Raw genomic sequence first — 71,763 nt, forward strand, 5'->3', positions numbered from 1 at the left:
CTTGGACCAACTTTTATGTAATGGAATCCCTCTTGACACTATGCTAAACTCTGAAATGTTTTGAAAACCAAAGCCCTAATCCTGCAGTGAGCTTCACTGATTTATTTATTTAGCATTTGCGTATTCACGGAGTCAAGCAATAGCGTTCTTAGTGGCCAAATGGAGCGCTCGGAAACCATCACTGAATTTGGTTAGTGGGCATTCCTCAACAATGTGCAACATTTGATCTGCATCACAGCTACAGCATGGATTGTCTCAAAGACCCCAATGGTGTTGGTTGGCTGCACAAAATCCTTGCCCAGTTTGGAATCAGTTAAGAAGGACCCATTGACAATATGGCAGGTCGAAGCTGGAAGGTGAGCAGTAGGGTCTATGATGAGGAACTGATTGGTGGTTGGTGTTAAGCACCAGTCTTCCCGCCACAGGGACTCTGCTGTCACATCCTTTAATGGCAGCCTCAACCACCATGGTGTTGCAATGAAAGACGTGTAGCTGGTGGGTTAAAAAGGTCATTGAACATACATTTTCAGGCAGCTCGCAGTTGCAATCTCTCTCCTGATGTAAGGGGGAGCAATGTGCCTCAGAACTGGAAGTCATGGAAGATGAGTTGGTCGGAGAGTTGTGATAATGCACATTGTTGAGTTGAGCTGCACATCAACAAGCTTGGTGTGTCAACTGACCCCATACTGGTGCACAGTACTCTGCTACTAAATACCAGATAGCAAGGGCTGAGGTCCTTAGTGCTGGAGCACTCGCTCCCCATAAAGAAGCAGATAGTTTGCTGAGAAGGTTGTTGCGTGTCTTGACCTTTGCAGCTATCTTGCTCAGGTGGCTTCTGTATGACAGCATTCGGTTGAGGGTCATCGGTCGAGGGTAAGTGAGATCCACGCAGGCTCATGAGACCAGTCATATGGAGCTTACTGCTGGATTGGGACTCCAAGTTGAAGTAATTTTAAACACTGTCACAGCTAAATCAGTTTCAGATATGGTTTGGCAATTAACACAGGCAAAACCATGTAGAGTAATAATGACTATGCTAGATTTGATTTTTCCACCATGTCTGAGAACAGGTGTCAGAGAGTATTACCCCCACCCTCAACCACTGTTGAACCTGACTGAACCTCTCCATGCTCATGAAGCAAATGAGTTCAGCACCATGGCATATTGGCCACTTACTGTAGAACACAGTCTAAAATGCAGGAAATTGCAATTAATATCCCAAAATTTGCTAAGGGAGGATTCCTGGAACCCACCCGTATCCTTATATGCTTGCTATTCTATAATTCCTACTTTTTTCCCTCAGTAAGGGGCTCTCTGTGCTCCAACTTCTTTACAAATGTAACCTTTATTATCCCATACTAAAGATGGGCTAACTGATGCACAGAAAAGTTAAGTGACTTGCCCAAGTCCATAGAGTGGCAGAGTATAGAATAAAGCCCAAGTCTTTTGACTCCCAGCCTTATATCAGCCCACTAGCCTGACTAAACCATAGCTTCCTAACTGCTTTCTATTAACTCTCCTTCAGTCTTTGACATCTCTTCCATGTAACTGACATGTCTACATGCCCAACTGAATTTCAGTTATGTGATTATTACAACTGTTTGAAATTCCAGTCTAGGTGGGTCCTTAACCATGTTCTGTAATACCAGGTTATATAATCAGATTAAAATCCCATCTGCACTATAGATTGGAATAGTTATAGTCAGGTTCCCTGACTCAGAATTGTAGTGTACACAGGACCTGTCTCTTCAAATCACTCTCTGACCTCTTGATCCCCTCTACTTGTTTTGATTTGGTAACTATTAAATACTCTGTAATTAATACAACTGAATTAATGTTTCAATGACTAAACTCACACCTCTTTGACTATGGTCAATATAAATCCCCATTTAGTTGAGGGGAAAACTCATTACCATGGGCTATACAAGCACATGAAGAAAAACAGTAGGTCAAAGTCCAGTCCTTCACTCTATCCCTCAGCCAGAGAAAACTGAACCATTATATGCTTATATGTTAGTTAACCTTTTTTTACATACTTTTGTACAGTTTTGATATTAGATTTGTTTTGAACAAATGTTTTTACCCTTACTGCTCATTACCTCCATTTTAATTGTTCCTCCTTTTGAAGCCAGTCTTGAATTTGACCTCTCCATCATGGTTGACAATACACTTAGCAGAAAATTTTTATTTAATTGTAAGTTCTGGAAAGAGAAACTATGTACTGATAGAAAAAACTGTTACTGCAACAAAAATGTTCCTGCTAGCAGCAAGGGAGATCTAGGAAAATGACAGGCCAAGAAATGGACTACGTTTGTTGTTGTTAAAGTCTTCTTTAATTAAAGTCCCTTTTAATTATAAAAACTACATTGACCCTTATTCCTCATCTTAAATAGCGTTATCTAATTGCTCTCCAAAGTAACTAAAATTACATATAGTTTAAAGCTATCAGCAACAAAGAGCAAGGACCAGTAATTCTCTATCAACACAGGCAAAATCATAGGCTAAGCTTAGAGCTGTCAACTTGCTCTCATTTCAAGAAGTGGCACTGCAACTTCCTTAGTTCTACCGCCACCGCCCAAACCAGACATACTCCAGCCTTTATCCCCAGAGACCTCGGGGGGAGGGGGAATAAAGGAGAGAGGAAGACAGGTCGGAAAAAGGGTTTTGCAGAAAGAAGTTCTAAAACCCGTCCTGGCGCGACCCCTCCATGAGATCTGTGCGCGACGGCAGGACTAGATTAAAACGCGCTGAGAAATGGGAATCACGCTCTCGGGCTTGTGGTTGCTGAGTGCGCCGCTGGCCTGGCACGCGAGTGCTGTGTCGGTTGGGAGACAAAAGCGCTCCTGCCTCTTCCGGGGGTAACTACGCGCAGAGGCGCTGCAGCAAGGGCTGCCTCACTCGAGCGAGCCCCTTTCCACACGTTAGTGGAGCCGCGGAGCTAGTCACTGCGCACACAGCAGGCAGCTCTGCAGCCCGCTGCGGCGTCCGCGTGCAAACATGGCCGTGGCTGCCCAGGGAAGCGCCTTCGGCGCGGGGAGGTGAAGGGACGCCCCCGAAGGACAGAGCTGCCTGTTGCTTGATGGTACCAAGCGGCAGCCGCCACGGGGCGCCGGGGGTCATTTCCCCGCCTCACGCAAGGCCTCACTCCCCCCGGCAACAACCCACCGTGCACACAGCACCCCCGCCCGCCAGCGCACACCCCCGGGCGGAGATGGGGCCTGCCGGGCTGGGCCGAGCCGCCTTGGCAGCAGCGGCGCTCTCAGCCCGCGCCGCTGAGAACTGGCTTTACAGGAGGGGCGGGGGAGGCCGCGAACGGCTCCGCTTCAGCTTTTTCCACACAGACGTATTTCAAATCTTAACGGCTGCTGCTCGGCCAGTTATTGAATGAGGGAGCAGGGCCTAGCGCTGCGCCCCCTCCTGACAGGGCCCGAGGAGGAGACTCTTCCCTGTGCAGCGGAGGAGAACGCAGTTACTAATCTTGCCCCGCCCCCATCAGATCGGGAGCGGGGCAGCCTCATAAACGTCTACAGCGGCCCTTCCGGCCCACCGCAAGCCCTGCTCGCGCGGTGCATTTGGGGAGCTGTAGTTTTCCAGCCCTCCCCGCCCTTACCGACGCTGCAATGATAGAAACTACAGCTCCCATGAGCGCCCTGCGGCGGGAGCCCGCATGCGCATTGTGGAGCAGAGCCGCAGGCTGGGTGCTGCTGTTGTTACATAGGAAACAGCTGAAAAGTCCCCACATGACAGTGGGGGAAGGAGGAAGCGGGGTGACCCGGGGGATGGACGTGGCTTTTACAGAGTGAGGCGCTTGGCCGCCGCAGGGAGTCCCCCAGCAGCCTCGGGCCCCGATTCGAGTGGAGGGGGGCCGAGCGGGGATCTCGCTGTGCCCCTTGAAGGAGCCCTTGTTTGCCCTTGGGGGAGGGGTTGTGCCCCCTGTTGCGGGGGCTCTGTCTGCCGGGGGCCAGGGGGACGGAGGTGACCCTCAAGGGGAGGATCGTGCCCCCGCAGGAGACGCTGCCTCTCTCTGGGGCGGCTGCTGATGGGGCAGGTTTAAATCCCTCCCTTGCAGCCAAGCGCACAGACAGCGGGGAAGTTTGATTCAGTCCGGGCGGCAGGGACGGATCCTGCTCCTCTGCCGGACAAAGGGGCGGCGCAGGCGGGTGAGGAGCCCGGGCGGGTCGGTGGCTTCCTCTGCTGGGATCGGGACTCTGCTGGGGCAATGAACGGGTTCGCCCCCGAAGAGGTGACCCAGAGAGGGGGGGATGCTGTCGCCGCCACCGTCGTTGCTGCTGTTGTGGCCAATGCAGCTACCACCGTGGAGGTGCCGGCGCCGGGGTTAGGTCCCGGCGCTGCCGCAGGTGCCGCCGCCGCCGCCGGTTCCGCAGGGCCCCCCGGTGGTGCTGGCCCTGGGGCTGGGCAGCTGTGCTGCCTGCGAGAGGAAGGTGAGAGGTGCAGCCGAGCTGCCGGTAACGCCAGCTTCAGCAAGAGGATCCAGAAGAGCATCTCGCAGAAGAAGGTGAAGATCGAGCTGGACAAGAGCGTAAGTGACGGGAAACCCCCCCCCCAAGCCGCTGCGCGCCCCTGGGGCAGAGGGAGGGTGCCCGCGGGCGGGCGTGAGGGGCAGTCAGGGCCGGCCGGTGAGTGAGTCCCCTCTCCCTGCAGTGCGCTCATCGTGGCAGGCGGTCACCGGCCCCGAGCGCCCCCAAGGCAAGGAGATCCGCGGCTGATGGGAGCCCTCCCGGGTGGGGGTATCGGGGAAGCGCCTTGGGGTTTCTGTAGTCGCTATTGACGGGACAATGTGTCTGAGGCGCCGCGTTGCAGCTCTCCGCGCAGGGCGCAGTGCACCATCGCTCACCCCCTCCCCGGAGCCTTAGTCCGGCCTCAAGTGTCACCCCCACAAAGGCTTCAACTACTTCCCCCTTCCGCGCCGCAGCGAGTGTGAGACTTCTGCGTTAAACGGGGTTGGGCTTTGCCCTTGGTACGGTCGGCGGACGCTGGAAGAGTGAGTGAAGCCTAAACTGCTTCTGCTCAGTGTAATGGGGGAGAGAGACTCCTGCTCTTTCTTCCTCTTCCCTTCTTCTCCCTCCGGAAAAGTCAGGCTGGTATTCCAGAGGGAGGCTGCCCCCCTACTGCAGGAGAAGCTGGGGGCTGCACGTCCCCCACGCCGCCCTTCCAGAGCAGGGACTCTGCATGTTTGTGTGGCTGACTCTAGTGAGGGCAGCACACTTGGCCGCTCCGCCGCGTGTTGTAATGCTGCGCGTCTCTCTTTGCCACCGTGTCTTCCGCTTGGCAGCCATCAGGCTCTTCGCAGTGCTTCTCTGTATGTCCGAGAAATCGCCACAAGCTTGTGTCACTGTGCGCAGGCAGGTCGAGCCCCTGTCTCCCTTCCCCAGTCTGCTGAGACAGAAACACCCTTTGGTAGCAGATACATTTCTAAGATTCGGAGCAGTGTTAATCTGCAGAGCAAATGTCTGCCGGTTTCCTTCCCTAATGAATACTTGTTTCTTCAGAAGAGAAATGCACGAGTATTGGGAAAGGCGATTTATTTTTACTTGACACAGCAGAAGTGTTAGGGGATGCTGGCCCAAAGAGGGGCTTCTAATATACTTGTTACAGTTACCACCCTCAAGAGATTGTGTAAACTCATGAGAAAAATGGGTTTGGAAAAATGGTTGCTAATTTGTATTTGTGCTTCTGTTGGCGGTTGTGAGCTTTCTCTTTGAATCATGGTTTATGAGAGATCTCTTGTGAAGTAAACTTAAGCGAACTCTAAATGGGCAAAGAAAACTCTTTTGCATTAACAAAAGGAAAGCCTAGGACTCCGATGTTTGGGTTTATATGTGTAAAGGCCTCCAATTTGTTTTTATCATCCCAAATTTAACTTTCTAAGTGCTTGATTCCCACCCCCACCCTGTGCACCCACAGCTCCAGTTGAAGCCAGTGGGAGCTACTGGTGCACCGTAGCCCTATGTGTATGTATACATTTCCTCTATAAAAGAACTTCTTGCCAGATTTTTTCAGAAATTTCAAAAAATAGATGTATAAGTCCTTATTTACAATGACTTTTCATGGATGGTGGAAGTAAAACTAAGGAAAAGAGCTGTGAAGTGAGATCGGTGAAATCTTGCCTTTTTTCTTTTTTTTTTTTTGTCCATTTAACAGAACTGCAAAGTAATGTTCATACCCCATTCCCTGCATTCTGATGAGTAATGTAAGAGGGCTGTACTTGGCTCTCTCTACAGCCTGTTAATACCAATTTTGAATTGGCTCACTGCAGCAGTACAGTGATACAAGGAGTTTTCTAGGCAAAATGGGATGCAGTAAGTTATAGCATACCAAATTTTATCTTGTGAGTTCTGGTAGAAGCAGATTTCTTAAACTCATAGTTAATGTCACCAGAACCTCTTGCAGTAATTTACCATGAAGTATATCCATCAACGTGTTATTTGCATTATCATGTATTTCCTGGATGTTAGACTAGTGTGGAATTGTGTTTAAAACATGTGTTGCTACTTTTTTAGGCAAGACATCTTTATATTTGTGACTTCCACAAAAACTTAATTCAGAGTGTGCGAAACAGAAGAAAGAGAAAAGGCAGTGATGATGACGGTGACTCACCAGTGCAAGACATCGACACTCCAGAGGTAGCTGAATAGTTGTCCTGGCTATTGTCATGTAAAGCTTGTTTTTAATTGCTACCAAGTTTGTGTTAATGCAATTTTTTCCAATGTTAATTTGTTCAAGGGGTGGGAGAGAGCTCCTGTTTCACTCACTTCATTAATATTTATGTAATATTTTAATGTTTCTGTATCAGTTGTAATATAATTATATATCCTATGATATTGACATATATAATTTAATTGATAGATATGTTTTCATTTTGTTTTACACACAGTATTCTTCCCAGAAAGGAAAGTTGGAATTATATACCAATTTTAACTTTTGATAAAGATTTCTCCTTCATGACATTTTTTCCACAGATTCCCAGTGTAGGAGCCATGTGCTTAGCCATGCAGTAGCAGAACTATTTTTGAGTAGGAATTGGCAGTTAGAAGGCATACTTAATTCCTGTGATTCCTAACATTGCAGGAGATGGCAGATTAATATAGGAAAATGGAATTTAAAAGGCATTCATCTTGACTTGCTGTGTTCTTCATTTCATAGATTCTAAGGCTGGAAGGGACCTCGAGAGGTCATCGAGTCCAGTCCCCTGCCCTCATGGCAGGACCAAATACTGTCTAGACTATCCCTGATAGACATTTATCTAACCTACTCTTAAATATCTCCAGAGATAGAGATTCCACAACCTCCCTAGGCAGTTTATTCCAGTGTTTAACCACCCTGACAGTTAGGAATTTTTTCCTAATGTCCAACCTAAACCTCCGTTGCTGCAGTTTAAGCCCATTGCTTCTTGCTCTATCCTTAGAGGCTAAGATGAACACGTTTTCTCCCTCCTCCTTATGACACCCTTTTAGATACCTGAAAACTGCTATCATGTCCCCTCTCAGTCTTCTCTTTTCCAAACTAAACAAACCCAATTCTTTCAGCCTTCCTTCATAGGTCATGTTCTCTAGACCTTTAATCATTCTTGTTGCTCTTCTCTGGACCCTCTCCAATTTCTCCACATTTCTTGAAATGCGGTGCCCAGAACTGGACACAATACTCCAGTTGAGGCCTAACCAGCGCAGAGTAGAGCGGAAGAATGATTTCTCGTGTCTTGCTCACAACTCACCTGCTAATGCATCCCAGAATCATGTTTGCTTTTTTTTGCAACAGCATCACACTGTTGACTCATATTTAGCTTGTGGTCCAGTATAACCCCTAGATCCCTTTCTGCCATACTCCTTCCTAGACAGTCTCTTCCCGTTCTGTATGTGTGAAACTGATTGTTCCTTCCTAAGTGGAGCATTTTGCATTTGTCTTTATTAAGCTTCATCCTGTTTACCTCAGATCATTTCTCCAATTTGTTCAGATCATTTTGAATTATGACCCTATCCTCTAAAGCAGTTGCAATCCCTCCCAGTTTGGTATCATCTGCAAACTTAATAAGTGTACTTTCTATGCCAGTATCTAAGTCGTTGATGACGATATTGAACAGAGCCAGTCCCAAAACAGACCCCTGCGGAACCCCACTTGTTATACCTTTCCAGCAGGATTGGGAACCATTAATAACTACTCTCTGAGTGCAGTTATCCAGCCAGTTATGCACCCACCTTATAGTAGCCCCATCTGAGTTGTATTTGCCTAGTTTATTGATAAGAATATCATGTGAGACCGTATCAAATGCTTTACTAAAGTCTAGGTATACCCTTATCCACAAGACTCATTATCCTGTCAATCAGATTGGTTTGACATGATTTGTTCTTTACAAATCCATGCTGGCTATTCCCTATCACCTTACCACCTTCCAAGTGTTTGCAGATAATTTCCTTAATTACTTGCTCCATTATCTTCCCTGGCACAGAAGTTAAACTAACTGGTCTGTAGTTTCCTGGGTTGTTTTTATTTCCCTTTTTATAGATCGGCACTATATTTGCCCTTTTCCAGTCTTCTGGAATCTCTCCTGTCTCCCATGGTTTTCCAAAGATAATAGCTAGAGGCTCAGATACCTCCTCTATTAGCTCCTTGAGTATTCTAGGATGCATTTCATCAGGCCCTGGTGACTTGCAGGCATCTAACTTTTCTAAGTGATTCTTAACTTTGTTCTTTTTTTTTTAGTTTATTTTCCAAACCTACCCCCTTCCCATTAGCATTCACTTTAGGCATTCCTTGAGACTTCTCGGTGAAGACTGAAACAAAGAAGTCATTGAGCATCTCTGCCATTTCCAAGTTTCCTGTTACTGTTTCTCCCTCCTCACTGAGCAGTGGGCCTACCCTGTCCTTGATCTTCCTCTTGCTTCTAATGTATTGATAAAAAGTCTTCTTGTTTCCCTTTACTCCTGTAGCTAGTTTGAGCTCATTTTGTGCCTTTGCCTTTCTAATCTTGCCCCTGCATTCCTGTGTTGTTTGCTTATATTCATCCTTTGTAATTTGTCCTAGTTTCCATTTTTTATATGACTCCTTTTTATTTTTTAGATCATGCAAGATCTCGTGGTTAAGCCAAGCTGGTCTTTTGCCACATTTTCTATCTTTTCTACCCAGCGGAATAGCTTGCTTTTGGGCCCTTAATAGTGTCCCTTTGAAATACTGCCAACTCTCCTCAGTTGTTTTTCCTTGATTCCCATGGGACCTTCCTATCAGCTCTCTGAGCTTACCAAAATCCGCCTTCCTGAAATCCATTGTCTCTATTTTGCTGTACTCCCTTCTACCCTTCCTTAGAATTGTGAACTCTATGATTTCATGATCACTTTCACCCAGGCTGCCTTCCACTTTCAAATTCTCAATGAGTTCCTCCCTATTTGTTAAGATCAAATTTAGAACAGCTTCCCCCCTACTGAAATAAAAAGTTGTCTGCAATGCAGTCCAAGAACTCATTGGATAGTCTGTGCCCCTCTGTGTTATTTTCCCAAAATATATCTGGATAGTTGAAGTCCCCCATCACCACCAAATCTTGGTCTTTGGATTATTTTGTTAGTTGTTTAAAAAAAGCCTTATTCACTTCTTCCACCTGGTTAGGTGGCCTGTAGTAGACTCCTAGCGTGACATCACCCTTGTTTTTTACCCCTTTTAGCCTAACCCAGAGACTCTCAACACTTCCGTCTCCTATGTCCATCTCTACCTCAGTCCAAGTGTGTACATTATTAATATATAAGGCAACACCTCTTCCCTTTTTCTCCTGTCTATCCTTCAGATGGGCATTACCTGGGAAAGTGCACTCAGCTGGAGGCTGTGATGCCTGTGAGACTTTCTCCAAAAGGCCCCCAAAAGCACTTTTAAGACTCTGCTTCAGAACTTGCTCCTTCAAGTGTTGTTGGCAATCCATATGTCCTGAGGGGGTATGTCTACACTGCAATTAAACCCCTGTGGCTGGCCCTGACTTAAACAGGGCTGTTTAATTGCAGTGTAGACATTCGGGCTCAGGGGAGAGTCCCAGAGCCCAGGCTCCAGCCCGGGCCCCAACATCCATACTGGAGTTAAACAACCCCCATAGCCCGAGCCCTGCAAGCCCAAGTCAGCTGACATGGTTCAGCTGCAGGTGTTTAATAGCAGTGTAGACATACCCAAGGTGTCTTTAGGCATTAGTAGTATGGCAAAAATCTTAGACTGGAAGAGGGCAGCTCCCTTTTGAAGGCTCTGATGGAGGGGTTGTCCGAGGTCTCAGAATAGTCATTTTTGCTGAGTCCTGTTTCTCTTCCTTGTAAGATCCATTCATCGGTTAATAGAAAATGTTATCTAAAATTGCCTTTCCAGCCACACTCCTGCATCGCATAGATGACCCCACAGTGCTTATGGAACCATAAAATTGATATACTCAGAAACTGATTTATTTTTTTTCCTGTGGGGTCTGCAGTTCTTGATGCAACTGATCTTGTGCTATAGATTTCTCTGGATCATAAAAAGCAAGTCCCTTGCCAGACTGCTGGAGCTGCACTTCCAAAAGAAGCCTAGCTCAGGAAGAGCCTCAGTTGTCAACTCTTGATAACACCAGAGTTTCTTACCCAGGTTTTCCTCCATATGGTTATCATGCATCTTAGATGTGTGTGGCTGTATGTTCTTCCACTTGTTGCATCAGTGGCCTCTTGAATACGAGATCAAGGTCTCCTTCGAAGAAGAGGAAGGGTCCTCCAAGGATGCCTTGGCCTCCATCTGAGTTCTCAGGACCAGTATTTCTTTGAAGTGGCTTCTGCACATTCTCACTGATGGAAAAGGTATCCTTAGCACTGCAAGCTTCTGGAACCTTGTGGAAAGTTTAATCTGCCTTTCTACTCAGGTGGAGTAAAGGCTTCTCAAATCAAATACTGGTTTGGGGAATGGGATTCCCCGAGACAAATCAGATACAACTAAGGCCCTACCAAATTCATGATCCATTTTGGTTAGTTTCATGGTCATAGGATTTTAAAAATTGTAAATTTCATTATTTCATATATTTAAATCTGAAATTTCATGGTGTTGTAATTGTCCGGGAGCCCAGCTCTGAAGGCAGAGCCACCGCCAGTAGCAGTGCAGAAGTAAGGATAGCATGGTACAGTATTCCGCTACTGCCTGCAGAACTGGGCGTTTGGCCAAGTAAGGGTGGCAATACCGCGACACCCCCCCCCCAAAAATAACTTTGCAACCCTTCCGCAACTCCCTTTTGGGTCAGGACCCCCAACTTGAGAAACGCTGGTCTCACCTGTGAAATCTGTATAGTATAGGGTAAAAACACACAAAAGACCATATTTCATGGGCTGTGACATGTTTTTCATGGCCGTGAATTTGGTAGGGCCCTAGATATAACACATAGGCATCTGATTCTGGGAAGATGGGGCAAATGACACACCTCTTCACTATTTTTTGGTTATGGAGGAGCTGTGAGGTTTGGCACCATTCCAAGCTTGGCCAGGTTTCCAAGTGTGCAATAGCTTGCCTACTTTGCCTAAAAACTATCATTAAGGTTGCTTCATAGTATTAAGTTAATCACTTCACAATTCTCATGACATCAAGATGTTGGTTTTGGAAGGGCAGTCTTGCAATCACTGTTCACCTAGGTCTTCTCAGTCTAACCATCTTCTCAGGGAGGTCACTGCTACTTAATCTCTTACAGTGGGGCTGTGTGGTGATCGTCAGAAAAGAGGAAAAAGGGGTTTCTTAATAGTAATGTTTGTTCTCCAGGTGGTGCCCTCTAAATAGACCTTCTGGGAATAGAGAAACTGAGGGAGCATTGGGCTGAGGTGTGGGTATTTATATCCGTGGCCTATGAAATGTAGGACTTCAGGAGATGCTACCTCTTGATGGACAATAGTTCTGTGGGGCTCTGGCTATGCACATAACTCCTACATTGTGGCTGTGCAGAGGCAATATATTCACAGATCATGAGCAACTGTTCTCTTCTGCCACTCAAAACTCAAGAAACTTGTAGCATGCTAGGTTTCTTCAGTCTCCTATTGCACAGATGATATGGAATAGCTGTACTATTTCTTGTACATCCTCTCTGCAAAGTTTTGACTATTGAAATACTACTATAGGGCATCCTGTGAGCACAGTTCTTGACCTTGCATTAATGATTGACTAGTATTATACCTTTGCTTGGTCATATTAAAGTCAAACTATGAATGAAACTGAGCTGAGTCCACAAATTAGTGCCAAATATGACTCTCCCCACCTAAGAGGGAGAAAAGGTGTGGTGGACATTCAGCACAGAAATAAGCCTTAACTGTACTTTTAAGTATCTTTGGGGGAGAGGAGGGAAGATGAGTTCAAAACATTATTCTATGCTGAATGCCTACTAACGGCTGGCTGAGTCAGCAGGATGGTATTTAGCATATGCATATCCCTGAAGTGAAGAAACTAGGCGTCTGCCTTCAACTTAGTTTCCATACTTGTTTAGTACTTCACCTTTTAAATCGTAAGTATATTACGATTAATAACAAATTAATCCTCTCTTTAGCCCAGCTACCTTTAATGATATTCTTCTTCCTTTCTAGGTTGACTTATATCAGTTACAAGTAAACACACTTCGAAGATACAAAAGACACTTCAAGTTACAGACCAGACCAGGACTTAACAAAGCACAGCTTGTTGAAGTAGGTATGAATGTCTGTTCAGTAGCAAACAATGTAATTTACTATTACTTGTGGCTCTGGAAAATGTGATCCTTACCAACATATTAGCATAAGTAGCATATTCTTGTCTTTAGTCAATTATAAAAGTTATCTATAATTGCCATAGTTAATATACCACTGCATTATAATCAGATTGTATTCTGCGCCACAAACTCTTCTCCTTGTATAAAGGAAACATGTGGATTGGATTGGAAAATAAAATGAAGTTATTTATCTAGTTTACCTTCAATTATTTGGTCTTTCTGTCCCCAACTCCTGAGCCAGGAGCACTCAGTTAAGAAAGAAAATCAAAAATAAAAGCTCAGGTGAGAGGAAGGAAGTCAGGTTTAGAAGTATGTACTCGGAAAGAATCCTGAAGTAGTTTATAGAATTGCAACACTGCTATTCAGAAACATGTAGCTGAAGACAAACAATGGGCCTAAATCTACACTCAGTTACCTCACTGCAAAACTATAGGCTTTAATGACACTGCACCTTTGCAGCTAAAGGCAGAATTAAGTCTTTTATTTTTGCAGTAAAGTTCTAGTATAGTTTTAAAAGTCCTATTAATAGAAATATGGGCACAAGTAATAGTAACAATGTAAAATCTAGGCATCTGATTTCATGTCTCTTCTTGTAAGTGTGTAAACTTGAAAAACTAAGAGCCACAAAAATACAGAAATATCTGTAAGTACAGCAGAATGCTAGCATGTTTGCAAATTTTGGTCTTCTGAAAATATAATTTACTTGGTAAAAGATCAGTATTTTAGTCAAAACAAATCATTTACAATGTGGCACAGCTTTTACTTTTTAAAAAAAATGGACTCCATTTTGCATTGCAAACACACAGATTTGGTATGCTATCTGAATCTTCATTGTGTTGTCCAGTTTTATGAAATGTTATGGTGAATTGCATTTGTGTGTAGGCATTTGGTAGATCTCTTCACTAATCAGTGTGGATTAAAGCCAAAATTCTTAAATGTATGCAAGAGGCTGGTCTGTAAAAGAACAGTATGTTGCTAACATTTTTGCAACTGCAAGTATGAGTTTAAAATCAGCACTGTATTTTCTCTTTGTATGCGACTTCAGACAAAGTATGAGCACTTATTAAATTGGCAGAAATGTGACTTGAAATAACTGATTTAGTTGCATAGTATAAAATACTTTATACGGGAAGAATAAAACTATAGGCTACTATAAAACTCTAGCTAGTCTACAACCAACTTGTACTGTTCTGTATTGCCAGACTTCTGGGAAGAACAGTGCGGGCTAAAACTAGCTTTTGTTGCTTCTCCAGTGGCCATGAAGTGCCAGATTCAGTGTTTTAGAACCACCTTCTTCCAGAGGTGTCATCTGTGATTTCCCCATCTGATCACCATTTATAGCAAATTTGGTTCTTGGGAATGATGCCAGGAAATTCTGAGCATGTTCATTGAGTCCCCAGATGTCCTAATGCAGTATGGATGCTTTAGTCGGTCAGCTAGAATTGAACTTTAAAGGTACACTGGCACTTAAAAAACATCACCTCTCTAAATGGTTCATTTACTGTCTTCACAAGTAACTGTTAAGATTACTGTAACTAAAAGAGATTAGGGGGGATTTTTTTTGGTTTACTTTGTGCCTTTGACTAAACTGTATAGTCATTTCCTCCTCCTCCTCCCCAGCATGTGTAGGCATTTTTCACAGCAACAAGGGAGAGAGTGATATTACAAATCCACAATAACTGGCAGGGGGAATTGTTTCAGGTACTACCATTGCTCCCTACTTAGATACATCTTCTAACCAACAGTCTTAAATTCATAAGGGTAAAAAAAAATTTCAAAAGCAATTAAGTGAGGTAGGAGCCTTTTTGAAAAATTTGACCAGTTTAAATGGCCGTGACCAAAGCTGAACTTCACCCTTGCTGACTCCTCAGTTATTATGTCTTCCTCTTTATAATCAGGTTAAAAAACCCATGGACAAGCTCATTAACCCCTCCAAAAATGATCAAATGCAGGGCCCTTCCAATATAATAATGATCCGGGATTTCCCATTTCTACTATTATATTCTACACTCAAGCACTATACAAACTCCCCAGTACCTTTTGTGGACTCTTTCCTCTCTTCTGAAAGGTCAGCTTTGTGTAGCTGAGAAAGCCATGGATTTCACTGGATTGGGTCAATCTGCTGCAATTCATACTTTAGAGTATTGAAATGATTCAATGCCTAATCCTTCTGTGATCCAGACTGTTGGATGGAGGCAAATGTCTTCACCCCTGCTAGTATTGATGTGTTTGATCAAATCTTTAAAAAAGGAATAGATGTCAACTCAGTGTTAATTCTGAATTTTAGTTCCCTTATCTACAGAATGTGAACTTGTTGATTGTATATAACCAAATGGCTATTTAATTTCCTAAACTTTCTCTTTATAGATAATTGGTTGCCATTTCAGGACTATTCCAGTGAATGAAAAGGATACCTTAACATATTTCATCTACTCAGTGAAGAATGACAAGAACAAACCAGATCTAAAGATGGACAGTGGTGTTCACTAGGACGGAAAAAATGGGACTAATACTCAAGATGCAGATCTAAAGACTGTTTTTGACATGCAGAAGCTTTCTTTGTAACTTTTTTCAGAGAACTTGTCTCTGATTTTATTTTTCATGGTCTTGCTGACTCACCGAAAAACAACTTCCTCTCAAATGAGATTTCCTCAGCAAAAGTATTTTAAATAAATATTATTAATACTGTTGCTCAAGTGTTCGTGTGTTTGTTTGTAACCTTATTTAGTGAGTTATTTGTACCTAATAGTAGTTTGGGTTTTACCTACATATATTTAAAGTTATTAAAAATATTGTATTTTTTTCAATTATAAAAGTATGCTAAGGATTAGTGTGTGAAATGTGTTTTGAAATCATCACACTACAACATGGGTTCTATATAGTATAAAATTTTGCTGTGATAAATTCTAAACATAGTTGCTCCAAACTGAAGGGCCATAATAGAATTGCTCTTGGCTTCCTGAATAGCAATTACACTTGTAGTTGTTATAAGTCATAAGTATAAATGGCTGCACTTGTATTTTCTTTTAGAATTCTGGTATGCAAAGATCTTAATAGAGGTTTTTTTGAGATCTCTAGTTTCTTCACTTCTGGGATATGCACTGCTAATGCCTCAGGACCATCATGCTATTATATAAAAATGATGGCAGCTATTTAGTGCTTAAATATCCACATGAAGATGGAAAGACCATCACCATTTATAATGGAAAACTTCTGTTTCTTTGAACAATGATTCTCTATTGATATATATATGCTACTACCTAGAAATTGCATTGGAGAAAGGAAGGCTGCGGAACTCATGCTGTGTTTCAATATTATTTAATAAACATACTTTGTTTTGCTCTGGTCAGGTCTGCATTAACTTACGGCTGGAAAATGCATAAAGATCATTAATTTAAAGAATTGTTACCTTTACATATAGCACTTGCATCTAAATGTATATATTTTAGTAAAGTTTATAACATTTGAGTGACAGCTATGATACAACACAAAACCTGTATTTCCACTGAACCCTTACCAGAACAATGAAGTTCTGGATGACATTCAATTTTCTGCTTTGTCTTCTGAGCTGTGAGGAGAAACAAGTGAGATGGCATCTTAAAACTGAGAAGAATGCAGCATCTGTCTATGTTCACTGAGGCATGGTTGATATAAAACTCTGAACATTACTTTTTGATCAATGATGAGCTGCCTTCACTTTAAGAAAAATGTGTGAAAGTAATATTATCATTGTTTACCCTGTCCCACATGCTTCTAGATGTGGTGATTTAGCAGGTTCTCGCTGTCCTCAAAAACTTGCTTTTATTCCTATGTGGTTCTTTGTTTTTCCTTACCTGTAGCCCTTCATTGATGGAAATAATCCCCACGCTCAAACTGTCTGTTTTCCCAGTAATTAGCAGTGACGGAATTTCTTTTGCATTTGCAATGTCTCGTGTATTTTCACACTCGTGATCAAACTTCGGCCAGCACTGTACAACCAGACATAGCAATTTGCCTGAATTCAGTACTCATACTCATGGACCTTCTCTTCTAATGTGTGCATTCATTGTAATGTTTGTGAAGTGCTTTGAAAACTAAGTATTACCTTGAGTGATATCCTACTGATGGAAATAGAGTAAGTTAAATTCAGTAAGATAATAAGTAGGATGCCCAAAATGTGGATGTATTTAAGCTTCTATTGCATCTTAATCATATTACACATGACAGGGCTTGAAATATCCTCTTATACTTGACAGGGGTGAGTGGAAACTTTCCGTGGTGCAAGAGGGAGCCAAAAGCCTAAGTTTTGACAGAAACTAAACTTCCAGTCTTAAGCTTCTCCTCTTAAAAAACAAAACATTGTTTCTGGCTCTTAATATTGTGTCAATTATAACCTCCTGCATGAGAGAGGATGTGGTGCTGTCTTTTTGAATCTGCAGCTTGCAGAGCCTTCCCCAACCAGCAATAGAAGAAGGAAATTGGTGAATTTCACAGAACTGGTCAATTTTACTGCCACATTCAGAATGCTGTATGACAATGTGAAGGTGACAATTGTCAGTTTTGCTGCTACTGCTCTGGAAAGTTGTGAGCAGCAGAGGCAAGCATAGTGTAATTCAGGTAGAACCTGAAAGAGGAAGGAGAGAGCTTGTCTCTCCAGACCTTGCTGATAGATGGCAGGACAAGGCCTTCAAGCTTTCCATAAATCCCTAGATTCTTCGAGTGATTGCTCCTATGCATTCCAGTTAGGTGTGCGCGCCGCACGTGCCCGGCTCTTCGGAAGATTTTTACCCTAGCAACACTCGGTGGGTTGGCTGGGCGCCCCCTGGAGTGGCGCCGCTATGGCGCAGGATATATACCCCAGCCGACCCATCCGCCCCTCAGTTCCTTCTTTCCGCCCATGACGGCCGTTGGAACAGTGGAGCGCGTCTTAGCTGACCTCCACTTCCCTAGCTACTCGTAGTTTCTCTCGTTTAGTATATAGTTCAGATGTTTGTTTGTTTGTAGTATAGTATTTATTTTCAGGGGTTTGGGGTTTATCCCCTTCCCCTCACCTGGTGCTGGGTCCGATGCCCGGTCCACAGGGTTTTACACTGCTCGGCCGGCCACAATCTCTTAGTTGAGATTCTCCTAAGTGCCTCGAGGAATCTCAACTAACAGATAAGTAAGTGCCACATTTGTAAGGCCTTTAATCCGAGAACAAATTGGAGCGGGACTTTCGTCTCAAGCAGTTCCTGAGGGAGGAAGCTCTTGCTCCTCCGCTCTCGGTGCCGAGCGCTGGTTAGTCTTCAAGGAGCGCTCCCTCGGCACCGGATCGCTGTTACCGCCAAGGCCTCCCAGCACTGGCCCTTGCTGGCTCCGACGTCCACTCGGCGTGGTTCCCTCTCCTGGAGGATGAAGAGGCACAATATACTTGTTGCGTCCGAGCCGCCTGCTCCACAGCCGAGCGCTATGCTCAGTCGGAGCGCCCGGCACCGATGTCGGCCGCGGCACCGACAGTATCCACACTGTTAACTCTGGCTAGGCAAGAGCCGTCGAGTCCGGTGCTGGAAAGCTCCCCGGTACGAACCGTGGTCGAGCTCGCTTTTAAGCTGCGTCCGAGCCGCCTGCTCCGCAGCCCGAGCGCTCTACTACGTCGTACTGCCCGGCACCAGTACCTGCTGCAGCACCGACAGTATCAGCACCGTAGATTCCGGACACGCAAGAGCCGTCGGGTCCAGCACCTGAACGCTCCCCGGTGCGAGCTGTGGTCGAGCTCACTATTCCCTCCACGCTGGAAACATTTCCACAGCAAGGGAGTTGATGGCAAGGGCAGAGCCTGCGCTGCTTTAACCCCCGACACCGCCGGTGTGGGTTATATTGTCCAACGGCGAGCCTGTCTTGCTCACGCCACCCTGCGTCGGTACCGCAGAGCGGCACCATTCCCGATCGCGGTCCCGCAGACGTTCTCGGTCCCGTCACCGATTGAGGTCCCGACGCCGCTCGCAGTCTCGGCACCGTTCTCTATTTCGGTACCTTTAGTACTCGCGGCACCGGTCAGCGTCCCGTTCACTGGCCCGGTACACTCGGCACCGATCCCGCTCCCGGCACCGCCCCAGGCACCGAGACTCCCGTAGCCACTCCTGAACAACGAGCCTCGCGCTCTCGGTCGACCGCCCGGCACAGCTCCGGTGGCAGGTCCCGTTCTCAGTACCGGAATGTCTCCCGGTACCGATCCCCGGTGCCGCTTCGAGCGACGTCAGTTAGAGAAGGAGACTCTACCAAATGCTCTTCAGCTCCTTCAGGGCCATCCAGCCGCGCATCAGTGTTGCCACGTGCGGACACTTCATATGCGCAGTACTCTGTTTTCCAATGTGCCCTCCAGAGTCTTCCAGGAGACCTATCAGTGGTCCTTCTAGTCACCTTGGGCGTACTACCACGCCAGAGGCATACCGGTGCTCCCATCTCGCTCCGTTCCATCGGAGCTCTGGGCGCCAGAGGCGACAATTAGCCGTCCCCCTCCGACCGGTACGGAGCAAGCCCCGGTTCAGCCACCGGGCTCCCAGATCCCACCGGCTCAGGAGGTCGTCCAGGAGTGCGAGTCCACACAGGACCCGCTTGTCCCTGGCCTTTCTTCTGCCTCCTCCCCAGATGAGGTGGGGGCAGGAACATACTCCTCTGGCCCTCCTCTGATCGGAACGCAAGTACATGGTATCATCCAGGGGGTACGGGTACCTATAGGTACATCTACCCGCCCCTGCTCCCTTGTCGTCCAGTCCCTCAATGGGATGGAACGCCATGGCCAGCAGGCACCAGCCCCTAAAGCCAAAGAGGCTAGGCGAATGGTCTTACTGGGCCGTAAGATGTACTCGGCGGGGGCCCTGCCACTTTGTGTAGCAAACTAGCAAGCCCTGCTTAGCCGCTACTATGGGTGGCGGTGGGCAAATGTACAGAATCGGTTCTTCAGAACTCCTCTCAAGAGTTCGATGCCCTCCTGGAACGAAGGAAGAAGTTGGCTAGAGCTTCCCTCCAGGCCTCGTTGGATGCAGCTGACTCCGCTGCCACGACCCTGGCCTCGGGTGTTGCCACGAGGCGCATTTCATGGCTCCAGTTATTGAGGCTTCCCTCGCATCTGCTGTACGCTTTACAGGACTTGCCCTTCAATGGCAAAGGCCTGTTCTCTGGAAAAACGGGCCCTAGGCTGCAAAGCCTGAAGGGCAGCAGGGTCACTTTGCGCTCTCTCTCGGCATGCACACGCCGGTGCTTTAGCGCCGACCTTTCCCTCCCCAGCCTCACCGCTCTTACCCTGCGCCTAGACAAAGACAGGACTTTGCCAGCAGGCGTCACTTACGCAGTCGTAGGCGTCAATCAGGCCCCCAAAGGAGCCAAAATTAAGGTCCTTCTAACCACCAATGGGGCAAAAGCCTACCCATCCTCGTCCCTCTTAGGGACCCCTCTCACGAGCGATTCCTCTTGCAACAGGTGCGGATGCTCCTCTTCATCGGAGCTATACAGGAGGTGCCTAAGAATGAAACCTAATTCCCTTGGCGAAGGGAGGTCTCAGACCTATCCTAGACCTGTGGGACCTCAACAAGTTCACAATGCAGATAAGTTCCGCATGGTACCCATGGGGACCGTCATCCCATCCTTGGATCCCGGAGACTGTATGCCTCCCTCGATATGAAGGGCGCGTATTTTCATGTCGCCATTTCTCTTCCACACAGAAGGTTCCCCCGGTTGGGGGCCTACCGTCGTTTCCAGTATACGGCCCTCCCGGTTGGCCTCTATACAGCCCAAGTGTATTTAAAGTGCATGGCTGTAGTCGCCGCCTTTCTTCGCCACCGTTGGATACACTTTCTCCGTATCTAGACAATTGGCTCATTCGAGGGACCTCCGGGCCCAAGTTACCAGTCATGTGGGCATCGACACGGACCTGTTCCTGTGTCTAGGCCTGATGATCAATAGTAAAGTCCACTCTGGTTCCCACACAGGGAATAGAATTCATTGGGGCCATCCTGGACTCCAGTCTCACCAGAGCCTGCTTACCTCAGCCTCGGTTTCATGCGATGGTAACAATTGTACAAGGTCTACGGACCTTCCCGACAACTTTGGCTCGCACTTGCCTAGGTTTCCTGAGTCACATGACTGTCTACACGTTTGTTTCCAAACATGCCAGGCTTCGCCTCCGTCCACTTCAATCGTGGCTCACCTTGGTGTACCACCCGGGCAGAGATAGCATACTCCTGGTTGTCTCGTTCCCCCTGAGCATCCTAGGCTCCCTCGATCGGGAGTCAGCGCCCTCCCTGGTGTATCCAGGCAGGCTGTTCCATTAACCCCTCGGGGACCCTCATCACAGACACCCCATCTCTCGGCTGGGTGCTCACCTGGGTCAGTTTCGCACTCACGGCCTTCGGTCGGCTCCAGAGCTGGCCTTACACATCAATGTCCGAGAGCTGAGAGCAGTCTGCCTTGTATACCAGGCGTTTCAGCTGGCGGATCGCCTCAGCAGATCCTTCCTGTCTCACAAGTGGTCGTTTCCTCCGGACATTATCCATTCCGTTTTTCGGAAGTGGGTCTTTCCCCGCATAGCCCTCTTCACTCCCACGAGAGCGAAAAAGGAGAGAAGTTCTCCTCATTCCAAAGCCTCTCCCCGGGCTCAGTCTTAGAGGGGTTTTCTGATGCCGTGGATGAGCCATCGGCTGTACGATTTCCCACCGTTCCTGCTGGTTCACAGGGTCCTGCTAAAACTCCGCAGGGATGGAGCGCACCTGATCATGATCGCTCCAGCGTAACCCAGGCAGCACTGGTACACCAGGTTGCTACCCCTGTCGGTAGCCAACCCTATTTCCCTACCTCTTTGCCCAGACCCCATGACGCGGGATCACGGCAAGCTTCACCACCCAAACTTGTAATCCCTGCACCTCACAGCATGGCTGCTGCGTGGCTAAACCGATCCGAATTACATTGTTCTGCCTCGGTTCTACAGGATTCTCCTGGGTGGTAGGAAATCTTCCACTCGGTTAACGTATCTGGCAGAGTGGAAGCGTTTCTCCTACTGCTACGAAACGCACAATGTTTCTCCCGCCGAGGTCCCGATCCATTCCGTCTTGGACTACCTCTGGTCTCTCAAACAGGAGCACCTGGCGCGGCCCTCATTAAGGGCACTCTTGGCAGCCATCTCTCCCTTCCACCCAGCGGAGAGTGGCCGCACCGTATTCTTACACCTTGTGGTTTCTAGGTTCCTCAAGGGCTTGGAGCGTTATACCCCCCCCCAGTTGGCCCCCGCCAAAACCTGGGTCTTCGACCTGGTTCTAACCAGTTTTATGATTGCCCATTCGAGCCACTGACGACATGCTCGCTGACATACCTGTCCTGGAAGACAGTTTTTCCTTGTAGCCTTTCCATAGGCCAGACGAGTCTCAGAGCTTCAGGCGCTCACGATGGACCCACGGTATACTGTGTCTCTCAAGGACAAGGGCAGTTGTGACCACGTCTGGCCTTCCTCCCTAAAGGTGGTGTCAGCCTCTCATATCATCCAGGATATCTTCCTTCCGTCTTCTTTCTGAAGCCTCCCTTATAGCAAGGAGAGCAACAATTGCCCTCCCTAGACGTCCGTAGAGCATCCGCAATCTATATCGAGCGGACAAAGCCCTTTCGTAACGCCCCCAAATCTTCGTCGTGCTGGTGTGCCGGACGAGGGGCATGCCTGTTTCCTCCTAGAGGATTTCGTCTTCGATGACGTAGTGCATCTGGACCTCCTGTGTTTTGGCCCATGTTCCATAGAGCCACCTTACTTCACATTCCACCTCAGGCTTCTCTGCTGCCTTCCTGGCTCACGTACCCTTTCAGGGGATGTGTCGTGCAACTACCTGGCCCTCGGTCCACACCTTTGCCTCATTGGCCCAAGAGTCCAGAGATGATGCAGCCTTTGGCTCAGCAGTTTTGCATTCTGCAACATCTAATTCCGACCCCACCGCCTACGTAAGGCTTGGGAATCACCTAACTGGAATGCATAGGAGCAATCACTCGAAGAAGAAAAGACGGTTACTCACCGTTGTAACTGTTGTTCTTCGAGATGTGTTGCTCCTATCCATTCCAGACCCGCCCTCCTTCCCCGCTGTCGGAGTAGCCGGCAAGAAGGAAATGAGGGGCGGATGGGTCGGCAGGGGTATATATCCTGCGCGATAGCGGCGCCACTCCAGGGGGTGCCCAGCCGACCCACCGAGTGTTGCTAGGGTAAAAATCTTCCGAAGAGCCGTGCACGCGCGGCGCGCACACCTAACTGGAATGGATAGGAGCAACACATCTCGAAGAACAACAGTTACAACAGTGAGTAATCGTCTTTTTCAGCAGGTCTTATTTGCATCTGCAGAGATTACAGTTTGTTGTCTCTGGACTCTGCTCAGGGCTTCTTTTTTGCATAGTTTGATCAGGCTCTGGGAAAACCAGTGAATGAGGAACAGGTAAACTAAGACTTTCTAAAAAATTGCATCTGTCCTGCAGCTGGTCACTGTGAAACTATTTGGTGCAAGTCACTTAATATACATAATTGATTAATTGAATACACATTTATTATCATTTGCATATAGTCCAGCAGACACTCTGACCAACTAGGTACAAGATTACAATAATCCAACCATTATAGATGGCCAAGTTTCTGAACAAAGTTTGTATTTGATACAAAGTTGTCATGTAAGTGAAGTATGGTTGTCTATTAGGCAATAGTGATTTTTAATGCTATGTAATTTACATAAAATGATTACTGCAGAAAGTGTCATTGAAAAAGAATAGCACAAGATAGCTATATTAAAGTTTCATATTTTGCACTAGATATTTTCACACTTTTCCATCTGATTAACTTGGTAGCTCTAGGAATTACCATATGTTAATGAAAAGAAACATTTAATACTTATGGCATATAGCTTTCATTGGTGTACATGCTTAGACGGCTAGTCTCTGTGTCTAATTACATACCTGTCTTTTCCTAAAGGGCTATATTAAAGATAGGGAACTAGCATTTTAAGTTACTACTGAGTCGTGCTATAGTTCAAACGAGGCCTGAGTCAGGGCCCGTTGTCTTCCAAAGCTTTTGGATGAGGATCATCACCAGTAGCTGTTTTACTGAATATATACATTATAGCAGCTGTGTACTAAACACCAAAAGTGCAAAGAGGAGTTTAAATAAGGGCCCATTATGGATAACTATTTTGTGAATTTAGAGTTCAATTGTGTTTCCATGGAAGCTAGTGGGAGTCTTGCTATTGACTTCAGGGGATTAACAAACTTCTTAGACCAAGATTTTCAAAAATAGAAGTAAAAAGTTAGGGTCCTCAAACCTTATTTAGGCACCTAAATAAGTGACCTGATTTTCAAAAGTCCTGAATGCACAGCAGCTCCCACCGATTTCAATGTTACTTTTTGTTAAAGTAATGAAGACTTATTGATATGAAACTGCAGTACAGTGAACTGCTGCTAAGGGCTTAATGAGTGTAAAACAGTGTAGTGAGGTGCTATACTGCCTTATAGCAGCTGAGAATTTGACCCTAGATCTTTGAAAGGTGGAATGACAACAGCAGATTTTTTGAGACTGTCTGGGTTGCACAATGAATTAAGGAGGTTTTACTGCACCCTCCTTCTTAAATCCTTCTAATGAAAACTAATGTAGCTACCAAGTTAGAAAGGAGAGCTTTATCATTCAAGCTTCAAACCATGGTTCCTTCTATATACAGAAAGGGAAACATATACTACTTGGTACAGTAAGGCTCTGCACTCTAGTGCTGTAGAAAGGAATAGATTTTCTATGACAACATTGTTTATCTCCTGTTGTGAAGTCCTGTGTGTGTCTTCTCACTGGTACACGTGCTGCTCATAAGTGATTGTTGCAAGGGATCAGAAAAGAGATCTTTGGTCCAAAGAAAATATCTCTGAAAGAAATTATCAGGTATTTCAGTTGTAAGGTCATCATAAGTTATCAGAAACTCTAAAATGAAACCCATCTACAACTGCTTTGCTGTTCTTTTGTTTTGTTTTGTTTTTAAATACAAACCTGAAGTGCACAAGCTTCAGTGTCAGCAGAAACTAAACTTCTTACAGGTGGAAATCCTAGTTCCAATGAAGTCAATGGCAAAACTGCCAAGCACCACAGTGGGGCTAGAATGCATAATTTCAGTTTTATTGAGATAAATTCTAAAAAAGATGCATAGGAAATGTGCATATGCACAGTTAAGTGAGGCTTTTGTACTGAACTCCAAGGTGAGGGTCTTTTGTGGTATGCAAAGAGATCTTTTGCATTGTAGTCTAGTAAAAGCTTTCTTTAGCTAAGATTTAGAAGACTTATTGTGACTTAGCAAGCAAATATTGTGCCTTATCTAGGTACCTGCAGTGATTTTGGAGGGAATGGGAAATATGAAAAGTTGCTCTTATTTATTTATGAAAGTTGCTGTTAAACCATGCCCCCTAGTTTAAAAGGAAGTGGGTTGCTGGCAGAGTGACTTTGGAATTCATTCCCACATAGCCTGATTTATTAACCCTTCAGACATGCTGACAAGCTCCTCTTTAGGATATTTCAGGAGAGGGTGAGTTCAGTAATACAGGTGATCAGTGCAGGGATCATCCAGGTTACTGTGGCATAGTAAGGACAGGCTAATATGATTTCATTCTTTGTAGGTTTTAGTTATCTTAGAGCACCTGGAGCAAAGGGTATGGTCTTTAACGTTGAATGAAATAAATATTTGTTAGGAAGTGCTCTTACAAAGCAATGAAATTGGGTATGGGTAGTATAGGGGAAAATATGCCATTATAAACCTAATGAATAGAGCTGAGTGGAGGATGGAAATTCTGTGTAATAAAGGACTTTGAAATTTGGCTTCATTCAAAATTGGGGGGGGGGCAGTCTGAAAACTGTGACAGTCTCCCAAAAGAAAATTCAGGGGGGAAATTGTTTCCATTTTGGCTTTTTAAATTTTTATTATATAGTATACAAAATAAAGATTTTGAAACACAGTAATTTCAAAACAAACAAACAAAAATAAAATATTTCATTCCAAAAATGGTGAAGCAGCATGTTTGGAAATTGTCAGAATTTTTCCCTGAAATGAAGTTTTGGGGAAATGGACATGATTTCACAAATCATTTAGATTTTGACTGAATTGTTGCACTAAAGTTTTTCCAACAAGCTCTGCTAATGAACATTGAGAGTATTTGTCACTATCCTTCACTGTTAATGTACAACACTGTCTATGACACTACAAATAGAGGGGGGGGGAATGTTGGGTTTTTTAGGTGAATTCTGAATCCTTTTCAATTCAGCTTTTTTCCCCATTCACTTTTCTGCAGACTTTTTATTGTAAATGTCTCTCTTGCAGTAGTTCAACTTATTTAGATGAGTATCAGAGGGGTAGCCGTGTTAGTCTGGATCTGTAAAAGCAACAAAGAATCCTGTGGCACCTTATAGACTAACAGACGGTCTGCAGCATGAGCTTTCGTGGGTGAATACCCACTTCTTCAGATGCAAGACTTGCATCTTGCATCTGAAGAAGTGGGTATTCACCCACGAAAGCTCATGCTGCAGACCGTCTGTTAGTCTATAAGGTGCCACAGGATTCTTTGTTGCTTTTATTTAGATGAAATATCTGCACCCACTAATATAGAGAGGCAATGACATATTTTGCCATGCAGCAAGAACCTTAGGTCTTTCTCATCTCTTTTGAAAAACTGGTTTTCACTAGTGGGTTCTGAAATTATTGGCTGAAAAATCAAGGGATTAGTTCAAAGAGCCCAATTTTTATATGTCCTGGGTCAATTAAGTAAAGAACAAGGGACAAAATTCAGCCTACTATAAACTCACTGAAGTAAATAATGTTACATCAGGTCTGTAGTGAGATGTGTGATTTAATACTTTAAGCAAATACAATGTCAATCTTCCCCTTTACTTTAAAAAAGCAAATGAAATGATAAGAAAAATGGCCAAGTCTTGGTCTAACTTCTAAGCTTGATAAAATGTTTCATTTCTTTGAAAGGAAAGCTGGTCCCTTAAGTAGTAGTCCATACTACAGTGAAATGTAATGAGCACTTGTTAAATCCATATAAACATGTAAAATTCTATGTAACAGAAAGTTGCCTTACTTTGGGCAGCAGAGTAATTCGCTAAAATTGCAGTAACAGATCATCTCACAGCTTTGCCCTTCCCAGAAGTGGTCTTGAAGATTTCCATCAATGCGTCGAAGACTGGCCACACCTTCTGGGATGCTGTGACAGTTGTGATCTTTTAGCACTTTCTTGTAACAAGAAAGCCGACTGAAAGGCATCATGTTAGTACCAAGCAGCATGCTCAGCAAAACAAGAGCTGATAGGATCTTCATTTTCATCATTCCAAAACTTGCTTTTGCCAGGAGTGCTAATGAGAAAAGAGGCACATTAGACATGTATAGATGCTGAATAGATCAGTTTTTGTGCAGGTTGCTTAATTCATTTCTCTAGCTTCCATCCAATTTATTCTGAGGATTTTTGGGAGTTGGACCACTGTGCTGGAGAGGATTATTTCCCAGGAGATAGAAGGTATTGCTACTTCACTGTTGCAGAGTTAACTTTCACTGCCCTTTCTGCACCCTATTCTTATTTCTCATTAATAGAGCCTTTTATTGATGGCAGTTTTGATGTTTCTTTAGCTTTTCTCCTCTCAAAGCAATTTCCTGAAGAATTTGACCAGCTCACTGGTATGAATGTATACTTTCATGTAGTTGTATATGTTTGGAGCATAATAACATTTAACAAAGCAGTGTGGAAATGTTCAGATACATTTCCCCAGTTTCTTGATGCTTTTTGGCTCTTTTAAATCATTACAAGATTATGATGACTCTACTGAAGTCGTTTCATCCTATTTCTCCCAAATTTGGTAGAAATTACATGCTAGCATGACCTACTAATGTATTATAATCATAGAATCATAGAAAATTAATATTGGAAGAGACCTCAGGAGGTCATCTAGTCCAATCCCCTGCTCAAAGCAGACCAACCCCAACCCCAACTAAATCATCCCAGCCAGGGCTTTGTCAAGCTGGCCCTTAAAAACCTCTAAGGATGGAGATTCCACCACCTCCCTAGGTAACCCATCCCAGTGCTTCACCACCCTCCTAGTGAAATAGTTTTTCCTAATATCCAACCTAGACCTCTCCCACTGAAACTTGAGACCATTGCCAGGGCCAATCAGAGAGGGGAGGGGGCAGGAGGGCCATTTGGCCTTGGCCTCAAGCTCAAAGAGGGCCTCAAATGTAGACCCTTGTTAATTTTTTGGCATATGATAACACATCCCTATTGGACCAAAATGTGACTCTCTCAGCTTAGAGCTGCAAATTTAAGCAAATAAGAGATGTGATTTGGTAAAAGACAATTTTTTTTGTTAACTGATATAGCTTTTGTCATATTAAAGAGTTAAAAATGTTCATAAATACTAATAAAAATATATTGGTTCTGATGGCACAAGATTAGACTGTGATGAACGTGTCCTCTCAGATCAGCTGATTATATAAACAAACCACTATTAGTGGCTGGTGCTGGATCAAGTGCATGTTGAAATGTAGATAATTGTTACATTTAGTGGCTTTATAGTTTGTCTAGTTGACTAAGGAATTATTTATGTATGAGAATTCCTCATTATCATCTTCATAGGGTAGCTAAAAGAGGTGACTGGCTGGTTGGTTGAGCCCTAGCTTGGCCATCATCATAGGCTTTCATAGTCTATAGGCACAGATTCAAGGTGAAAATTTGAGAGGACAGTCTTGTACAGTGAGTTTCATGAGGACACACGTTTGAAATTTTTGGACATTATCCCTCTGTATCCATGTCTGTGTTTATATATAATGTCATCCCTTTGTCTTCAGCTCAGCCTGTTATATTATAATTTGTGTGCTTGAGTTTTGATTCAGTGATAAGGATAATAACCTGTCTGACTGTTTCATTTTGTGTTCTTAATTAGTATTCCTTCGTTTTAAGTCTTTTCAGCATTTGTACCATACAGCATTTGTGTGAATCTCACTGCGCAGGCTCGAACTGAATTTCAGACTATCCAGAAGCACACGTCCAAATTTGAATGCATTCTGATGTCATCTTTGTGGATGAAGCTATTTAAAATGATCCACCAAACTAATCTGATATTTGAAGCACGCAATGCTACACTTGATGTTGAGACGGATAACATTGAAAGTCTTATCAATGACAGTCAACAGATTTGTGGACAATAGGATGTGATCCTGACTGAGTCCAAATTAGTAGCACAGAATATTGGCATTTCAGCTGAGTTCTCCACCAATTGCTACTTACCTACTGAATCCGATGCCGAGCAGCATTATAGGGGCAGTGTCTTCCTTGTCATCATTGACTCTACTCACTCAAGTCTTATTTGTCGATTTGAGTCACTGTGAGTAATTTGTACTTTTTTGGGTTTCTTTTGCAGTTCAACAGACTGAGTAATGAAGATCTGCTTTCTGCAGCTGAACAATTTCAGCAACAGTACAACAAAGAAATCTCAAAAGATTTCAGTGACAAGGTCATCTTCCTCAAACAAATATATTCCATGAACTTTAAATTGGATTGCAAGCCAAAGGAATTGCTTCAAGAAATACTTGGACTCTCTAGGGTGTTTCCTATTATCACAATTGCATTGCGTACTTTTGTCAGTTTGCCTGGTGCACACAACTTCAACATGTTGAAGCAGGTGATGAACTATCACTGTTCAACTATGGGACAAGAGCATTTGAATGGGTTCTCCATGCTTAATATCAACTGTGACATTGCATGAAAGCTAGATTTTTCCTCAATAATTAGTGCAGTTGCACAGAGAGAGGCTAGAAAAGTACTTGTTAAATAAAAAAATATTCAAATTATGTCTCACTCTTTTTTTGGTGCCTTATTTTGTTTTCATGTGTCATCATTTTTTATTTTTATTATGACTAGGGGCCTCAAAAGCTGGCAGTGGCCTGGGCCTCTCTGGACCTCTGAGAGGGCCTGACCATTGCCCCTTGTTCGTCATCTGCCACCACTGCGAACAGCCTACCTCCATCCTCTTTGAAACCCCTCTTCAGGTAGTTGACGGCTGCTATCAAATCCCACTTCACACTTCTCTTCTGCAGACTAAATAAGCCCAGTTCCCTCAGCCTCCCTCATAAGCCGTTTGCCCCAGCTCCTTAATTATTTTCATTGCCCTCCACTGGACTCTCCCCAATTTGTCCACATCCTTTCTGTAGTAGGGGGTCCTAAAACTGGACACACTACTCCAGCTGTGGCCTCACCAGTGCCAAATAGAAGGGAATAATCACTTCCCTTGATCTGCTGTCAATGCTCCTACTAATGAAGCCCAATATGCCGTTAGCCTTCTTGGCAACAAGGGCACACTGTCAACTCATATCCAACTTCCCGTCCACTGTGATCCCCAGGTCCTTTTCTGCTGAACTGCCACTTAGCCAGTCTGTCCCCAGCCTGGATCAGTGCATGGAATTCTTCCGTCCTAAGTGCAGAAGGGGAACAGGAATTTTGTTGACTTAGGCCTTGGCTACACTTGAGAGTTACAGCGCTGGTGGTGGCTTTACAGCACTGTAACTCACTCCCCGTCCACACTAGCAAGGCACATATAGCGCTGTATCTCCCTGGCTACTGCGCTGCATGTACTCCACCTTGACGAGAGGAATAAAGAGAACAGCGCTGTTGTTGCAGTGCTGAAATGCCAGTGTAAACAGTGATTAATCTTACTACGCTGTAACTGACCTCCAGAACCTTCCCATAATGCTTTTAAGTAAAGATAACACTCTTCGTTTTGTTGTGATGCCTTTGTTTGTTTTGTTGTGAACTCAGGGCTCCCAGAGCTGCTTATCTAAAAAACAAACACAGCTCCTGTTTGCTGTGAATGAGGCAGGCAGGGGGATCCCTTTGGAATGTCCACAGCTAGTGTTTGCTTGAGGAGAGAAGCAGCACGGCGGGCGGGGGAGGGGGGGTCCGTTTCGGAGCAGCTGCTTATCTGGTCTGTGAGGAAAAAAACAAAGAAGGCTATTTGCATTTAGTGAATGAGAGAGGGGTTGGGGAGGGGTCGGAACTTGCAAGGCAGGGAGCTGACACAGTGTCAGCTCCAAAAATCCACTCTCTCTGTCTCCCCAACACTCCCTGTCACACTCCACCCCGCTCCCTGTCACACTCCACCCCACTCCCCTCTTTTGAAAAGCACGTTGCAGCCACTTGAACGCTGGGATAGCTGCCCATAATGCATCACTCCCAACACCGCTGCAAATGCTGCAAATGTGGCCACGATGGTGCGCTGGTAGCTGTCAGTGTGGCCACACTGCAGCGCTTTCCCTACTCAGCTGTACGAAGACAGCTTTAACGCCCAGTGCTGTACAGCTGCAAGTGTAGCCATACCCTTAGTCCAATTGCAGACTTCTGGACATGACTGGTTTTACTTTTCAAGAAAGTGAAGGGCCAAGCATAGCAGAGGGAGTTCAGGCTCTTCACAGCAGTAACAGTGCACCTCTGTCCTGACTTCCAACACTGCCTGCTATTCTAATCCAGCACGTCCATGAAACAGAGACTATTGAACACGTTATTCAGAGGGTGTTGGAGAAGAGCATCCAACTTGCATTCATTTGTAAATGAGGCCAGGATCTGAGCTGTGGCTCAGCTTGGCTTTTAGCAACAGAATATTGAAGGGTAGAGAGGCAATGTTTGTTTACATTTCTTTTAGCTTGACACAAAGATTCCAATCCCTCTCTACATTCAAAGAGTGGCTCTACTCTGATAACCAGCCTAGACAAATACTGCAGCTTTTCATTCAACAGATTTGATTTTTGTATGTATTCCTACTTATATATGCTCTACAGTCAAATAGGATTTAGTTGCTTTTTGGTCTTAACATTATAGACCCAACTCAACTAAGAGACTATGAGCTGGATTCTAGGCTTTCTTGTGTAGCTGGAGTAGGGAGACCAGATGTCCTGATTTTATAGGGACAGTCCTGATTTTTGGGTCTTTTTCTCATATAGGTTCCTATTACTCCCCACCCCGTCCTGATTTTTCACATTTGCTGTCTGGTCACCCTAAGCTGGAGAATTAAATGCATAACCTGAATACTGTGGGACAAATGGGGATACAATTTGACCTCTAGAATATTTATAATGTATGATGATGACGATCAAAGAAAAAAAACCATTTTTGACGCCCAGAGCTCAGGTCGAGATTGCAGGATTGATAGCAGGCGGGCGGGGGAGGGGAAGTCTTTTGTAAACTAAGCATGTTTGATATGGAAATCACTTAAACATGTAACCCTGCCATGCCATTTTTTTACAGTCACTTTTCAGAGAAGGATCATGTGTTAAAACACAAAACATTGTCGGACACGCATACTGCTTTACCACGTTCTTGATTCAATTAATTTTCATAGACAGTTACATTGATATTTCCATCCTGCTGCTCTTCCAATCCTCCATCCATTTTGACAAATTATCTGCACAAAACATCAAAGATATAACTGCCTAAGAAAATCAGTTTCTGGAGACTTAAGCCCATTTAGAAAAAACACTAACGTTATAGGGTTAAAACTGGCATTATTAGTTTAATGCTACTCATCATGGGCACCTCATTATTCTGGTCTTTTACACAAACTTACATGCGTATGCTAATATTATGTATAAAAAAATTTGGTTTAAAAGTTTTATATGTTTTGCTATGGGTACTGTGGCAGGGCGACGACTCAGCAGCGCTGCCCCTCCTCCTGGTTGTCCAGGGACTTAGCTCTTTTCCAGCTCCGGAACACCGTCTACTGGCTGATGTCTTGCCTGCCACTGGCCCCATGTCTCTCTCAGATCCTGGTGCCCTTTGTCCAGGGGTTCTGCCAACCACAGTACCTCCTCTGTCTGGGCCTCCCCTCCCAGGGGAACCCTCACCCCTTAGCCCCACCTCGCCTCAGTAGCTACTGCCAGCCATCATCTAGCCCCCACTTCCTGGGGCAGACTGCAGTCTGTAAACCACTCATCATTGGCAAGGGGAGTTGGACCAGCTGCCTCTGCCTATCTCTGGGCTGCCTCTCTGCAGCCCCAGTACCTTTTGTAGGCCTGCAGCCTGGGGTTTTGCTAGGCTGGAGCTCCCCAGTTCCCGCTGCCCTTCCCCAGCACTGCTCCACCCTAGGTACCCGCCTCAGCTTCCCAGACAGCCAGATCCTTCTCTTGCAAGAGGCTAGAGAGTGTGTTTTTTCTCCCCAGTCTCTGGCCCTCTGCCCTCTTGTAGGTCCAGCCATGGCCTGATTGGGGCCTGGCCCCACCTGTGGCTGCTTTCCCCCAATCAGATTAGCCTTTTCCCCCATCCCAGCCCTCTCCTAGGGCTGTTTTAAGCCCTTCAGGGCATGAGCGGGGTGACCACCCTGCTACAGGTATGCTTAGTTAAAATAAAAGCAAATGCTTATTTTTCTTTGTTACAGATGTGAAATTCAATGAACTATTTTTCTGGTTTACATGAAATTTTGCATGCACATTTATCTTAATGAGTAGCCCAACTTAATTATTCTTATAATTTATAAAATGTGCTCATTAGACCTCAGGGACCATATCTAAAAGACTGCATTATTTTCACTACTTCTAGCCAATGTGCCAAATAATAATAAATTCCCCTTTCCTTTAAATAAGGTAAACATCACCCCATCTTTGCCTAAAGTTAGATTTTGGACTCCGGTGTGGTGTATGTTTGTAGGATAGTTTTTATTCTAAATCAGTTTCCCCAGCGCTAAACAGTACATAAGTGAATCCTGCTTAAATGGGTTTATAGTCTAAGGAGGACATGTGTGGATACATTCTACCCTGGTTAACAAGAAGGGCAGTCTCAAAGTAGTACAAGTTTTTTTTTCATTGACTATATAATTTAAACGTGTCATAGAAGAAAAAAGTGTTAAAGGTGATGATATTGCATGGTACTACACCTAAAAAAAATATGGGACCTGATTTTCAGAGTTGGCCTCTGTTTTTCTAGTCCCAATGTAACTAGTTGTGCCATGTTTTGTATCTGTTATAAATTGCAGGCACAAATAGATATTTAACTATTGAACTATTTGTGTTTGTAAGTCTAGGGTGACCAATGTCCCAATTTTATAGGGACAGTCCTGCTTTTTGGGTCTTTTTCTTAAATAGCCTGCTATTACTCTCCACTCCCGTCCTGATTTTTCACACTTGCTGTTTGGTCACCCTACTGTAAGTCAGGTACATAAGTCTGCTATATGTTGTGCAAAATTGCCCCTGCAGCAACAGGAGTTAGACCAAATCCTGAGTGAAAATTAGGCCCTTGTAACAGCGTGCAACTCAAAAACAATTTATTTTGTAGCTCCATTAAAAGTATGACTAACTTTTTAAAGAAATCCTTATGCTGTGTCCTAAACTCTGTCAGACTCTGTCACTAGACTGCTAAAGATAGCAGATTCCAAAGGCCAAGGACGTCAGCTGAAAATACCCTGTTGCTGATCCTGGAGAATTGGCTCACACTTCCAGGTATGGGTATCAAGGATGCCTTACTGGCTCTCAACTGCCACAGGACACATGGCAAGAGGTCTCAGGTAAATCGGTCCCAGGTCTTTTAAAATTTCAAAGATAACTACATCTTGAATTGCAGAACTGAACTGGCAACCTGTTCAGACTATAAAGCAGAAGTGTGCGGAAGGGCCTGAATCAGCTAATGGCCTACAAAGCCATCCCTTAACAGTTTGTTATAATAATGCATAGAGAGGAGTCTGGCATGGCTAACTGTGACAAGTTCAGCATCATTCAGGAAAGGTCATAATCTCCTGATCAACTGTAGACAGAATTGTGGACTAGAATTGTCATGCAGTGCCAGTGCCCTCATTTTATTTATTTTATAACCTGTCTGGTATGGCTAGTATTCAAACGTTTACACATTGTTTCTCTTGCACTGAAGTGTGTCCTCTTTAAATGCTCTTTCTATTTTCACAGATACTAATTTACATAAAACTCATAATCAAAGAGCTTCCATCAAAAAAAGGTTTGTCCTGGAGGAAAGGCTATTTTCAGATTGAAGACTGTCCAAGATCATGGAGACTACAGCTTTGTCAATACAGCACTCTACTGTGTGAAGATAAGGGAAGAGATGGTAGTGGCTTGGTGGAGCTTCTATATAGCGCAATATATGGAATACCTTCTGACTCACCAGCTAGTGCTATGAACTCTTTCCTTATGCTGCTAAACTAATACTGTTGAGGTACCCATGAACGTGGAAAGTTGCATAGCTGATGAAGAGTTGCTGGATGTAGTGTGTCTGTGTGTGTGAGTGTGCATTTTACAAAATATAGATACTCAAGTTTTCTCTTCCATCTCCAAATGCAGATAAAATTGCATTGACATCAATCCAGCCAGTGAAATCTGCTGAACAAATGTCACACAGATGAGTTGAGGAACAGTTACCAGTAAGTAACCTTTCTTTCTGTGATACGTGTGTTTCCTGCCTCATTACAAGGCACCAATGTCAATCACACCAAGCTCCAATAGGTGCAATCTATCAAGACTATTCAGTTTCAAGTTCCAACAGGGATAAAATCTCCTGAAAGTATTTGAAGCAAACTGCCCACATTTGCATAGGTCTTTTTTGATAAAATACTCCATTGATGGCATTTGACATGACATCGGTGAAAGAAGTTAAGACGGGGAAACAATTTCAGTGTCACAGAAATAGCTTTAGTTTTCTGTATGACTGGAAAATAGACAGTTTGAGGGGAAGATCCCCTGATGAGTAAGGAAGCATTGCTAAAGTTAACAGTGAAGTTCCTAAATTTTTGTTTTGCCAGGCAATTTGGCACTGCATATTCTTTGGAATGGTTAGCTCCACAGGGAGATTTTTTGTTTTAATTCTCTGCCTTAATGGCCAAGACAAACAGAGCTATATTTCTTGAGAATATTCATACGGCTGTAAGTCCCATGCAAGCAGCTGCTGTCAGTAATGAGCACTAGTGGTATGGGTAGGCGATAGAAATAAGGAAAAGTGTGAGTGAATGAAACTAAAAATGTAGTTCAATATCTTTTCCTTTAAATCCGTTCCTTGGCCTTTCATATTTGGAAACAAATGTGTAAGCTATATATGTACTGAATTTTAAATGTACACATATTTATAGTTGTCAAGAATTCTATAGCATCTCTAGCTGCTTCATTTTGAAAATGAAAGATACTTCATTGTAAGTGGTTCTCTGTCTTCTTATGGTCCTTTACAGTCTTACAAGAGGTATATTCTACATTCACAGACTAATCAATTAAGTTCAAAGTGCATTAATAGTTTTATTACTATGCAGATAATATAGTTAGATATCTTCACAATAGGTGTACAGTTCAAGAGTTAAAAGTAACTCTGTTAGCAACACCATTCAAAATACAAAATTCCCTTCACATCATTTAGCAGTCATCTGTCAAACTTCCCTAGTCCAAAATACCTTCAAAAGGCTGAGCTGACGCCATTTACTGTTCAGACTTGTGCCTTGTTAGATGCAGCCATAGGAAATCATTAAACAACATCTGCAGAATTGGGGTATCACTTGATATATGACATATGTGTGAGTTTTAGAATTAAATAAGTTTGAAGAAGCATTTCTCAAAATTAAGAAAACAAAACAAAAACCAAAAAAACGGACTTTTTTTTTTGCCCAAACAGTCAGTACATTGTGAACCATGGTAAGGATAACAGCTATTCCACTGAGGAAGAATTCAATGAATTACCTCTTTGTAAAACCCATCAATACCATGTTTCTTTCCAGGAATTGGGTTTTCATGAAGACCCATTTAGTTTCCCTAAAGACAGCAGCTCATTGTGAAAACTCTTCTCTTCACATCCACCAGTTTTTGCAATAATGTTGAATGCATGAAAATAGTGGGCGATAGTGGAAAACTTACTATGAACTGTGGTGACATCCAACTTTATAAAGAAGAGTAACATGTTAAAAAGTATTTTTTTTCTTTAGCTGAATAAATTAAACTGGATTTATCTCCTCACATCTGTCCTGCAATGCATCATTTGCTCACAGTGAATGTTAACCTTCCCAAAGTGCCTCCTGCACATGCCATTCATCACATGTAATTTATCTAGCTTTGCATCCTGTAACAAGCATGAAGGGGAACAAATAAATGAGGATAATTGCAGGAGCAAGACATACCTTTCTCTTTTGCTTCTTTCTCTCTCTCACTTTCTTGGCAGCTGTATCTTTTTAAATGTACAAGTTGAGAGTTGGAGCTAAAGGAGATGAGGAGAGGGAGGGCTGAAGGGAGGTGCTGTACAAATACCCCTTTGTCTGCTCTGGCTCCGGTCTGCGAGTGACAGTCTCTCTTATCCAGCCAGGGACCAGGGGGTGGGCTTCGAGAACTACCTCTCTCAGCTAACTCCAACCCAGACAAGAAAGAAATTAACAGCTCCTTTCCAGCTGGAAACAACTAGTCCATACAGGATTCAAAGAGAGGAAGCCTCCTCAGGGAGTAAAATACCTGCAGGAAAAAAAATACTTCTTGGAAAGTCTTTTTCCTCTCTGTGATAGTGAAGTATGATTGGAAAAGTAAGTGGAATTAAAGCCATTTTAATTCAGAGTAAGATTGTCCACAAAGGAGTTTAATGTGCTCTACATATTCCACTTTAAATTCACACCTTTAGTTAATTTGGATTAACTTTCCTGAGCATCCCCATGTAGACAAGCCCTAAGAGTCTGCTGGAGACAGGTTCCATTTTGTGCACAGCTTCGCTGCAGCCTGTTGCAGAGGCAAACACACTGTGCTCTCTCCCACAGACTTTACTTTAATCTCTCCTTTATTGTTTTTCTTACTCTAGAATAGAAGCCATCTGTATTGAAAGTGTAAGGTTTGCTCAAAACATAAGAATCCTGGCCATATGGATGGGATCTAAAAGATGCCAAATGAGAACAACGTTTCCAGGAGAGAGCATGGTGTGTGTGTGTCTCGTGTACCAGTCTGCATCAGAACTGAATGCAGCTGCAAACCCAGAGGCAATCTACCAACCAAACACAAGAGAAGAAAGCTGCCTTTGAAGTGTTCTTTGAATGAATGGAACCAGAAGAACCCAATGGTGTGCTCTCTTGGTGTTTGTAGTAGCTGAAGTCACGGTGCAATGAGGTTGTTACATATGCCCACGCTGCAGAGTCTGGATTTGCTCAAACTGTAGCAAGCCATTTTTTTTTCAAATCTCTGGTGGTCCCTGGTTCAACCCCCTGTGTGTTCTGATCTGATCCAACTCCCACTGAATTCAGAGGGACTCAGTCCTTTCCCTGGATCAGGCCGTAAATGGCAAGGTGGTTATGCAATGCTGTTCTCTCCTTTAAATTATGCTGTCTTGATGTATACAACTGCGAAGCTGTTAGATGCAAGAGGCAGAGGAGGGAGAGGTGCCTATTTAAAGGTTAATGAAGAGAGGATAGAACTGACCCAAACAAGTTTCTCAGTTATTGACAATTGGGGAGAATTTGTGGATCAAAACAGCCTCCAGCCTCCACCCCAGGCAGGCTTAACCTGCACAACCAGCGCTTCTGCAGGAGATTCTCAGTCATGCGAATGTTGGCAGGGGTCAAGTTACTGCAGAACTTGCAGAACAGTGCAGATCTTCTCTTTGCTCCTGGCTCCCTCATCAGACACACTTACGACTGCTCCTCCTCAGCTCCGTATTCACCAACACAGCCTATTAATGGGGGCACTGGGAAACCTCCATAGGCGGGCAAACCCTGACCCACGCCTGTGTTTAATCACTTGCTGGATGCAGATCAGATGCACCATGTGGGGAAGGGATCATCATCCTACCTGGGCCATTCTGGGTATGTCTACACTACAAGGGGCTGCAGGTAAATGTTGATTTCACCGCAACACACTGAAACCAATCAAAAGACATTTCCATTGGTAATCATCAAAACTCACAGACAGGCAAAATAAGAGAATTCTGCTTGAGAACGTATTAAAGTATGATTGAAGGCTATTTACTTTGTATATTTTGACACATGACCTCAGCACTCGGCGTTTCAACAGCGATAAAGCTTTCACTTTTCGAAGCTCAGTGTCGACGGTCATGAAATAATGGTCGACTGACCCCTCCTACTGTCCGAGCAGCCCATCATTTTCCCAAATGGTGAAAATTTAAATCCATTAAAAAATGCTTAAACCCCAAAATTCTGTGCAACCGTGAAAAATGCTTAAAAATAAGAATCGATATTATCCACTGAAATGATGAAAAAATAGAAATTTATTTCTGTCAAGCCTAAACGTAAATTACTGGGCTCGATGGAGGGGTAGATGGCTAAACTTCTATGGCCTATGCTATACAAGAGGCCAGTCTAGATGACCTAATGGTCCCGTCTGTCTGTCAAATGGGCTTACATTGCAAGGGTGGTTTAGGTTGGACATTAGGAAAAACTTCCTAACTGTCAGAGTGGCTAAGCACTGGAATAAATTGCCTAGGGAGGTGGTGGAACCTCCATCATTGTGGATTTTTAAGAGCAGGTTGGACAAACACCTGTCAGGGATAGTCTAGATAGGGACCGAATGTCTAGGCAGCAGTTCTGCAGAAAAGGACCTAGGGGTTACAGTGGGTGAGAAGCTGGATATGAGTAAACAGTGTGCCCTTGTTGCCAAGAAGGCCAATGGCATTTTGGGCTGTATAAGTAGGGGCATTGCCAGCAGATCGAAGGACATGATCATTCCCCTCTATTTGACATTGGTGAGGCTGCATCTGGAGTATTATGTCCAGTTTTGGGCCCCACACTACAAGAAGAATGTGGAAAAATTGGAAAGAGTCCAGCGGAGGGCAACAAAAGGAGTAATGGTCTCAAGTTGCAGTGGGGGAGTTTTAGGTTTGATATTAGGAAACCCTATTTCACTAGGAGGGTGGTGAAGCACTGGAATGGGTTCCCTATGGAGGTGGTGAAATCTCCTTCCTTGGAGGTTTTTTAAGGTCAGGCTCGACAAAGCCTGGCTGGGATGATTTAGTTGGGAATTGGTCCTGCTTTGAGCAGGGGGTTGGACTAGATGACCTCCTGAGGTCCGTTCCAACCCTGGTATTCTATGATTCTATGATTCTATGAGTGAGAGAGAGAGAGAGAGAGAGTGTGTAGAGAGGCGGGGTGAGTGAAGCTGCTAGGATCATCTGGATTGGTAGGAGAGCATAGTTTGGTGAACGAATGCATTGTCCTAGAATATTTTCTTGTTGCCCTTTTCTCCTGTTTCGTCATAAAAATTCCCTCTGGGAGAAGTTTCATAAACATCACTGATGATGAGGCAGGAAGACCCAGCAATGGAAACCTATGCAATGTTCACATGAAATAGCTTGGGTCATCCTTTGACTTCAGAGTTCTGTTTGTTCTGAAATTGAACTGACTGAGAACTGTGGTAATTATTTTAACTGGATTTCTGGTAATAGATGCATTGCCACACCTTCATTGTATTGAGTTTGTTACTGGCAAAACATTTAATCACGTTGTAATGGTGAAACAACTACTTAGTTAGCCAATATTTCAGAAACGCATATTGTGGAATAGTGCAATGGTGCCCTTAAAACCCTTTAATTGAGGTATTCAGATGAGTAGTTAATTTAAATGGAAAGAGGTTTACATACAATTTACCTTATCATCTAATAATAACTAATTTAGGGAATAGATTGTTTAGCTTTAAGCCAAGACTCCTGTATTCTAGTCCCAAATCAGCTACTATGGACATCTTGGCTCTTTTTTGTGGTTTCATCAAATCCTGCCACTGTAATTTCTGTCTCCTAGCTGTTTGACACTGGCTGGGTGTCGGCTTAGGGTAGATAAGATGGAATTGATGCTTATAGGCAGGTATGAGTGTGCCTTCTGCTAAAGGTTTCTAATCCACCTTAGCCATTTCATGTTTTAGTCTTTGAGCCATTTTAGCTCTATTACTGTTTTTTAGCTTTAGGTGTCAGTGGGTTTGCTTCATCTACTACTAGCCCAGAGGTTACAACATTTCTTTTATTTTCTGATGTGGAGCTCACCACAGTGATCCATGCCGCTAAACTAGATTATTGTAATGCACTCTATTTGAGGCTACCCTCGCAGAGCACTGCTAGTGTCAGCATGCACCAACCTGTCTCTTTCTAATGCAGTGAGATGTTATGGACCTGACTCTCCCTTACATTGCTATAAATCAACAGGAACACCACTAAAGGCATTGGAATTATACAGAATTGGAATTATACTGCGATGAGAAGAGAATAAGATCTTGTATGTGCACATAATGCCATTGTTGCACACTGACTGCCTAGTCACTTCTATGTGCAATTGGAGTAATTTTGTTATGAATGGTTTCATTTTGAAAGAGAGCACCTTGTTTTCTGATGTGCTTTCACAAGAAATAAAAATGTAGTGGGGTCTTTTTGCTCCATTTCTGGGGCTCAGTTCTCTTGTGCTGGTAGCAGTATGTTCTCAAAGGAGGGTCCAAGCTTCTGGAACATACTTCCTTACCTTCAGGTAGTTGGGTTGTTTGCAGTTGCCTCTGATGGTTTTCTATTTAAAAACTTGGAATTGAGCATGGCTAAACAATTGAGACTTACATTGCATCACTGGCTAAACAGGGTGGCGTGACAGCTGCCCCCCAATCCAAATGGGCCATTATCCCCCTGCCTAAATGGATATTATCCCTGGTGACCAATTTCTATTCCAAATCCATAAAGCTTACTCTCAATATAAATATCGTATTCCTTAAATTTTACTTGTATGTACAACTCACAAAGATTATGCATCTTGACAAATTATGAGCTTTCTGCAGATACCTTACATGTTACATGTTATTTATGGATAAATATCCAGTAAGACCTATTTGGTGCAGGGAATTTGTCTGGTCTGAGGTGAGCGTGCTTTGCAAAGAACCGGGGACTCTTTGCCAAGAAGTGTCTGGTTCACAATAGGGTTATGAATGGGAAGAGAAAAGAAAGTTGTAGCATAGCTGATAAGTTTTGCGTAGCTCCATGTGTGACATTGCCTGTCATTAAGAAATTATCACTTCACGGTGCCTCAGAGCAGTGGGGTGAGGGGTGGGCAAAGCTCAGCCTGCAGCAGCTTAGGGGGCTGAGGAAAGCAGGGGCTCTGGAGAACCTGGAAAAGGCAATAGGGAGCAGCATATTGGAGTGAGTCAGGGCAGATTGGCATGGGGGTGGGGAGGGAGCTGGAGCTTGGGGCCTTTGTTTGGGGATGGGCAGGAGGTCAGGCAGTTTAAACAGAGAGTGAGATGGTTGGAGTGCGGGGCAGAGAGTCTGGAGCATTGAGAGGATTGTTGGGGGAAGAGTGAGGCATGGAACAGGCATCCCATGTCTTTCCCTACTTCCCATTCCCCAATTTATCCACAGATCTCCAGCTCACCCTTCCTTGAGCCTCTACTTCCACATTGTCCTTGTCTCATTCCCCCATCCTCCCACTGGCTGCCCCTTTTGTTCCTCTGTTTGCCCACCCCACAGTCTGTCCCTCTCCTTTTTCAACCCCTATCCGCCTCCAGTTCCTCAGGTGAATCACAATTGGAACCAGCTCATTCTCATGCTGCCAGTGCTAGGTTGGCTGGGTGCCAGCAGAGGGAGTATTATGAGCAGAGGAGAGACAGTGCCTTCTGTCCTCAGTGCTGTCACCTTGTATCAGGAAGGACTAATTATAGTGAAAACTCTACTTTGTTCCTGCACCCGTGCTGGATGTGCAAAGATCCAGCTGGGCTGCATGAATGCATGACAGGCCTGCCAAATGCATTCCTTTCATGTCTGATGTATGCTACTTGGCTGCCCTGTTCTACTTTTGTGGATTACAGTAAATTGTGTAATGTGCTCAGATTCCACAGTGAATGACCTAGTTCTGTAACTATTTTGTGACTACTCAATGTTCTGTATATGTTCTGCATTTCTAAAATAAACCACACACCCTCACCCTTATTCTGGAAACCCATATCTATTCAAATCTCATCTATGACATACTGGCCACCAACACAGACATGAATTCTCCCCAACTCTCTCAACGGTCCCTTCTGGCCGTGGGATCTAAACACTTCAGCTACTGACACACTTACAGTGAGAAATACTAAGAGAAACACCTCTTATATTACATCTCTAGAAAGGATACCATTGATTTACCATTCCACTACATGCCAGGCACTTCCCACTACCTTATCCATCTCTTCAGAGCATAAAGAGTTTATGTGGCCCTTGCACGTTGGAGAGTGTAATCACAGTAGCCTATTGTAATTGAATCTAAGATACTACAAGTAAATCTAATTACCTGAAACTTTAGAGTGGGGATTCATTTATGTAAAACTCAAGGTATCTGAATTTTGTACAGATCCAGTGAAACATGTGGGTATTCAGTGCTTGTCTCTGATAGCAATGTTGGGTGCCCCAGACATTAAGTGCAACCACCATTTTAAGCAGATGTCAGTTAGACCTGCTCTAAGCAGGTTAGATGACATAGTGTTTAAAATGGTGGCTGCAGCCCAGAGGTCACTTGTTAAGAGTTGCGTGATTCAGAAACCATTTTCAGCACACAAGAACAACGTTCAGACTTACAAACCTATGAACAATTGCATATTCTTATATGCTGATTTTTAACTATTTATATACACAGCAATATCTCTTTCTTTTATATAAAACTCTTGTAACATCTCTCTTCCTATAAGGTAATTTGAAATTGCTAGGCAACTTCACTGATCTTTCACTTAATGTGGTTTTTCTTTTGAGTCCCTTACTCTGCTGATGTTTGTCCTCAGGACATTTTGTGCTTGTATGTTTTCTAGCATCATCTTTCCCAATTCCTGAGGGTCTGTAATAAGTCAACTTATTTTACAGTCATTGCCAATTTCTACTGTAGTCCCTATATTGGCATCCACAGGGGGGAATCTTTTGAGTTTTCTCTTGAAAACAACTGATCCTTGGTGGCTGTTAGGAAATGAGAGTAGACAGATGGTAGAGTTGTCCTTATACTTCTACTGTGTATGATTTTGGTGCTACCCTTTGCGTACTTGTCCCTGTCCTCCATCTTTTGTCTCTGTCATTAGATGCTGGTTGTAATCTTACTGGCTATTCTCTCTGGAGTTCAGGGAATTCTTCCGTGCCTCTTTCAAAGTGTTAGGTTTGTTTCACTGCTGTTCAATTTGTTCTGTCACCTTTTCCAGTACTGCTGATTCAAAATGTATTTGCTGTAGGTAGTAGAGTGCATGTTTAGTGGGACAGGAGGCACAATATTGGACTGCTGTCCAGGCCTTCTGTTGGTGTATTTCTCTACTCCAGTAATATCGTCCACGTGGCCTTTATTATCCCAGTGTGCCATCTGGCGATCTTAACAGTTGTTTCTGCTTTGCCATTAAACTGGCTGTGATGTAGAGTTTTGTAAAGGGACTGCTCAGTACACAAGAAACACACTTACTTAAAGTACAACAGGCAGGCAAAGTGCTCTTTTATTCAACTACAATACACTCCTGATTATCTGAATAGCATGAGGGACAGGATTTTATTTGGATAATTAGGAGTTTGGATAATCAAGAAGGCAGGAGCCATTCAGCAGCGGGGTGGTTTCCTCTGCTGCTGGGGGATCCTCCTCCTCGCAGTCCTGGCTGGGGGATCTCTGTTCTGCCCTGCTCACTCATTCCCATGACAGTTGGGGAGCAAAGGGCTCCCTATGCTACAGCAGGGCCAGCAAGACCCAATCCCTGCATGCACAAGGCGGAAGTGCATGCTGCACTTGGGACACAACAGAATTTTTGTCTAGTTCATTTCCTTATCTGGGAAGCCATTACTGATGTTTGGTTGAGGTGTTCCATGACTAACACAAACTTTTCTGGAAGCTCTGCCACTACTAGAACAATCTGCTTCTACAATCAACTGAAGGTGTCTGTTCTGGCATGCTAATGCCCTGCTTAAAGATTATCCCATACAGGAGAAGCTCAATGATAGAAACACCAGAGTTACGGACACCATGTGACTGGTCAATCGGACACCATGTGAAACCAGAATAGCCAATCGGGCAGCAGCCAAGACCAAAACACCCCAACAATAATACTGTACTGTGCCTGTATTGAATCTTAAGGTAAGCACATCTGGGCTGCCTGTCCCCACCCCACCCCCATGTGCAGGGCAATAAGAGGTGAAGATGCTGGGGCTGCCAACCCAAGGCAGCTGGAGCCTGCAGAGCGGAAGCAGCGCTGAGATCTGCGTCACTTTCACTTCTTCTTCCCCACCCCCGTTGGGAGGGGGGCTCGCTGTTTTCACCCTCCTCCACTAGCCAGAAGGGGGACAACGTGCTGTTCACACACACACACACACCCACCTCCCCCCACCCCGCCAGGAGGCGGGCAAGCTTGCAATCCAACTCAGGAAAAGAAGCTGCCTGCCAGAGCTGAGGAGGGAGCTCAGCTGCTGCTGAAGCCTGGCCTGGAGGATCAGCTGCTGTATCTGGAGCCCAAACTGTGCTTTGTTCAGAGTTATGAACATTTCAGAGTTACAGACACTCTCCATTCCCCAGGTGCCAGTAACTCTGAGGTTTTACTGTGCTCATAAGTAGCTACAAAGTCCAATGCTGTACCAGGGCAGCTATCATGGCTTGTACACCCTTATTTTAATTCAAGAGTCTCACAAGTTGTTTGTGATCTGTCAGAATGGCAATTCCCATATAGGTATTGATTAAAAAAAATAGTAGACTTTCTTCTTCTAACTGAGAATCACCCCATTCAGCTTTAGTCAGTGACCTGGAGACATATCCAATTAGCCATACTTCAACATCCCTCATGTTATGTGACAAAACTGTCCCTACCCCTTAAGATGTAGCATCACATGACAGGATAAATTCTTTGCCTAGGTCACAATGAACAAGGAGATCCAAGGACTTGAGTAGCTTTTTAGACTTCTGGAAAGCTCCCGCTTGTCTCTTTCCCCAATACCAGGGGGTTTCCTGGATCAGGAGTTGATGGCAGGGCTATCAAAGGGCTGAAACATTTGGGAGATGTGCTATAAAAATGTAACGTACCAAAGTATGCTCATAGCTCTGTTGTTTTCCCAGGGGCTAGGGCCTGCTGTTGTGACTTTGTTTGCCACAGAGTGAATTCCCCTTGTTTATCCTGTAGCCCATATACACCACTTCTGGTCTCATGCAAAAAAACCCCAAAAAAACAAAAAAAACCCCCACACAACAAAAAACCAGTTCCTTTGTTTTAAGCAAAGTCCCTCTGCTTTCAATCTTTGAAGTATGTTCTTCAGTGTTGACAGGTGTTCAGCATCACTTTTGCCTATGACGAAGAGGTTGTCAGTCCTCATCACCGCACATGGGATACCTTTCAACAAACTTTCCATGGTCCTCTGGAAAATTTCAGGTGCTGCTGATATTCCATGTGACAATTGATTGCACTGGTATAGTCCCTTGTGAGTGTTTATAGTGATACATTTCTTACAGTCCTCTACTCTCATCTGCTGGTACACCTGCAATATGTCCAGCTTACTAAATTTTTGACCCCAAAACAGAGCAAGTCCTCTGTCCATAGAGTGGGGTGACTTTATAACCCCTGCAATGCATATGGTCTTGTCTGGTTTAACCATGGGCACTATAGGTGTGGTCCATTCAGAAAACAACGCTGGTGAAATGATGCTTTGCTTTTCCAGCCTGTCTAACTCACTCAGTCTTTTTTCTGAGGGCATAAGGAACTGGCATTGCTTTAAAATATTTTGGTTGACCTTAACACCCATTGCTTTCAAGGAAAGGGAAAGGACTTAATTAGTCATGCTCTGCACTAGGAGGCAGAGTAACTAAGGGTATGGCTACACTTACAAGTTGCAGCGCTGGGAGTTACAGCGCTGGTCATGCAGCTGTGTAGGGGCCAGCGCTGGAGTGTGGCCACACTGACAGCTACCAGCGCTGCAGTGTGGCCACACTTGCAGCACTTTCCAGCGCTGTATTGAGAGGTGCATTGTGGGCAGCTATCCCACAGAACACCTCGTCCCGTTTTGGCGCTGAGTATTGTGGGAAGGGGAAGGAAGTGTGTGGGTCATTCCGCTTCCTGTTCCAACGCCCCGTGGTGCATCGCTTCACATCCCAGCATTCTGTCTTTCCGGCAACGTTTGGCGCCATTGTGAGTGTCTTTCTGTTTTACTCTGTGGGAAATGGAGCCCGAGCTGCTGAGGACTGTGCTGATGAGTGTCGCCAGCACAACACATTTGGCAGTCGAGCTATTCCTTCAGCTCCAAAGTGACAGCGAGGAGTCTGACGATGATATCGATATCGATTCTCCTGCCACGTGTGACAGCAAAGTGCTTGTGGCATTCACAGAAATGCTCAGCACCGTTGAACGCCGCTTTTGGGCTCGGGAAACAAGCACTGAGTGGTGGGATCACATCGTCATGGAAGTCTGGGATGACGAGCAGTGGCTGCAGAACTTTCGTATGAGAAAAGCCACTTTCATGGGACTGTGTGCTGAGCTCGCCCCCACTCTGCGGCGCAAGGACACAAGATTGAGAGCTGCCCTGACGGTGGAAAAGCGGGTGGCTATTGCAATCTGGAAGCTGGCAAATCCAGACAGCTACCGGTCGGTCGGGAACCAGTTTGGAGTGGGAAAGTCGACCGTTGGAATCGTTTTGATGCAAGTTTGCAAGGCAATTAATCGCATCCTGCTAAGAAAGACTGTGACTCTGGGGAGCATGCAGGACATGGTGGATGGCTTTGCACAAATGGGTTTCCCTAACTGTGGAGGGGCAATAGATGGGACGCATATTCCTATTCTGGCCCCCCCCCACCTGGCATCAGAGTACGTTAATCGAAAGGGGTATTTCTCTATGGTTCTCCAGGCGCTTGTGGATCACCGTGGGCGTTTCATTGACATTTACACAGGCTGGCCTGGAAAGGTGCATGATGCACGCATCTTTCGGAACAGTGGCCTGTTCAGGAAGATGCAGGCAGGGACTTTTTTCCCAGACAGGAAGATCACAGTAGGGGACGTCGAAATGCCCATTGTGATCCTTGGAGACCCCGCTTACCCGTTACTGCCTTGGCTCATGAAACCCTATACAGGGAAGCTTGACAGGAGCAAGGACCGGTTCAACTACAGGCTGAGCCGGTGCCGAATGACTGTGGAGTGTGCTTTTGGCCGTTTAAAGGCACGCTGGCGTTGCTTGTATGGGAAGCTAGACTTGGGGGAAAGCAGCATCCCCGCGGTTATATCCGCGTGCTGTACCCTCCATAATATTTGTGAAGGGAAGGGTGAAACATTCAGTGAGGCATGGACCACCGAGGTTCAAGTCCTGGAGGCTGAATATGCACAGCCAGAGAGCAGGGCTAATAGAGAGGCCCAGCACAGGGCTTCAAGGATTAGGGATGCCTTGAGGGAAGAATTTGAGGCTGAAAGCCAACAGTAATGTTTGCTGACTTGCATGGGAGTGAATTGCACTGTTTACACTGTTATTCTATTATCCCTAAAATGATTTGCAGTGCCTCTTTCTTTACTGGGCTAAGGTATCTTTCACTATCTGCTATAATAAAGACTGTTTTCAAAGCCAAGAATTGTTTTATTGTAAAGAAAAAAAATTCCTTGACAGACAGACAGACACACAACATTTCATGAACACAAGAGGGAAGGGGTGTGGGTTGGTGAACTGTACAGTCACAAGTTTGCATGTGTCCTGTCTGGAGTGCTGTTTAACGATTCCTGCACTTCAGGGTGCATATACTGCATGGTTATGGGGGTTGAGTGCAGAGGGTAAGGGTGGTAGGTATCAGGGCTGGTTGGTGAAAGAACAGGTGTTGGAGGCAGCTGGTGGTGGTAAGAAACTGAATGCTGGGGAAAGGCGGTTTGAGCTGACATTGGGGCACAAGGAAAAAAGCTTTGGGACGGGGGGGGCTGTGGGGCAGCACGGGACTGCTCTGCCTGCATGGCTAAGATTGCCTTGAGAGAGTCCGCTTGGCTCGACAGGATCTCTAGCAGCTGGTTTGTGCTTTTCTTCTTTGCCACAGTGTTTCTACGCCAATGTCTCTGGCGGATCATGCTTTCCTTCTCTCGCCACTCCTTCAGTTCCTTTCTCTCTGCAGCAGAGTGCTGAAGAACAGTCTTCAGCATGTCCTCTTTGCTCTTTCGGGGATTTCTTCTCAAATTTTGTAGCCTCTGTGCTGTGGAACATCTGCCCACTCCAGGAGTCAAGGTCACTGTAGAAATGAAACATTTAACAGGGGCAGCATTGTATCCACTATCTCCAGACATGAATTGTTACACTGAGGGAGTTTGCACTTTAACATTCTTTTCCCACACGCATAACACGACAGAAGCCACGAAATGGTGAGTGAGGGGTGCTTATAGAAGGAGAAGTGGGGCTTGATTGATAGAGGGGGGCTGGTTGCTTCGGGTAATCTGGAGTGATAGAGGGTTGAGTGAAGATGCAGCTGCAGGGTGATCTTCACTATCTACCTATCTCTTCACTAAAGAGTCTCCCAACATTTTTCACAGGAGTTAATCCTGCAAGATATCTCCCTGCTGCGAGTCACTAGGGGACAGCGGGAGGCTCTTTTACAGCAATGTGGATTCCGCCCGGGACCCTACGCGGCTTCCCTGTGTTCAGAAATGACCCCCCCCCCACTCACGGAACAGTGGCGCGGACGCGTCAGCGTGACTGGGACAAGAAACACAGTGGCTCTCCCTATAAACCTGCGCAGGCATATTGCCCCCCCACAGGCTCAAACTTTTGCTGAGATAACTGAAGCAGATTACCGCGACGTGATAGACCACATCAACGGGCTATTCCACATCTAGAGGCTGGCATGCATGTAGCCATAACCCCCCTTCCTCTCCAGAAACATTTCCACCCAGAAAATAAAAGCCGCTTACCGTTAACCCGCTCCTCTGCTTGTCCTTCTGCAACTGCTGGCTGCTGCGATTGGGTACTTTCCTCCTGGCTTGAGAAGAGATCCTGGCTGCATGCCCACTCTGGGGTGTCTTCCCCCATCCCAGTAGCTTCACTCGTGGTTTCCTCCCCCCCCCGCCTCCTCCTCCGCCGCCGCCTCCGCCTCCTCCTCCTGTCCCCCAGCCTGCTCAGAAGTGTCCATCGTTATCCTGGGATTGGCAGTGGGGTCACCCCCAAGTATCTCGTCCATCTCCCTGTAAAAACGGCAGGTCGTGGGGGCAGCTCCGGATCGGCGATTACACTCGCGGGCTTTGTAATAGGCACTCCGCAGCTCCTTAACTTTCACCCTGCATTGCAGTGCGTCCCGATCATGGCCCCTATCCAGCAAGGACCTTGATATCTGCTCAAAGATATCGTAATTCCTACGGCCGGAGCGCAGCTGTGCCTGCACTGATTCCTCCCCCCAAACACTGATGAGGTCCAACAACTCGCCATTGCTCCATGCTGGGGCTCGTTTGCCACGTGGAGGCATGGTCACCTGGAAAGATTAACTGATTGCACTCCACACCTGGCTGCAGCAAACAGGAAGGAGATTTTTAAAATTCCCGGGGCATTTAAAGGGCTGGTCACCTGAGGCAAGAGCAGTAGAGTGCAAACTGATGAGCAGAGTGGCTGAACAGGAATTCTGGGATAGCTCCTTATTCCCTGGAGGACAGGTAAAGCGCTGGTGAGTGTCCACACCTGCTGAGCAGCGCTGGATCCACCAGCGCTGCACTCCTTATACCCTTGCCGGGATGGGTTTTCAGCCAGCGCTGCAACCAGGGAGTTGCAGCGCTGGTTGTGCCCTGCAAGTGTGGACGGGGTGTAATTGCAGCGCTGGAAAGCCTCCACCAGCGCTGCAACTTGTAAGTGTAGCCAAGCCCTAATTGTCTCCTGGATAGAGATGAGGCAGAACTAAGCTGTATAAGTAGACTGAGGGAGGCCAGTTTGGGAGAGAGATGGCAGAGGTGGGAGAGAGAAGCCCTGGTCTAGGACCTAATAGGCAGGCTACGACAAGGGAACCATAGTGAAGCCTGAGAGAGGTGGAAGGGGTATTAGTTTGAAGACTTGTTTGAATCTTTATTTGGACTCATTCACGCTACTTCGTAAGGGGTTTAGACTTTTATGTGAATTAATCAGAGGCTCAAGCCATGGAACAACCAGAGGGGGAGTTGAGAGAAGAAGCAGACTGAGAAAGGACATTCCAGGCCCAGGAAATAGCTACCAGGGGAGTGCAAGAGGCAAAGTCACCTGCAACATTGCATCCAAGTGTGAGGAGGCACCCTAGAGGTGAGGATGCATGCTTACACCAATATTTACAAATATCAAGTGGCTCCTGTCACAGTCTGCATTGATTCCCTCCTAGTGGACGGTGACAAGACTGTGTTAATTTGACTCAGTTTTGGATTCCATATGCTTTCAAGTCATCTGGGACTGGACAAGTGTCCAGTGACTGTTTCTAACTTTTGGCAGGGCTACTTTGGAGCTAGCCTTCTCCCCTCTGCCCTTACCACCTCCTGTCTTTTGCCCTGTTTCCTCCCTTACCTTTTACCTCCTGCCTCCTCTCCTCACCCTAATTGTGCATCCTGCCCTACCCTAACTCCCCTACCTCTCCTACCCATTATACCCCTGCCTTCTGGCCCTACTTCTTTCCCCACTCATAGTTCCACCTTATAAACCCACCACACCATCCCATTTACCCATCACTACTGCTTACATGCCCATCTGCCTTTTGCCTCTAAACCAGTGGTTCCCAGACTTTAACAACCTCTGAACCCGTTTCACTAAAATGTCAAGTCTCGTGAACCCCAGCCTGTAAATGAATATTTCCAGGGATTTTCTCCTTTACCTGAGTATAAATTATAAAAGTAGTGATCTTGGAAATTTGTTTTTATGACATGCTTATTACACACTATCATTATTTATCATTACAGTATTTTTATTACATTATGAAAATGGCAACACTCTTCCAAGATCTCATTTTCATAGCTTGTATCACTTTGAATAAGCCTGTTATAAGACAAGCCCCTATGTTTCATCAAGGAGTATCAGATGTGAAACAGCATGAAGGTATTTAGGAAGCCAACTTAGAGAATTCCTCCTACACAAGCATTCAAGTCTTGAGCAATCCAGGCAAACAACACTGTTACAACAAAGCTTAAACTTGTTCTTCATAATAACTTTAAAAACAGTAATAGCTGCCCATTTAATTTTAAAAACAGCAAAAAATATCCACCTCCCTTTCCATTTCTTATAAGGAATCTTGAAGTTTATATCTCCTCAGTGTGATAGACATGCTTGCTTTGATCTGCTTAGCTCTTGGAAGTCCAGGGGCTCCGGGCTGCTGGCCCCGTGCTGCCCAGGGTTCCTAGGGACAGCTCTGTCCGCCATTAGGGAATTTTTCCCCCGAGAACCCCCTGTAACATTTCGCAAACCCCTAGGGTTTCGCAAACCCCAGTTTGGGAACCACTGCTCTATAATCTCCCATCCATGCCTCCCTGCCCAAACCTCTGCCTCCCACCAGTCTCCTGCATCCACTCAACACCCCCTAGCTCCCCTTCTCCACTTCTGTTTTCCCCAGCATCTAACACCCTTTCTGCATCCCCTAGTTTTGCCCCAGCTCATCTGATTCTGACCCCCTTTTACTCCCTAGTTCAGAGGTGGGCAAACTATGGCCCACGGGCCATATCCGGCCCACAGGACCGTCCTGCCCGGCCCTTGAGCTCCCGGCCTGGGAGGCTAGCTCCTGGGCCCTCCCCCGCTGTCCCCCCTCCCCCGTAGCCTCAGCTCGCCATGCTGCCAGTACTCTGGCCTGCTGCTCCTGCTGGGCAGCGCAGGCGCATGGCTGGCTCCAGCTTGGTGGTGCGGCTGCAAGCTCCTGCTGCTCTGAGTGGCATGGTAAGGTGCCGGGAGCAGGGGGTTGGATAAGGGGCAGGGGACCCCGGGGGGCAGTCAGGGGACAGGGAGCAGGGGGCAGCTGGATGAGGTGGAGGTTCTGGGGGGAGGCAGTCAGGGGACAGGGGGGGTTGGATGGGTCAGGAGTTCTGAGGGGTGCAGTCAGGGAGTGAGAAGTGTGGGGGCAGAGGCCAGGCTGTTTGGGGAAGCACAGCCTTCCCTACCTGGCTCTCCATACAGTTTCAGACACCCGATGTGGCCATTGGGCCAAAAAGTTTGCCCACCCCTGCCCTAGTTCCCCTTATCTCTGACCTCCTGGCTTGCCCTGTCTCTGACCATTCTCTGCCCCTGGCTTCCCCAATCTCCTTTTCTCCCCAGCCCGTCACTGGAGCAGGACAGATCAGGACAGGATGGGACCAGGGCCGGCACTTCCATTAGGCTACCCTAGGCGGTCACCTAGGGTGTCAAGATTCGGGGGGCGGTATTTTGTGCGCTCCCAACTGGGCACACGGGAGCCTTCCCCTCTTTTTGCTGACTATCCCCTCACTGCATCTCATCTCCTCATTTCATGGGGCAGCAGCACCTGCTGCTGCTTTCCCTGCACATCCTGGCTGTGCAAATGGACGCAGTGGTGGCAGTGCCCCGCTGGACCCTCAAGTCTCACAAGGAGCTCAACCACACACTGGACAATTTCTGCATTTACACAGGCTCAGATCTGGGTGGGCCTGGTTGCTAAATGAGTGGGCCAGGGCCACCCATGGCTATGCCTCTGTTCGGAACAAAAAGATACCTTAACCATGCTTGTAGCTGCTTCCATCACTTCACACTGACTCAACCGACACTTTAGGCTTCAGAGTGACAGAGTGACAATCCTGGAATTTTATTATTCAGATTATCATTGACATTCTTGGCAGATGTTTTGGAGATGGTAGCAAAGGTTTTCTGAAGATGGATTCCAAAAGTTTGTGGTTTGTATAGATATGATTACCTCTGAGGGGCTAGTGGTCAAACTTGGTACATGCTAAAACAATGGCTAGTCCCAGGTTAATTCTACAGGCTGACCTTTTTGTTATAACAGTGCTCTCAATTCGCAATCATGAGCATCACACCAGTGCTTTAACATCATAGTATTTTAGGACTGGATGGTTAGTCATTAATGTCTGGATCCGTTGGAAAGCATTTTGCTGTTGGGTTTCCTGATGCCATCTAGCCTCTTTACTGGTCAATCTCCCAAGGGGTTCACTGACCCCTAAGAGGTGTAGCAGGTATTTGAAGAGAATATTAACAAATCCCCCAAATGGTATTAATCTTACAAACTTTGTGGACAGGGCATGTCCAAAACTGCTCAAACAGGCTTTGGTTTTAAGCCCTCTGTTGTTAGATGTCTGATTCACAGCACAGATGATAGGTATGTTGCCGGCCCAAAGGGCCCGAGGGGGGGCAACAGCGGGGTTCATTGCCCGGTGTGCATCGCACTAATTAACACACCAGGGTGGAGAAGCAAACCAAGTTTATTTGAGCTCAAATAAGGTGCAAGGGAGAAATAGCAATCTCAAATCCTGCACACCCGCACGCAGGCGGGGTCCCAATATTTATACCCCCTTGTTTTTCTTTATCTGTACTTTCCCACCGTGGAGGCTACTTTCTCATGCATATAACCTTGATTACAGCATCTGCTTTCCACCTATCTTATCTAGTATTGGCTGCATCTAGTGCCAACCGGCCTTGCAGCTGCTAGTAGTCAGCACATAGCACGGGAGGTTACAAAAGTTTAGTAAGGCTAACAGAAGTGCTTCACATAGAGGTACTTTGGTTCACATAGGCCCAGAGCCATCCTCCCGAGTTACCTAGATTTATGCCTAGTGACACCAACAGGTACAGTCTTTTTTTTCTTATTCAGTTTGAGTGGGTGGGTGAGGTTCTGTGGCTTGTGACGTGCAGGAGGTCAGACTAGGTGATTATGGTGGTCCCTTCTGGCCTTGAAGTTTGAGTCTGTGAGCTTCACTTGTTCTACTGCAAAATGTAAAATTTCATGGGCAATCAGCCCCTGCAAATCCCTCTAGCACTTCCTGTTGCAGTCTGTGATGATCTAGCAGTGGAAAAATCCTAAATAGTATATGCAGTCATCTATATCTACCAAAAAGGGTTCAGAAGGTCATCAAATAGCGGCTTCCTTCAGCAAGGTTTACCTGCCAGAAACCATCCTTGGTATCTAAAACTGAAAAGACCTTTGTCTTTGTGAGACTTGGCAGAATCTCTTCAACTGTAGGTAAAGAATGATGAGATCATTTTAGAGCTTTACTGAGGTGCAAGGGGTCAGTAGATATGCAGGGTTTGCTGTGATTTTTTTTCTAAATAACTAACATATTGCTGATCCAGGCTTTCAGTTGTATAAATTTCTTTGACTCCCATCTCCACAATGCTGTCAATCTGTTTTTAAGTTCTTTCTTCAAAGGAATTGTCACTCTGCTTGAAGACTGTTGATTCAGTTTCACTTCAGGGTTAACTTCCAAGTGACATTCTCCAGCAAAGCCTCACATATATACTGCTATCTCTCTCTTATATAAAACTACTTTTGTAATAAATTTGCAGTAGGGCTCTCAGGATTGCTACCACTGGTGAAACTGAACTAGCTTTAGCAATGGTGGAAAACTTTTGAAAAATTTCCTTGCTGTGAATGGAGACTCTGGACTTTTCCCAGTTGTGCTGATTCACTGGGAACACTGGAATCTTTGCAGGATATGGGATTTTTGGAGGCCTGCTGTACGCTCTGGTGTGTCACAGCTAGCAAAGCAACAGAGTACAAAATTCCAAAGAGGCACAAGCCAGTACTAATGCCATCTGTGGACATATTGGAAAGGTGATGTTAATTGCTCTCTGCCCCTGGGCTTTGGATGAAACATGCAAAAAAGTGATAAAGTAACTGAAAGTGCATAGCTGAACTTCAAATTGCATTGAACTGCTGACAGTTTGGTAACTTGCCAAATTGAATTATACACTTCATAATTAAATTATCCAGCATTAAATGGTTACAGTTTAAGACAAGTCTATGTACTCCAGGTAACTTAATTGAAACATTTTTTAAAATAATCAAATAAATACATTCAGGCAGCTTTAATTTAAATATAAAACTTCTGCTTTTAGTAATAGCACTCGAAAATCTGCTCAAACTTATTTTGTTTTTGTATATGAACTGTGTAGCAAATAATTCAGCTACAGGAAGTAATTAACATGTAGCCAATCAGATTTTTAGCTATAAAAGATTACTTTGTTTTTGATATTTGTAATACCCTTAATTTAACTAAAATCTGCCCCTAAAACCATATAATGGTGGCACAAAAGTGCTGGCAATTTAAGTACATAGTGTACCATTGGTTATATCTATCCAGTACATGAATGTTTCCTTCATCCCTAAATCATTACATATCTCTTTTAGAAAAATAAAATTTTACTTCTACAATGAAAAAGAAAAACCAAGGAATACAGTAAAATTCTTTAGACTGTAACAAAATTATTTGTTAAGTGATTTATTTAACCCTAGTAGAACAAATGTGCATGGTTATAACATTTTCCATATAAGCGTGGACATATCAGAGTTCACATGGCATACAAGAACTTGATCTTACAGACTCTTACTTACATTAATATTTATGTGACTAGCACTATTTTTTTACAATGGGACTACTTGAGTGAGTTACATTTTATAGGATTATGCCTAAGGCTACGAGTCAGTCACGGAGGTCACGGATTCCATGATTTTATGTGACCTCTGTGACTTCAGCTCCAGGCGGCATGGCTTGGGCTGTCAGCCTCGAGCAGTAGGGCTCGGGCTTCTGTGATTTATTGTTTATTGCCTGTGACTTTTACTAAAAATACCTGTGCCAAAATCATAGCCTGAATCATGCCCTTTATCAATATGTTGGGAGCCAAGGGCCCGATCCTGCAATCCTTAGTCACCTAAGTAATGTTTGTGCATTTGAGTTGTCTCCATGGGGATACTGGTAAAATAAGGAGAGTGGAATTTGGCTCTAAACAAGAGCGGATCTCTTATAGCAGGCAAGATGGAGATTTGATTAACGAATAGTTCTGCATAAATAGTCTTTTTCAAGAAATTTCACTACCCAATTTTTGTCTCACTTCATAACTGGAGGAAAAAACCTACTACATCCATAACATTAGCCAAGTACTCAATTCAGTTGTATAAGTAGGACAAAGGAATTCACAACTACAGTCTCATCCTTTGTTATGACAAAGTTCTAAGAAAAGGTCAGGTTGATTAGGGTTCTCCAAAAGATTGTTGCATACAGCGAATCTTACCAAACGGAAGGCATCGGCTGGCAGCGTGAACCATGGTATACGCTATAACGGCAGATAGAACTGAAGCATCGCCAGACTTGCTCCGCTGAATTCTAGTGACGCTACTGTATCAAAAAGCATTGTTGTTTAAATAGTCAGACTTCACTCGATAATGCTTTCAGTTGCAGAATGCTGCAATCAGTATCAAAGCACAAACTTCATTTTCCTTAGTAAACATTTTTTAAATAAAATTTATTTCCCCATATGTACTGTTTTACATTATTCTTCTCAATGGTTCTTTCCATTTGCTAAGGCCTGATCTACATGCATCTTTTGTAACTGGTATAACTATTTCAGTTTGGGATGTGATTATTTTAATATTGATATAGGTATACCAGTGCAGATGCAGTTATACAAATATAAAGATACTTATAGCTGTATAGCTATGGGAGTAAGCTAACTGTGCCCACACTAGGGGGATCGTATAATTTTAAGTATACTGGTATAGTTATGTGATACTTCTGAGTGTAGGTGAGCCCTTAGATACTGATTCTGATTCTCCATGGCCTTGTCAGTTGTGTAGTCCTTTACACCAGTGCAAAGTAGATGTAAAACACTACCAAATTAGAATGGCAGTGCTTTGTACCAGCTCTGCTGTTAACATTGGTTTCATTGTATTAAATGCACACGGAGCTTGCTAGAAGCTTGGAAAGGGAATTTGTTTGAACTCTGTTTTTCAGATATCAATTTTTAATCCCTTTTGTGCTGAGACACTTCAGTGAAAGCAGTCAAATATCAAGTTCTACATGCATTTGAAAGCTGTGAAATGTATAAACCAGGAAAATGGATACTTTTTTTTCCTCCCAACATCAACCAGTTTCTATGTTATTTGGATATAGGAGCTCCCTCTGGTGGCCAGTTTACATTAATAGTCTTCACTTTTCTACACTAGTCTTATTTTGGAATTAGCTGAGTTAATTCGGAGAAAAAAAAAGATTCCATCCACACGACCAAACCGTTTTTTTTAATTTAAAAGGCTCTTTAATCCGATTTCTGTACTCCACCTCAGCAAGTGGAATAGCACTTAAATCGAGATCGCAATCCCGAGTTAAAGGTACTGTGGACGCAATTAGATGTTATTGGCCTCTGGGAGCTATCCCAGAATGCTCCCTTGTGACCGCTCTGGACAACACTCTCAACTCCGATGCACTAGCCAGGTGGGCAGGAAAAGCCCCGGGAACTTTTGAATTTCATTTCCTGTTTGGTCACCATCAGCGCAGGTGACCATCAGCACAGTCCACTATCACAGGCAATCATGCAGAGTCCACCATCACAAGAGATCACGCAGTCCCGGATTCGCAGACAAGCTCCAGCATGGTCCAAACAGGAGGTACTGGATCTCATCGCATGTTGGGGAGATGAGTCTGTTATGGCAGAACTATGTTCCAAAAAAAGGAACACAAATATGTATGCTAAAGTCTCCAGGGCCATGATGGAAAGAGGCTAGTCCAGGGACACAGAGCAGTGTTGTACAAAAATCAAGGAGCTCAGGCAAGTGTACCAAAAAGCCAGGAAGGCAAATGGGCACTCTGGGTCACAGCCCCATACATTCCGCTTCTACCGTGAGCTGCATGCAATTATGGGGGGTGACGGCACCACTACCCCACCACTGTCTGTGGACACCTGCAAGGGGGGAGTTGCATGGAGTGAGGAGGAAGAGACATTGGAGGATGAAGAGGAGGAGGAGGAGGACAGTGCACATGAGGCAAGTGGGGAATTCTTTGTCCCCCCCTACCCAGGAACTGTTCTTAACGCTGGAGCCAATAGCCTCCCCCCCACTCCCAAGGTGGTCTCCCGGACCATGACCCTGGAGAAGGTACTTCTGGTGAGTGAGAGCCTGATTGGAGCCATGCGGTGGGGGGCGGGGGGGGGGGGGAGAAACCCAGCCGTGCTGGGCTGTTCGTGTTTAGTTTAAAGGGCTCATCCTTGCTCAGAGCCGCATCCCAGAGAGCCCGCAGGCCCTCCTTTTATATGGCAAACCCACCAGGCATTGCTTGCGATGGGAAAGGGGGCCCAGCAGTTTGAAAGCATTGAAATGAATGTAGAAGAAGCAGAACCCCATGTGCCCCTAGGCTGCCTGCAAGCTAGGGTGACCAGATGTCCCGATTTTATAGGGACAATCCCAATTTTTGGGTCTTTTTCTTATATAGGGTCCTATTACCCCCCCCATACCCCGTCCCGATTTTTCACATTTGCTGTCTGGTCACCCTACTGCAAGCTGACTTCTGTTGCCTGGCTGTGTGTGATGGCTTACTCACACCAAAGTGTCCCTTTTGTTCTTTGAAATGTATCTTTTAAAATACTACCCTCCCTTTTTCTCCTTCCACAGGTACAAATGTTTCAACATGGCTCCTATCTACTCCGTCCCAGAGGCTGGTCCAGATTAGAAGGCAGAAAAAATGAACTTGGGATGACATGTTTGCCAAGCTCATGCAGTCCTCCTGCACTGATAGGGCCCAGCTGAATGCATGGAGGCAAACAATTACGGAGTCTCATAAAGCATTACAGGAACATGAAGAGAGGAGGGAGGCGCACGATGAGAGCAGGCAGGATGCTATGGTCAAGCTCATGGGGGAGCAAACTGATGTGCTGCGCTGTATGGTGGATCTAATGTGGGAAAGGCAGAAAGATCACAGATTGCCGCTGCTGCCCCTGTATAACTGCCCTCCCTCCTCCCCAAGTTCCATAGCCTCCTCACCCAGAACACGAGGGGGGAAGCTACGGGGACCCACACACCCAACCCCAGAGGATCACCCAAGCAGCAGAAAGCTGGCATATGCGAACTTTTGATTTGGTTTCTGGACTTGTCCTTCCCTCCTCCTCCACCCCCCTAACTCAATACCCCTCCTCCCCCAGGTCTACCTTCTGATTTCTCCCAATGTATTGTGCAACAATTAATAAAGAACAATTTTAAAACAATTTTGACTTTATTTCCTTTCATATATATAGAGGGCGGGTAAATTCAAGAGAAACAAACACAACTGCCACACCTTACCCTGGCCAGTCATGAAACTAGCTTTCAAAGCTTCTCTGATGTGGAGCACTGCTGCGCTCTTCTAATTGCCCTGTTGTCTGGCTGTGCGAAATTGGCCGCCAGGTGAGCTGCCTCAACCTATCACCCCACCAGAAGCGTCTCCCCCTTAATCTCACAGATATCGTGGAGCACACAACAAGCAGCAATTACAATTGGAATATTGGTTGTGCTGAGATCTAACCAAGTCAGTAAACTGCACCAGCGCACTTTCAAACGTCCAAAAGCACATTCTACCACCATTCTGCACTTGCTCAGCCTATAGTTGAACTGCTTCTTACTACTGTACAGGGTGTCCGTGTACAACTTCATGAGCCATGACATTAAGGAGTAGGCTGGGTCCCCAAGGATAACTGTAGGCATTTCAACATCCCCCATAGTAATTTTCTGGTCTGGAAAGTATGTCCCTTCCTGCAGCTGTTCAAACAGACCAGCGTTCCTGAAGATTCGAGCGTCAAGCACCTTTCTTTGCCATTCCACATTGATGTCGGTGAAACGTCCCTTGTGATCCACCAATGCCTACAGCACCATGGAAAAGTACCCCTTGCAGTTTAACGTACTGGCCGTCCCGCTGTGCTGGGGCCAAGATAGGGATATGCATTACATCTATCGCCCACCGCAGTTAGGGGACCCCAGCGCATTAAAGCCATCCGCAATGGTCTGCACATTTCCCAAAGTCACTACCCTTGATAGCAGCTGGTCAATGATTGTGTTGGCTACGTGCAGCACAGCAGCCCCTGCAGTAGATTTGCCCACTCCAAACTGATTCCTGACTGACCGGTAGCTGTCGGGCGTTGCAAGCTTCCACAGTGCTATGTCCACTCACTTCTCAACTGTGAGGGCTGCTCTCATTTTGGTGTCTTTGTACTTCAGGGCAGGGGACAGCAAGTCACAAAGATCCATGAAAGTGGCCCTACGCATATGAAAGTTTCGCAGCCACTGGGAATCATCCCAGACCTACAACACTATGCGGTCCCACCAGTCTGTGCTTGTTTCCCGGGCTCAGAATTGGCATTCCATGGCATGAACTTGGCCCAATGCCACCATGATCTCCCAATCGCCACATGCCATGCTTCTAGGAACGTCTGTGTCCATGTCCTCATCAGTATAGTAATCACGCTGTTGTCGCTTCCTCACCTGGTTTTGCAGGTACTGCACATACTGCTGGATAATGCGCAAGGTATTTACAATGGTCAAACCTGCAGTGGAGATCTGAGCGGGCTCCATGCTTGCTGCGCTATGACGCCTGCATGGGTAATCCTGGAAAAAGGGCGTGAAACGTAGAAGAGCTGTTCGGTTCAAGATGGCCGATAAAAGGTGGTAAATGGTTGTCTTCTCTAGCTTTCACGGAGTTGGGAAGCTCGCTAGAGCTGCAAGAGCAGGAGAGCAGAGTTTGTGGTGGAAGCGTGAGCAGAGTTTGCGGCACAAGCTGTGCAGCTCCGTTCATGATGGCCAAAAAATGGCAGGGAATTGTTGCCGTCTGTAGCTTCTACGGGAGCCCAGGACCGACAGCATGGAAAAAGTGGCAGAAGCTGTGCAGCTCAGTTCACGATTGCTGAAAATGGCGGGGAATTGTTGCCTTCTGTAGCTTCCATGGGAGCCCAGGACAGACAACATGGAAAAATTAGCTAGCGGTGGAAGAGTGGGAGAGCAGAGTTTGTGGCGGAAGCTGTGCTGCTCGGTTCACAGTAGCTGAAAAAAGGCTGTAAATGGTTAGATAAAAGAGTAGATAGAAAGACGAGAGGACATGCAAGGTGGATTCATAGTACCAGGATACAGGCGGTGCACCGTACTGCACCATCTGCTGGCAGTATGGCATCTGCTGTCTGCCATAGCTTTCAGGGAGGGAGGAGTGAGTGATGGCACACACCCAGAAACACCGGCGAGAATGTTTTTGCTCCATCATGCACTGGAAGCTTAACCCACAATTCCAGTGGGCGGTGGGGACTGCGGGAACTGTGGGATAGCTTCCCACAGTGCACCGCTCCAACATTCGATGCTAGCCTCGGTACTGTGGATGCGCTCTGCCAAATTCATGCGCTTTAGTAGGGACACACAACACCGAATGTATAAAATCGCTTCCGAAAATTATAATAGAATACGTTTGAATTAATTTTGTACTGTATATGTACCGTTAGTGGTTAAGTTATTTGCAGTAGCATAGATGTTTGTAGGGTCAGGTGGTGGTGTGCTGCCTCTGTTTTAAAAACATTTAATATTTGTTTTTATGGTGGCATGTTATGGAAAAATAAATCCTGATCACTTTTTTCCTAAAGAAACTAAAACCAAATTGATGCTATATCTGATTTCATATAGGTAGCATGTACAAAAATTGTCAAGTTAAACAACATAGAATCATAGGTAACTTGATTCCCCTCCAAGGCCTCCAGAAATTCACATATAGGAGCTGTATGGGTGGAAGACTAAACCTTAATTGTGTCTTGCTTAACTTGACCATGTAAATGGCCAAACGGGCTCTTGTTTAAAAAAAATCCCCAAACCCTTATTCTCAATTACAGCAGTGTACATTCAGAGTAACTTTAATGTACAATGTAGCCCCACCTTTTTCTATCTGACCTTTTCTTTTTCTAATCTGGTTATTTTTGTAGTTGCTAAATCAGGTAGAAATATTATATTGTGATGCTTTCATAGGATAAGTTTAAATATGTCTGGCAACTAGGCTTATTTATAGACAACTTTAAAACTGTAAGTAGAATTAAAAAGAAAACAATCCGTATCCCTAGCCTTTATAGGCAGTTAGTTGCTCTCTTTGTTATTTCATTTGTGATCAATGAGCTATATACTGAAGAGTGGAGGAAACTCAGTCCTAGTGTGAAGCTAGGAAGGCTCCAGACCTCTATATAATCCTCATCTATACAGCAACAATATCGGGATGTGACCCTGTTTCCTCTCAGATGGTATATTAGGCACACAAAATTCTGAGCACACACAGATGTAAAAGAAAGAGATGTTGATGCCTCCTTCCCCACGATGGACTATGTTCTAAGCTTTGTGCAATTGTCAGAGTGATGAAGTCAATATAGATCATGCCATTAGTTCTTTTTCTTTGTTCAAATGTCCTGGCTGTGTGTGCAAGTGTCTGGGCTGCGTGTGCATCAGGGTGTATTGACCTAGCTTTTCAATGGGAGTTTTACTTTTAATTTTGATAGGAGCAGAGTTAAGGCAACCCTGAGTGCTTAGGAAAATCTCACCCTAAAACTCTATAGTCTTGTACCAATTCATTGGAACTATGGACTACAATTAATTACTTAATTAAGCTGTGTACTTAAACATTGTTTTTACCAATGGTTAGTAAAAGGTTACCTTAGGGCATCAGCTGTGGATTGTGACCCAGGCAGGTGCAGCTGTGCTTTTATCTGTATGAAGTATATTTGTATAAATACAGACTTCTGCATTTGGCTAAAACTGCAGATTCTTATTTGACCTTTATATTGTAATGATCAATTTCTGTCAAACTCCCCTTAACACTTTCATCAGGCAATAACAGCAATAGCTTGATTTAAACTTGTTATCTGGTGCCACCTGGTGTATGAAAGAAATGGTTTGCCAGAGAAGTGGAGGTCTGGGCAGAGGGACTGTTCTAATATCTTCAAAAACAACTAGCGATACATCACAATATGATGCAGAAAAATACTTTAATCTACAGTGATGCTGTATTTTTCAGATGGAAAATGGCACAAAAGAGAAAAATAACAAATCAAGTTGTCTAATACATTCACAGAGACCAACACTCCTTGTAGAAAAGAGACTTGTATTCACTGAAATTCACTGGATAACCAGTAGAGGTCATTAATGAATTTCTTAAATACATCTTTCCTACTAGCAAAACTTTATTTAAATAATGTCCTCAAGGATGCAAATTCCTCTCTTAATTGTAACTTATTTTCATAATTGCTATGTTTTTCTTTAAATTTATGTCACTACATGTATATTGACTCTTCATATTGAGTTGGACAAATGCCTGTGGTTGTCTAAATATATTAATATTATATACATAAAAATAAAGTATAATCCTGCTAGCAATGAGTTCTGGTCTTTACTGGCTGATGTGATATGAAACACTGAGCAGAAAATACTAAAATGTTAGACATATTTATGTTACAAGCACAGGTTTCATGAACATGCCGGACAAAGCTGATCAATGTAGCATGTCAATTACTCCCTCCACATCACTCTTTTATAGCAAAGACAGTCAGCTCAGAGATTCTTACCTTCTGATGAGAGTACCTCTTATTTTACCTGACTCCATAGAATACCCTTTTAAAACTAAGAATGACAAAAAACAACAAAAAAACCCACCATTTATAGGCATGTTTTGCTCTTATATTTAATATCTGATCAACAAGTTATTTACCCATGACTGGAGTAACTCACTTCTGTTTTGAAGCCTGGGATATAAGATGCCAAGAAATAAAAATGTCTACAGTTGGATAGATCAGTGCATATTTTACACCTTCTCTTTACTATTGGGGTCATGGCGTAAAATCTACTTTTTGCCAACTGTGGTGAAGGTGTATGCATTATAGCACTAAATCTCAGATTCCTGCGGTACACACCAGATGGATCTGCTATAAATGTTCTACTTTACAGCATGTTAGCATTTGCTAGTAGTTAGCTGAAGGTTATAGTTGCCAAGTTTTTCTGTGGCAGAAATACACCTTCCAGGCAAAAGGGGGGGAGGGGAAGGGAGAAAGAGCATCACAATAATAGATACAACTCTCTCTAAGCATTGTATACAACTGTATTTTCTCTGATTTGGTTAGTACTGTATCTAATTTGCCCTGGCTTGCTTTGAGTTATAAAGTGTATGAGTTTTAGAGTGTCGATGAAAATGTTTGGATTTAATAATAAACATTTATAATGTTCAATGATTCCTTGGATGTTGTACGTGTAATTATGGTTAAACTAGGAATATATGTAGATCCCAGGCTTGGCTTTTGTATTTTTAAATTAATGCTAATAGGAAAACAAAAACTTTTCAGAGTCTATATTATTATGCATGAAATAACTTAGTATTTCTCTATATTTACTAAATACTTTCAACTGTGCTTATCATGGGTACAATGTTTTACTGACTGTAACTTTAAGACATAACAGTATGTGTTTTAGTATCCATTAATATTTGACTCAAGTGCAACTTTGTTCCATTAGATACCTGATGTGTGTATTATTAACCTAGTAAAACATGCTTTGCAGTGTCTTAATATGACTACATTGTGCCTCCTTGGTTTCATTGTTTCATTTTTTAGCCCAATAGCATTTGTAATTTGCTGAAAAAAACAAACAAACGGCAGTTCTAAGAACACAGAGGAAAAACATTACTAACTTTATGATGCACATGTTCCAAAAGCTTGTAGTATTATTCATCCAGACAAACCATTAAAAAAAGCGGGAAATAGAGTTTTAAAAACTACCTTCTCTTCTGCCTGCCTGCCCACGTCCCAACTTCATGTTCATAACAGGTACATCAACTCTTAATCAGTACACTATTCTTTATGGCGGAGGTTTACAAACTGTGGGGCATACCCTCCCTTAGGGGGCTATGGAGGAACATTGGTGGGGTGGTGGTGGAGTGGTGATAGTAGGCAGCTTGTGCCAGCCCTGCATGGTGTGGAACAGGGAGGAAGTGCCACCTCCACCCACTCCAACTCACCTCAGAGGGCCACCTAGCCTGTGGGTCAGTGTCAACATCCACCATGGTAACCCCCAGAGATGGTTGCATGCTTCTTCCCCCACCCTGAAAACCCAAGCAGGGAGGGGCAGGTATTGGCCCTGCCCTAGGGGTGCAGCCTGGATACAAGGTAGAAGCAGCCTGCTGATGAGGAAGCCTTGGCTGAGCCATTGGTAAGTATCTGTATTTGAAATTTACAGGCGTAGATACAGTATGACTCATTTCAGAGGAGAGTTCTACAGAATGGGTCAATAGTGATGCACAGGGGGGTTCTTGCCATGGGGATTGTCAGCCAAGAGTTGGAATCTGAAAGTGATTTGTGGGTTTAATGATGGGTAAGTGAAAGTATAGCATTTAAATGACATCCTGTGTGTAAGGATGAAGAGGTTGTAAAAGGAGGTGAAGGGGTATTAAAATCCAGCAGGTGTGGTGATCTTTCTGTGGAGCAGGCTAAGTATTTGAGTGTAGGGTAGGTGTACATAGTTTCTGTTCAGTTCAGCTGACCTAAATCTAGGCTAACTTTTGCCTTAGAAAAGAGAAGGTGTTAAACTGTCCTAAAGTGGTCATGTACCCTATTCCCTGAGTATTCTGCAAAGGCAGAGTGTTAGTATGCATTTTATGGATATATTGTGGCATCGCTCAAAGAGGGCAGAGTTAAGATTCTGTTGATTTGTACCTTCTCTTTATGTTGTGGGTTTCAAAAGTTTAAGTTTGAAATATCTTACTTCTTTATTGCTTGGTTTTTAGAGAGGTTTGAGTTTTGCTCAACTGAAGCATCTGGAAGGGCATCAGAGACCACTGGGCAACATTAACTCTGCACTAATGGAGCTTTTTGTGAGTGAATTTCCTGATTTTTTTTTTTAAGAAAAATGTTTTTGTATGAGTTAGTGGTGATTTAGGCAGTTGTAGTTATCATGCTGGTTGGCAACTGAGGCACTATTGTGATTAGCTAAAGGTAAAGGATGCTGTATGATTCCTGAGTGGTCCTCCTGTCTCTTGTACACTTTGTTACAGTGGAATGGTGACAATGGTCATGCTTTGAAATGTATGGAGGGTAGAGTTGCTGATAGGTCAGGGAGAGAAATCACAGTTTTATTCCATGTTGCTTACAATAATTTTAGTGTGTGACAGAAGCCTGGTGTGTCTCTCTCCTCGTTCACCTCTTCCTCTACCATCCCCCAAAACATATAGCCCTCTTGCCAACATTTTCAGCAAACCCTTCCCTACCTGCCTTATTAAACCATTTGCAATTTAGAATCCCTTAGCATATAAAAAGCTGCTCCTTGCTGTCTGGTGCCCTCTGCTGCTGCATACACATATGGCAGGCAGCAGTTTACCATAGGAAGTGTTTAAGTCTCCAATGTTATGTAGCCTGAGCTGCATCCCGTGCTCCCATTGCAACCCTGCTGTAGCTACCCTCCCTCCCTGCCCACTGTTTTAGTCAGGCTTCCCCAGCTATGCCCCTACCTGACCCAATCTGCCCCCTCCAAGGTGGCTTCTGCCCCCTCTACTCCAGTCAGCACTCCTACCCCACACAGGGGATGTGCATGTGTGTAACTTAACTTTGTATTTCCTGGTTCTCAGAGGTCTTAATTTGCATCACCTTAAGACCCTGGCACAAACATGAGGGGGGCTCAGATCCTGGCACATGCATGGTGGGTGGGAGGGAGGCAGGGAGAGGGGCTCAGATCCCCCCAGATCCTGGCACATGCATGGGAGGGGAGAATGTGGGTCTGTCATGGCCTCTATCCCTAATCCTTCTGCACTCCCCCGGCACTCATCCCCATGTCCTTTCTCCCAGTATCTCTTCCCTTCCACACCCGTAGTCCCTGTACCTGCCCCAACCCCTTACCCCTTCTCTACCACCCATCCCCATTCCCACATCCCCAAACCCTTCTCCTCCCGCCCTTACTTTTCCACCCCCTAACCCCACCTAAGTTCCCTATACTACTCTAATCTCCATAACCCAAGGCCTATGCAGCAAGCATTTGTATGTGTAATTGATTTTCTTTCCAGAAATAGTTTTTGCTCCCTCTGAATTTTCAGCTGTATTTGGATTACATTTCCCAAAATTAACCCCCTCCTCTCACAGAGGTAGATAGTAGCAACATCCCTACAGATCTTTCTCAGATTTTTGCCAAGGGTCGAGTTCAAGTTTACAATGCCTGGGTGTAGCTCAGGTTTAATGGCCATAACATATCCCTTTGAACCACCTAGGTCATGGGAAAGCAGATAGACTAGGTAAAGGGTTTCTGGTCCTTCTGCAAATGTGCATTGCAATCTATTCAGTGCTCAAGTGTTAAGTACAAAGTCTAACTCTTCCTTTCATAACAATTTCAATATTGCTTTTCCAAAGGGGTTGGGAGTGCCATGCACTAGCTGAACTAAATGTTGAACTATTGAGATCAGTTGGGGGATGATCAGAGCCATGGTTTGAGCCCCGTGTGTGTGCAAAAAATCACTGGCAGAATCTGTATGCAGTCTTGTTGCAGGCATGTCGGGCCCAGGTTATTAGAGAGAGAAGGTGGGTGAGGTAATATCTTTTATTGGATCATCTTCTGTTGGTGAGAGAGACAAGCTTTTGATCTTATGAAGAGCTGAAGAAGACCTCTGTGTAAGCTCAAAAGCTCGTCTCACTCGTAGAAACTGTCAGCTTTATGAAATCCTGTTTTTTGGTTTTATTTTTTCTGAGGGCTGTATCTTGGAAACTCTGTCCAATGATCACAAGTTTGGATCACGAATCCTACCCTTCACTCCCACGAGGCATGGCAACTTCAAGCTAGTCCAAGTAGGCATGAGGATTTTAGAGCCCTTAGACGAGTTATCCTAGAGGAAAGGTTTCTCAAACTTAACTACAGCAGAACTGATGCTGTGCTGTAATAGGGTGGGATTTTCAAATGCACTCAGTGCTGGCCTAACTCTGCTGGCCTAACTCCGCTGAAGTTAATGGTGGTAAAACTCCCATTGACTTCAGTGGGAGAAGAGTTAGGCCAATGCTGAGCACTTCTGAAAGTCTCACCCATGGACCCAGTCCAACAAAGACTTATACACATGCCTAACTTTATACACTGTGAATAGTCCCATTGAAATCAATAGAACTATTCACATGTTTAAAGTTAAGCATGCACTTAAAATGTTTTGCTGGATTGGGGTGACAGGACCTAATTCTGCCCTCTTTTAAACCCAGGCAACCTCAGTGAAGTCAATGCGTTTGTATGGGAGTAACTGAGGGCAGTATTTGTCCCATGACCTTTTTGTTTATCTTATGCACGGGCCAGTCCAAACTATTTGAAGGGAGAGAGAATCCATGATGTTCATTTTTTCTCAAGTTGTGTATATATAAATGTCTACAAGAAAACATACATGGAGAGTCATGGTAGTGACTCATCAGCAAAGTGTCACAACAACATCTACTGGCATATTTTTTTGCAAGATTTTGTTATTGTTATTGGTTAATAAATACTGTGGAAATGTTATGCACATGTTATGATTTAACATTAAATATGAATTTACACAGTACTAATGGTTGACCGTGCCCCATCACTTTTAAAATGTAGTTAAAGTGTATGAGTGTTTAATAGTTGTACTTCCTAATATGAAAAGCACACTTACAGAAAAATGAGTTCTTAACAATGTCCATAATTGCCAGTTTAATCATTAAACTTTACCTTGGGTCATTCTTTCTCTCTTCCAAAAGATTATTAAATACAGATTGAGAGGTTTTTGCTAGCATTAGCTTTGGATTCATAAGGCATTGCTGTTCAAATATACTGTATGTTTTATTTGAGCTAGATTCAACAGCAGGGCATTTTTAAAAAATGTTAATTGGCAACTGACTTTCAAAGAGATTTAAACCATAATCGGATTATTCACTTTCCTGTTGAATTTAAAGGATAAAGGCTTCTGCTTGCCTTGCAGTTCCATTGGATCTCTTCCTATTTCCTTTAATAGTGAGGTATTGTTGAACGACTGTATTCTGAGGGTTGTATCCTTTTGTGCTGCCAGGTCTCAAGGTCTTTCCTACTCTCTGATTTTTCTTATTATTGGAATGCCTAGTGGAACATTTTAATGGTTGGAAGTATTCACTTCTGAACTCACCATGTATTTTCTTCCTGCGTCATTGTCCAAGATTGATATCCACAGAGAAGAGAGCTTTAAAAGGCCCTGGACTTTGGCTGTTGTCTGCTAAAAGCTCATTTAACACATAGCACTGGATAGAAATCTTCACCGATCACTGAATTTATGGCTGAGCTAGCCTGATTAAATGCATGAGTGTTTCTGGTAATCTTTGTTTTGACTTTACATGTTTTGAGCTTGATAAGGTAGCAAGAGAATGTTGCCCATCTGGGATGTTAAGTTGGAAAATGTAGCAAAGAAAAAATTTAAACATAAAGAATGACTGCATGAAATCATGTGAAATGTCCATTGGGTGAAAACGAATCCTAACTTTACATCTCTCGAGGGATATATACATAATGTAAATGCTTACAGCTGCATTTAGTTTCTTATATCCTGATTAGATTTAAATTAAAGGAAGGATGTCATGTTGAATTATGAAGGATTATTTATTTTACTTATTTATTTCAATTTATTACATACCTTCCATCGCAGACTCTGTAGGCACACTTGCAAAAAACATTAAACTCACAAATATTACTGAGACTAAACTGATAATGACTATTAAAATAAAGACATTTTAAATAAACCCTTCCCAAGCCACTAGCCCAGGTTTTCAAGATAAGCCTTGTACTATGCTGTAAGAAGTTGGACTAATTTAGGCTGTATTAGAGTGAACTCCAGAGTTAAGGATCTTCCACTGAGTATGCCTTGCCTCTAGATTTCTGTGACGTGCCACAGGTCTACAACCTAGATCTACTAGGATCAGGGCAGTTACCATGTCCACAGTGATACCTGACAGCTTTGGTGAAATGGGGAACAGCAAGCTATGAGCCCTATGCATTCAAGCACCACTGACTGTCCTGCACACACACAGAAGTCCTGACTGGTAGAGCCTACCATGTTTCCTGATTGGTCAAGCTATTTAAGGCCTAGTGGAAAGAAGCTGGAGGGTGTCTGTGCAAGTAGATGGATCCCTGCCTTGCTGCTGCGAGCAGATCTTGCTATGCACTCCTAATACTGAGCCACAGTCCTGGTTCCTGTCCCCAGCTTTGCTCCTGATACTTGGCCTTGCTTCTGGTTCCCTGCTCTGCTCCTGACCCCTTACCGTGCCTCTGTTCCGCTAACTCTACTTTGGCTGGCTCACTCGGTTCTGACCCAGCCTGACTCATTGACATGGACTCTGACCAGATCCTACAGGTGACACAGGTAAGGACTGCTTAACCTTGACCCCTAGATTGAACGTGGACCATGTTCTTGCATCTCCTCCAACCCAGGCCCTAACCTCAACCTTTAGCCTCATAGCCAGGGTCCTGATAACCTCTAGGCCCTGACAGCTGGAGAGTCCCTGCTGATCTCAACTGTAAAGGCAAAGCTCCAGGGACAAGGTGTTCTCTCCATATGAGACTCCTTTTAACACATCCCAGAATATTGGACTTTTTTTGCAGCTGGATTATATTGTTGGCGTATACTCGATTTGTTATCCTCTATTACCCCTGGATCCTTTTCTGCAGTACTACTGTCTAGACAATTATTCCCCATTTTCTAATTTTTGCATTTGATTTTTCCTTCCTAAGTGAAGTAATTTGCACTTGTCTTTACTGAATGTCATCTCGTTGATTTCAGACCAGTACGCCAATTTATCAAGGTCCTTTTGAATGCTAATCCTGTCCTTCAAAGTGCTTGCAATTCCTCCCAACACATTTTATAAATATACTCTCCACACCATTATCCAAGTCTTTAATGAAAATATTGAATAGTACTAGACTCAGGACAGACCCCTGTGGGACCCCACTAGAGATGTCTTCCCAGCTTGACAGTGAACCATTGATAACTATTCTGAGTATGTTTTTTTCAACCAGTTTTGCACCCACATTATAGTAATTTGATCTAGACCACATTTCCATACTTCACTTATTAGAATGTCTTATTAGCTGATGCCATTAGCTGATCGCAAGTGTGGGACAAAAGCCTTGGAGAAGGCTTTCTGATTTCATTCAGACCTGGTCTAGACTACAGAGTTAGGTCAGTGTAAGGCAGCTTATGTTGACCTAATTATGTCAGTGTCTACACTACAGCCCTGCTCCCACTGATGTA

The 71,763-nt window shown here is 44.5% G+C and overlaps 2 protein-coding genes across 3 annotated transcripts; one reads left to right on the plus strand and one right to left on the minus strand.

The window, feature by feature from the left end:
* Positions 1–2,895: 2,895 nt before the first annotated feature.
* Positions 2,896–15,414, plus strand: SAP30 (Sin3A associated protein 30). Of its 2 annotated transcripts, none has more exons than XM_039539672.1 (4): positions 2,896–4,540; positions 6,522–6,644; positions 12,564–12,662; positions 15,092–15,414. In XM_039539672.1, exons 1-4 carry the CDS (start codon positions 4,220–4,222, stop codon positions 15,212–15,214), a joined length of 666 nt encoding a protein of 221 aa, XP_039395606.1. In that variant the 5' UTR covers positions 2,896–4,219; the 3' UTR covers positions 15,215–15,414. The 2 variants fall into 2 exon arrangements, with proteins under 2 accessions (XP_039395606.1, XP_039395604.1); XM_039539670.1 differs by lacking the exon at positions 2,896–4,540 and adding an exon at positions 5,013–5,363.
* A 9,046-nt stretch (positions 15,415–24,460) lies between these two features.
* SCRG1 (stimulator of chondrogenesis 1) lies at positions 24,461–27,048 on the minus strand. Its single transcript, XM_039542561.1, has 2 exons — positions 26,804–27,048; positions 24,461–24,603 (listed from the first exon to the last, which is right to left on the minus strand). The coding sequence occupies exons 1-2, from the start codon at positions 27,046–27,048 to the stop codon at positions 24,546–24,548; spliced, it is 303 nt and encodes a 100-aa protein (XP_039398495.1). The 3' UTR covers positions 24,461–24,545.
* Positions 27,049–71,763: the final 44,715 nt, after the last annotated feature.

This window comes from Mauremys reevesii, linkage group 5 (genome assembly GCF_016161935.1).
Source record: "Mauremys reevesii isolate NIE-2019 linkage group 5, ASM1616193v1, whole genome shotgun sequence".
Classification (NCBI taxonomy): domain Eukaryota; kingdom Metazoa; phylum Chordata; order Testudines; family Geoemydidae; genus Mauremys; species Mauremys reevesii.

What these genes read in the sequence shown, in the direction of transcription:
- SAP30 (XM_039539670.1), top strand. Translation starts at nt 5,037, where the DNA reads ATGGGGGAGAGAGACTCCTGCTCTTTCTTCCTCTTCCCTTCTTCTCCC. An exon ending in GCTTGTGTCACTGTGCGCAG is followed by an intron (nt 5,364 to 6,521) that starts GCAGGTCGAGCC and finishes CTACTTTTTTAG; the next exon opens with GCAAGACATCTTTATATTTG. An exon ending in AAGACATCGACACTCCAGAG is followed by an intron (nt 6,645 to 12,563) that starts GTAGCTGAATAG and finishes CTTCCTTTCTAG; the next exon opens with GTTGACTTATATCAGTTACA.
- SCRG1 (XM_039542561.1), bottom strand. Translation starts at nt 27,048, where the DNA reads ATGATGAAAATGAAGATCCTATCAGCTCTTGTTTTGCTGAGCATGCTG. An exon ending in GAATTACTCTGCTGCCCAAA is followed by an intron (nt 24,604 to 26,803) that starts GTAAGGCAACTT and finishes AATTTCTTTCAG; the next exon opens with AGATATTTTCTTTGGACCAA.